This window comes from Heterocephalus glaber, unplaced genomic scaffold (genome assembly GCF_053883595.1).
Source record: "Heterocephalus glaber isolate CG9 unplaced genomic scaffold, H.glaber_assembly_v1.0 deba00001461, whole genome shotgun sequence".
Classification (NCBI taxonomy): domain Eukaryota; kingdom Metazoa; phylum Chordata; class Mammalia; order Rodentia; family Bathyergidae; genus Heterocephalus; species Heterocephalus glaber.
In genome coordinates, this window is record NW_028258308.1 from 47,524,459 (window position 1) to 47,596,547 (window position 72,089).

At 38.7% G+C, this 72,089-nt stretch overlaps 1 protein-coding gene and 3 pseudogenes across 1 annotated transcript; 3 read left to right on the plus strand and 1 right to left on the minus strand.

Annotated features, from left to right (window-relative positions):
- The first annotated feature begins 17,566 nt into the window (after positions 1–17,566).
- On the plus strand, positions 17,567–18,016 carry LOC147826836 (olfactory receptor 14I1-like). Its single transcript, XM_087216981.1, has one exon. The coding sequence runs from the start codon at positions 17,567–17,569 to the stop codon at positions 18,014–18,016; it is 450 nt and encodes a 149-aa protein (XP_087073107.1).
- A 17,299-nt stretch (positions 18,017–35,315) lies between these two features.
- On the minus strand, positions 35,316–47,128 carry LOC147826837 (transducin-like enhancer protein 7; annotated as a pseudogene).
- Positions 47,129–48,760: 1,632 nt separating this feature from the next.
- LOC147826838 (olfactory receptor 2AJ1-like) lies at positions 48,761–49,612 on the plus strand (annotated as a pseudogene).
- A 6,069-nt stretch (positions 49,613–55,681) lies between these two features.
- LOC101696748 (induced myeloid leukemia cell differentiation protein Mcl-1 homolog pseudogene) lies at positions 55,682–56,413 on the plus strand (annotated as a pseudogene).
- The last annotated feature ends 15,676 nt before the right edge of the window (positions 56,414–72,089 follow it).

Sequence of the window (72,089 nt, forward strand, 5' to 3'; positions counted from 1 at the left end):
AGGTGCTCTGTCCTCTTGGACTGGATTTTTTTGTGTTCTTCATATTGAGTTGCTTCAATTCCTTACATATTTCCATATTAGTCATACATCAGTATATGAATCACAAATACTTCCTCCCAGACTGCAAGTTGTTTCTTCACTCTGTACATTTTTTGTCTTTCACAGGAAAAAAATAGTTTAATGAACTCTTGTGTGAATGTTTGTTTGTTTTCTTTGTTATCTGAGATTAGGGGTTACATCCAAGGGTTTTTGTCCAACTGAAAGAGAGGAACAATGCCCCTACATTCTCTTCTAGCAGTTACACAGAACAAGGTCTTAAGTGATAAAGTTTTTGAGTTGATTTTTGTATGTGGTATCAGGTAAGTATACTGTTTCCTTCTAGGTGTGAATATAAAGATTTTCCATATCATCTCTGTTCTGTGTTTGTGGGACTTTGTAATCATTCAGTTGATTTTGAGTGAGGATTTATTTTTGGGCTCTTGCTCTCTCTTGAATTAAGGGTCAATGTGAGGCAGGAGATTACAGCATGGCAAAGCAGCTGGGCATCTAGGCATGACCTGCCATGTGGCTCCTGCCTGGATGTCCTCCCACAGCCTCATACAGTCATAGGTGGGGCTTTTAGAGGTGGCTGGATCTGGGGTATGTCATTCTGGGATTATATGTGTCATACTGTGATCAGTGGTGGGTGATTACTAAATTAGTTTGGCACAGTTGATTGGTTCAGCATAGTTCTGGGTGTGAGTTATGGGACTGCCCTCCTGGGTTTGAGTGCTCCCTGCCCGAAGGATGTAATCCCTGGATAGAATATAAGGGACAGGAAGAAGGCTGCTATGGTTGCTTGTTGCTTGATGCTTACCACTAGCTGCCTTTGGCTATGCTGATATCTGTCCCCCATGAACTGTTTTCATCTGTGATGCCCCTCTGACATGCTACCCTGGTTTGGAGCCAGCCACCTACAAACTGAAACCACTGCAAACTGTCAACTACAATAAACATTTCCTCCTTTCACTCTGAATGTCTGATATTCAGTCTCAGCAGCAATAAAAGTAAGAAAACCTGTCAGTCAAGGAGACCAGGAACAGTGGCCAGTAACCACGTGCAGAAGAGCTTCAAAGCTGTGAACAGAATGCCATATCTGACCTCGGAACAGCATTATCAAAGATGGCAGCCATTGGCCTCAGGACTATTGTCTTCTTTCTCTTGCTGTAACCCACCTTGTGTGCAGGACATATTTTCCTTCTTCAGAGCACACTTCTTCTCCCTATTCTCTCCCTTCTTTTACCTTTAAGAAATGAAAATCTCAGTGTTCTACAGTTGTATAACCCAAATGACTCCACAGGTCAACAACAGCTTGCAAGAGAACTGCAGCATTCAATAGTGAATATAACTGCATTTTATGCTACTCTCAGGCTGTTTGTGTTTGTGTAAATTGGTACCAGATGTTGAAGTCAGGTATTACAATATTTCAGCCCTGTTATTTTGCTTCAGGATTGCTTTGGATACCTGAAATTTTTTATAGTTGCATAGAAAATTATAACTGGTTTGCATGAGAAATAATATTGAAATTTTGAAAAGAAGTGCATTTAGTCTGTAGATGATTGGGAAGTATGGACATTTTAATAATTTTAGCAATTCTAATTCTTCCAATCCATTAAGACAGGAACCTTTTCATTTATTTTTATCACCTACAATTTCTTTCATCAATATTTTATTCAGTATTCACATCTTTCTCATAGGGGTTGAGAAGAGTTTTACTCTGTAACTTCCTTGTTCCTTAAAATCATTGAAGACTTTCAGAGCAAGAAATGATACCACCAGATTGGCATTTTTAAAGACTACTGTGGCTGTAGAATGCAGAATATATTGAAGGATCTAAGGATGGAAATGGTGAGGAGTGGCTGTGAGTGTCCACACCACAGATGATAGTATTGTGGACCATGGTGGTAGTTGCACTTTTAGGGAGAAGTGAATGGATTGAAAAGATACTTAGATTGTAAAATTGATCTCTCCTGAACAGGATTAAATGTGAACCATAAAGAGTAAGAGGCTGACGCATGAACAGGTAAGAAGTCAGTAGATGGCTCTATGGCAATCCTGTTGGAATTCAGTGCCAATATGAAAATTCAAATTTTTATACCATTCTCACTCTAGTTTCTTCAGTTAAAAAGAAATTGTCTCTAAAACTATCACAACATTGTAGAATTATATGGCACAGAAATTTGCATACACACAGTACAGGAGCAGTTGTCACCAACCTCTGCATGATGACATGATCTACAGTATTTGCTATAAATTAACAATGTCAATACTCTATCAATATCTTATATTGTAAGACCAAGGGCCTTACCAAATGCTCCGAGAAGCTGACTGGAGCTGACTGCAGCGAAGAACACCCAGGAGGGAACACACTGGACAAGTTGGAAAGTAAAACAGACCTTTATTAGTCTGGCCAGAGAGCACTCCCAAAGCAAAGTAGCTTAGAGAGGCAACTGGCTCAGAGTCTGAGGCTGTTTCTAAAGGGGGTTGAGGGGGAGGTTAACATGTAGGTTTATGAGAAAAGGAACAAGGGTTAGTGATTGACTGTCACGTACTGATGATCATACACTAATGGTCACAACTATCATGTACTGATGGTCGGCAGACACACACACACTAATGATCATGACTGTCACGTACTGATGGTTGGCAGACACACACACACTAATGGTCATGACTGTCTCATACTGATGGTCGGCAGACACATTGATGGATTGTCCTACAGATAGTGGGTCCAGGAACGTCCGTTCTCCAGACAAACAAGGATTTGAGTAATTTACCTTTAAAACTCCATGTCTGTTATAAATTTTATCTAGTTTCCCAGAACTAACAAGCTTCTTAATCATTAGCCCACATTTAATTGCAGTCGGGGCTACAAGAATTCTGAGATTACAAGGTTTTGCAGTCCCACATTCCCCACTGATTTTTTTGTAACCTAAGTAATCTTATGCATAAATATAGGCATCCATTGTATACAACAACATGACAATAATAAGCATATACACACAACTATGATGATAAGAAAAAGTTGTTTTAACCATTTTAGGTTGGGCAGCCACTTAGTTAGCCATTTGAATAAATCCCTGCCATTTTCATCATGTACTCTTTGAGCCAGATCTTTTAATTGTTTCACCTTTACTTTGATCTTTGGACTATTATCGGTAAGATTGAAACAACACATATTTTCTTACTCTTTCACAACCTTAGTGGTGGAAAAGCAACAAAGAGTCTATTGCTGCTCTATTATCTAAGATTGCCTGTCTCTGCTCTTGTAACTCTTGGTTAATTAATGCCAAGGCTGATGAGGTAGCATTTAACCCTTTGACCACCTTGCATGCTAATTTTCCCACTGCTCTTTCAGCATGGAACCCTATGGAAGGCAGAGCAACAAAGGATGCTATTATAGTTATTACTTCAGCATCTGTTAACAGACCTACATCATCATCACATCCTGGTGCAGTGTAAGGTGACCAACGTTTAGCTCTATTAGGCACAATCAAATCAGTTCTATCTGGCAATACTACAGCTAGATGACTCAATCAACAACGGGTCTTGGTTAAATTTGCTGGAATATAATTGTAGGTTATTCCTTCACAGGTATAAAACCATCCTATTGGCAGGGAGATATGGCAATTGCTATATACAATTTTTTGTTTTATATGGCAGGCTATCCCTTCTGATTGTTTTATCCTCAGACACTTAGTAGTACAATTTTCATACATAGCACATGGGGTCTTATTTGACATGATTACCTTGGGTGTATATAATTTGACATCATTTTTAGGCTTACAACATGAGGCATGTCCCCAGTTATAACTATCTGTATAAGTAAGGTTCTTTCCTGGGAAGTCTTTGAACAGGGTATAAGGCCGTATTAATTCTAAAGAGGTGCATACCAGAATAAGACAGCTTCCCAGCACATAATGGAAATTTACATTAACATTCAGACAGAATTCTGACAGATTAAGTGAGTTTGCCAATGGAATCCATACATTTTTTGTATGATCTAGTCCTCTTGGGGGCAAAACTGCCAGTGTCCCAGAGAACATTATCATGAATATGAAACATCTCCAACCCACTCCAGTCTCAATTTCAGGTTGCCTGGTTGGCTGGTAACCTTCCATTTGTGCTTTGTGATGTCTGTGGGGGATCCTGACTTCAGATAGTTGAGATGTATCCAGGCAGAATGTCCAGCTACCTTCACTGCCAAAGGAGTCGACAGGACAACAGGAACCAGTCCCTTCCAACGTGGTTCCAGGGTCTTGGAATCAAACCTATGAATAGAAACCAAATCTCCCGGCTTATAGGGTAAATGTTGTAAAGGTTTTTCATTGGGACTAGGCATTGTCTTCCATAATTTATCATGTAGTTCTGACTGAAGCTAATGAACTGCTTTTAAGGATTTAAGGAGGCGAAGGTGGGAAAGCTTTTCTTTTAATTCTACATCTATTAGTAGAATGATTGGGGGAGATTGTCCATAAACAATCTGGAAGGTGGACAGATTGAGGGGAGGTTTGGGAGTGCACCTCGTTCTGAGGAGAGCAAAAGGGAGAAGCTCTACCCAACCTAATTCAGTCTCTAAGCATAATTTAGTCAGAATCTCCTTTAAAGTCCGATTTGTTCTTTCTACCTGTCCTGAGCTTTGAGGTCTATAGGCACAGTGTAGATTCCTCTTTATTCCAAGGATATTACTAATTAATTTAGATATCTTAGCCATAAAGGCTGGACCATTGTTGAACCCCAGAGCTCAGGGCAAACCAAAACGGGGAACTATTTCTGTCAAAAGCTTTTTGACTGTTACTTCAGCTGTCTCTCTTTTAGTGGGATATGCTTCTACCCATCCTGATAAAGTGTCCACACAAACTAGTAAGTATTTGTTCCCATACATGCCAGGCTTCATTTCAGTAAAATCTAACTCCTAATGTTCTCCTGGAGTTAGTCCTCTGTGTCGGACCCCAGGGGGCCCGCTTACCTGATTAGCATTTACCCTGAGGCAGGTGGGGCATCATCTCACCATGTCCTGGGCCTTTTGGGCTAATCCCTCACTGATAAAATGAGGTCGCAGGGCAGCCATCATTCTTTTCTCACCGAGGTGGGTGGACTCATGTAGTTCTCACAGCAACATATCTGCTACAGTGGCTGGGAGCACCACCTTTCCATCATTAGTTGTCCACCACCCATGTCTTCCTTGAGTCCGGCTTCTCCTGTTCATTTCTGCTACTTCTTTATCTGTGTATTCAGGTTTTTCTGGGAGTACTGGCATGGGAAGCAGAACCATTTGCTTCCCCACTGATTTTTGGGCAGCTTGTTTTGCTGCCTGATCAGCAGCATTATTACCAATCATCTCGGGGCTAAACCCCCTTTGGTGCTCACAGCAATGGATGATGGCGACCTCTCAAGGCAACCAGATGGCTTGCAGCAAGGCCAATATCTCAGTCTTGTTTTTAATTTCCTTTCCCTCAGAGGTCAGCAGCCCTCTATTTTGATAAATCTCCCTGTGTACATGGGTGATGGCAAAAACATAATGGCTATCAGTGAATATATTTATCCTTTTTCCTTTCCCCGGTTCCAGAGCCTTAGTTAGAGCAATCAGCTCAGCCCTCTGCACTGATGTCCCTTGAGGTAGCCCTTGTTCCCGTTCCACCTGTTGGTCCTGGTTGACCACCGCTGCTCCAGAATACCGTACATTATCATGAATGAAACTGCACCCATCAGTATAGAACATTGCCTCTGCTTGGGGAAGGGCCTGATCTGTCAAGTCCAGCCACCCTCCCCTTAAGTTTTCAAGAGTCTGGAGGCAAGCCTTAGTCCATTCAAGGGGCACATTTCCTCCCACAGTGGCTTCATGCAGGGGTTTGGCAATTTCAGCAAAGCCAGGAATCCAAATTCTGCAATACCCAATCTTCCCTAGGAATTCTCGCACCTGTTTCTTTGAGCTCGGCTCTAGGATCTGGAGAATTGCAGATACCCTTGACTCTGCCAGCCTCCTCTTTCCCTTTTCAAGAATATAGCCCAAGTAGGTTACCTTGGTCTGACAGAGTTGAGCTTTCTTCCAGGACACCCGATATCCCAAATCTTGGAGGGCTTTCAGGAGGCCCTTGGTGGCTGTAATGCATTCTTTATCGGTAGATGTCGCCACCAGGAGGTCATCTACATACTGAAGAATAGTAGCTTGGGGAAACACCTTTATTACCTCTTGTAAATCTTTGCTGAGAGCTTCCCCAAAACGAGTGGGGGAGTGTTTGAATCCTTGTGCCAGCTGGGTCCATGTCAGCTGTCCGGTAGTTCCAGTGTCTGGGTCAGTCCATTTGAAGGCAAAGAGGCGCTGGCTCACAGGTGCTAGAGGAAGTCTGAAAAATGCATCTTTGAGGTCTAATACTGAGCACCACACATGAGCAGGAGGGATGAGACTCAACAGAGTATAGGGGCTTGGTACTGTTGGGTGAACGTTCTCCACCCGGCTGTTTACTTCCTGTAAATCCTGTACCAGTCTGAAGTCTGAGGTTCCAGGCAGGGGTGTATTCCAGGCTAACTGGCAAGGGATCAGGATGCCAGCTTCCTGGAGTTTGTGGATGTGCTTGGCTATCCCTACCTTGGCCTCCAGCCAAAGGGGGTACTGCCACACACAGGCAGGGGTGGCAGAGGCCAACAATTGAACCAACACCAGGGCATGGTGGTTGGCCAGCCTGGGTGGATTGGTTTCAGCCCATACTCAGGAGAACTTTTTCTGAAGGTAGTCCCATTTCTGTTCGGGAGGCTCTGTGCCCTCCTTTAGAAATTTAAATTCATCTTCTAGGGGAACCATTACCATAATGGCAGAGGGTGGTTTGAGTTCAAAAGTCCCCCCTTCAGGCTCAAAGGAAATAACAGCCCCCAATTTTCGTAGCAAATCTCTTCCCAGCAACAGGTATGGGCACTCAGGGATAACTAAGAAGGAATGAGTAACAGTGCCTTTTCCCAGATTTACAGTTCATTTAGTGGTCCAAGGATAAGAGGCCGACTTTTCTGTGGCCCCGGTAATGGAGAACTTTAGGGAAGAAAGGGTTCCAAGGAGGGTCTTTAGGACAGAATGGGCCTTGCCAGTGTCCACAAGGAATTGGACAACTGTTTCCCCTATTTCCAAAGTCACCATAGGCTCATTAGGGTCAAGTGGCCATGATCCTCAGCCCCGTCAATCTTCCTCATCTATCAGAAGAACTCCATCTCTTTCTTTCTTAGTCTCCTTCTCTCTCTTTCTTTATAACTTTTCACAATCCTTCTAAAATGGCCCTTCTCTTTGCAGTACATGCATCGATCCTTCTCTAACAAGGGCCGTACCTTGTTTTTATCCTCTTTTTTACTTTCTCTGTGGTCCTTTTGGATGAAACCTCCATCTGCTAAGGCCACAATATTTGCTTTTCCTATCTTTTTAGCCATTCTGTCATCAAAAGGATCCCTATTATTAAACACTTTCTTCGCCACACTCATCAACTTTTCCCTATTTTCTCCCTCAAATCCTTCCATCCGCTGCAATTTCTTTCTAATATCTGGGGCCGACTGAGGAACAAATGCCAAATTAATTGCCTGTTGATTTGCAGGGTCATCTGGGTCAATTGGAGTATATGTAGGGTATGCTTCCAACAGATGCTCCAGAAAGGCAGAAGGGGATTCCTCAGGTCCTTAAAGGACCTCGCTTACCTTGTTTAAATTGGTAGGCTTTTGAGCAGCTCCCCTCAAGCTGGCTAGGAGATGCTGACAGTAGTTTTGGAGAGCTTCTCTCCCACCTGAGGAATTAGCTTGCCATGGGGGACGGGTGGACAGAAGTTGTGCCTCAATATGGGCTCATTGTTGCTCATCAAGTGGGCCTCTGTTCCTCCCAACACTGACTTGATGGCTTGCCCTCGGATCCTTTCTCTTTCCTCAGAGGTGAAAAGGGCTTGGAGGAGTTGTTGACAATCATCCCAGGTAGGGTCATGGGTATGAAAAACAGATTCTAGGAGGGAGATCAAAGTCTGGGGTTTTTCTGGAAAAGGGGGATTTTGATGTTTCCAATTATAAAAGTCACTGGTAGAGAAAGGGATATAGACATAATGACCCTGTTCTATTTCCCGAAGAGGTAAAAGAGGAACCGAACCAGTCCCTTCAGTGGGAGCCCCGCTGGGACCATAAGTGGCCCCTGTTCACGTATGGGAGGGGGAGGTTACAGAATCTGGAGATTTTTTCTCTTCGGGAAAAGGAGGGTAGAAAGGGTTTCAAGATTTAGGGCTGGCTTTATCAGAGGAGCAGGATGGCTCCACATAGGGTGAAGGTCTTATAACAAGATCTAAGGGGTCAGGATCTTGTGAGAGCACTGGCTTGGGAGCCCAGGCTTTGGCCTCTCCAGGTTCCCTTGGGGCCATAACCAGAATGTGTTTGTTCACAGGGAACAATGCTGCAACCAAACTGGAGGCTCCTGACAAGCCTGGACCCAGATATTTATATAAGGAAATTGATCAGGATGACTAGGGTGACCGGTGACCTTATTCCATACAGCCTGACAGAGGCTAGGGTCAAAAGAGCCCTCTGCTGGTCATCCAACTCCAAAAGCTGGCCATTCCAATTGACACAGGGAGCGAAGTTTTCCACTAGAAAATTTAACCCCATATTCATCCTCCTGCTCAAGGGAAAAAGCCAATTTAAAATTAGTAAGAAAACACTCCAACAGGGTAACCTTGGAGCAGGATCCTCCTATCTCTGCCCTTGATGGTTTGGGAAGAAATACAAGGTTAAACATACAACGGACAGGACACTAATGAATGAATGACAAGATGAACAGGCGCCACAACAAAAGTGAAACTAAATCTTCCCTTGTTCCTCGTCAGGAACCTAGGGGTCAGGGGAAGCTCCCTGGCTCTTCAGTCACCTCACTCCTGACTTAACAAACGGTTGCAACTGGCCACAAAACTTACCGCCAGAGGTTTTCTGAGGTCTGTGCCTGAGAGTCTCCTGCTGGATCCCACTACAGAGTCTCGGTTGAACTGGGGTTCCTACCTAGGGATCTCACTAGGGCCTCCAAATGTAAGACCAAGGGCCTTACCAAATGCTCCGAGAAGCTGACTGCAGTGAAGCACACCCGGGGATCCCAGCAGTGCCTCCAAAATGTAAGACCAAGGGCCTTACCAAACACTCCAAGGAGCTGACTGCAGTGAAGAACACCCGGGAGGGAACACACTGGACAAGTTGGAAAGTAAAACAGACCTTTATTAGTCTGGCCAGAGAGCACTCCCAAAGCAAAGTAACTTAGAGAGGCAGCTGGCTCAGAGTCCGAGGCTGTTTATATAGGGGGTTGAGGGGGAGGATAACATGTAGATTTATGAGAAAAGGAACAAGGGTTAGTGGTTGACTGTCACGTACTGATGGTCATACACACACTAATGGTCACAACTATCATGTACTGATGGTCAGCAGACACACACACACTAATGGTCACAACTGTCACGTAGTGATGGTCGGCAGACACATTGATGGACTGTCCTACAGATAGTGGGTCCAGGAACGTCCATTCTCTGGACAAACAAGGATTTGAGTAATTTACCTTTAAAACTCCATGTCTGTTACAAATTTTATCTAGCTTCCCAGAACTAACAAGCTTCTTAATCATTAGCTCACATTTAATTGCAGTCAGGGCTACAAGAATTCTAAGATTACAAGGTTTTGCAGTCCCACAATATCATAGGAAAATTCTTTTACTTTATAGTCTACAAATATTCACTTTCCCAAAGCCAATGTTTTGGAATAGATTGATTTGCTCAATGGTTTAATTATTCATTTAATTTCATAATATAATTATTTTTCTCATTCAATGAAATAAAAAGCACCTAATGAAAAAATAGCTGTACTGAAAAAGTACTTCAATTTTTCCTGCCTATGTTTCTGTTGACTAGTAATTGTCTATCACCAAGTGTTACTTTAGGCCAGTGTAATGGTTTGCATGTGTTTGATGCAGCCTTTCAAGTTCAGGAGAAAATACATTGGAAGAAATTTCACAAGTCTTATGTGCAAGTCTTTGTTTTACCAACAAAAATCATGAAACCCTCAGTAAATTAAACTACTAACCCTAAATACTATTTATAATGGGAATAGTAAAAAAATTAGAGATCACTTCTATATATAACAATTACTAGATGGTTTTTTTGGTGAAGTTAGGACTGCCTTTCTCCCAACTAATTTACTTGTTAAGCTCACCCTAAAAATTCCATGAATTTTAAAACTATGAGAAATGATCACAATATATGATAAATGCTTAATTTTAAAATTCTTACAGTGATTAATACCCTAATAATACACCCCCTCACTTTCAAAACAATCACCTTGTTCTTTCCACTTTTTGAAGCAGATCTGGAAGTCCTCTTTTGTGTCTTTATGGATGTGATCAAATGCACAGTGAATTCCTTATGACTGTCATCCAATGGAAAGGCAGGCATATAGAAATATGATGATGCATCTTCATGTACTTGATCACTCCACTGGTCCTGTGTATGTGCTTGGACCATTTGTCAAATATCAGTTAGCTGAATATCCCTGGAGACTATTCTTTATTGTGTTACATTGAGACATTTTTCTGATTTTGTGCAAATATCATGCTGTTTTTACTATTATAGATTTGTAGTATAACTTGAAGTCCTGGAATGTGATGCCTGCCTCTTGCTTTGGTCTTGTGACCCAGGACTTCTTTTACTATTCTCAGTTCCAATGGATTCCATTCAAATTTTAGGATAGTTTTCTCTTATTCAGTGAGGTATGACATCTGGCTACTTTGATTGGGATTGTTTTAAATCTGGGCATTGATATTGGAAGTATGGCCATTTGGACAATATTATTTTAGCTTATAGAGCAACTGAAAATATCTTTGTATTTTCTGATATTGTCTTTGATCTCCTTTTTTCAGAGTTCTGGATTTTTGATATAGAGAGCTCTCACTCAATGATTAAAATTTACTTAGCAACTTCTTTATTGCACAGCACAGGATCCTATTTATGTAGGGAGGGATCCTCATATTTTATTCAATATGTGCCATTGGTTTTCCAACTTCTAATAGCATATTTGTTGAAATGACCCTGCAAACCATATTTTCTTTGCATCACATGCATTGTAAATATTTTTCTTTTTATCTTTTTAACTGTTTTAACTTTAACATATTTCAATTTTTCATTTTAGTCTATCACAACTTATTCTTTTAAAATAGATATTATGATCATATGCAAATTCATTAAATCCAATATCTCTTATTTTGTACACCGCACACATGGTGTTAGGTCCATCAGGCTTGAGTAGCCCCGACTCTATGACTTTGCCCACTGCAGCCCACACAGCCTCTCCTTTGGGCTGATGATACTTCCTCCTGGCAGTTTTCTTTAACAAATATTTTTGTTCCTGGCCCTTCTGACTTCCTGTGATCACTATTGTACATTTGGATTCATTCCCACAGCTTCATCTACCTACTTTTTGGAGGCTTCTTGCCTAGACTCTGGCTAGAATCCTTCTGGCCTCATAATCCTGCATTCTGCATCCTAAAGAACCAGCAGCAAGTGGGTGATGCCATTGTCCTTTGCCAGCTTGAGAAGCAGCCCAGTGCAGGGAACAGGGAAAGAGGACATTACTAGAACCTCTGCAGTAAATCCTAGTCTCCTGGGAGCCATGGCAGCATAAGGAGAATTAACTTATAGAGGAAAGGTAGAAAAATGAGACTTTGAGAAGAAGCTGAGCTCTGAGACTGATCTATGCTGCTCTGGGTGGCAAAGATGAAAGCCCCTGAACGTGCCACACTTTTATTCAGTACATCGGGTGAAACAAATGTTACAACTCAGGACAGAGAATTCAGTATACTGGAACAAACAGGTGTAACAGGTCATGGGGGGTAGGGGCAGCTGAAATCATAGAACAATGAGGAACTATGTAGATAAAGATTTTGCCCTCCCAGGATGTCTTCAGCTGGTGTAATCTTGTCCTGAATCATCACAACATCACTGGAACATTGAGGTTTTAGCTGTGACTGGAGGCCAAAATGGAGTTATGTCTCAAAATGCCACATTTGGCCTGTAGGCCAGAGTACTAGGCCTAAGCAAATGATTTTTCCTAAAAATTATGTACAATTGCTCCTGACACCCCAACCTCCTGAATCATGGGTGCAGAAGACTCTGACCACCAGGATAGCCGAGTATCATGAAATAAGACCAAGGGAACCAATTACCTATGCAGCCCTTCTTCAGCATGGGGATCAGGGGCTCACTGCTTAAATGCAAAGGTTATATTTAGCACCACTGAGCTAGCAATAAATGAGGTCTTGCGAGTTGCAACAGTGTATTTATTGTTGGCATGTTTCTACTTGTTCCCATTCAAACTGCTTGATTTTCTTAGAATGTCACTAATCTCTTAAACAACCAAACTTCTTTGATGCCAACAGTATGTGTGCATTTATTTGGGCAAAAATCTTAAGATTTTAAACTTTTTCTATACTATATTTAGCCCCAGATCTCACTGTGCATCTGGCCAAAAGCAGCCAGCATTACCTATGGCATGGCCTGAATGTTGGGTGGCCTCGACCTTTCCTCCACCAGAACAATGAGTCCCACTGCATTTAATATCAGCTCCCCATGAAGTGTGAGGATATGGGCAAATACAGAATGATTTTTAACATTCATGCCTCTTGTCTACATCCCAATATTATTCTACTTCCCCTTAAAACCTCCTGAGCCTTGCTTTACTGCCAACATTTCTATCAGCATTCTTGTCCTCTGAACTCTAACCAGGATAACCATCAAGTTCTGCTTAAAACATTGTAGGCCTTCTCTATTCTGGGTCTTCAAACCTTTCCAAAATCCTCATCAATGCAATTCTAAACTTCATGGTCAGGCAGAGTCACAGCAATGGCTCTGCACCTTGTGTCTTTTTCTGGTATAATCCCATCTCTTGGACCAAATATATGACAACAACTTAAAGGAGTAGAGATTTAATTTGGCTAATGGTTTCAGATTTTTTAGTTCATGAACTGCTCCCTACAAAGCAGAAATATCATGGTAGAAGGTCATGATGAAGATAAGGTGCAGATCAAGGGAATAGTGGTAGAAAAGAAGGGGTTAGGGACCAAATATAGACCTCAAGGTCATGACTCAATGGCACAGACAGATACACCCATAAGTGAACTTTACTCATCCCTAGGTCAAGATGACAATAAAGGCTAATCACTGCAGTCAGTATACAACATTATAATGATTTTTCCAAGTCTTTGAGCATTGGTGCCACATTGTGTCATTGTCATAATTTAGTTATTTGTCCAAATACAGAATTTGCAGTTCATGATGTCAAGTTAGCTGAATGATTCTTTATATTATAATTTTTCCATTATCCTAACCATGCTCTAACCATGTGACATGTTTGGATGACTCTTTATGAGCATGAAACATTTTTGAGAATTACAGCACATGGTGGAGAAAATGAGAATGGATGGGGGAATATAATAGTAAGTGACTGAGTATATTCTTTATGAACAGCCATCAGGAAATCAACTAACCAAAGTGAGATACATCACAAATGAGACACCACAAGAGCTTGCATTGTTTACCTGAGGAGCACCTATGTCATTTTTGTCACAGAGTTTCAGCACACCAGATGGACTTATCCAAGTACAACACTAGATGTTGACAGTCACCACAGTCTCTGATGATCATCTGACAGATGGTACAAGGAAAACCCACTGTCTACATCAATTTAGAAATAGAAGGGGAGTTTTCTGGGCGGGGTAGCTTTAGTTGCAGTACACAATATGTGAGGTACTTTTATTGTCACAAGCTCATTTACATTTATGCCAAGCCAATGTAGAAGCATTTTTCAAAACATGTCCACTTAAGAGTGTTTATACCTGATGCCAAATTTTTGTTTGGGCTTTAGTGGTAATTAAGATTTACAGATAAATATTGAGTTTCAATTAGCTATGTCATCCCAGTACCAATAGAAATTCATTTCCACTTTATGCAACATGAACTTGCTCACATGTCTGCTAGTTAATAAATGCTTCATGGATAAACTTATATTCTGGACACACACAGAAGAGAGTTCCCTGAAGGATTCTTCAGGCTTTCATTTCTACCATTATAGAAGTACTAGTAATATCCAGGCTCTGTTATCTAAGGTTCCATTATTGAAGATAGTTATTTTTGAACACTACTAAAGATTGCAAAATCAGAGCTATAAATTCTTCTCCAAACTGTGGTGTTATCTCTTGTTTGGTTTTCTTAATCAATCTGTGGCATAGTTTAACTATAAAGCACTCACTGTACATTTTGTGTAGCACTAAATTAAAGCTTCCAAACTGAATGCATGAAAATAAAAAATATGCTTAAGAGTGAAATGGTACATTTGATACATCAATTAAATTTCATTACAAGGTAAACCAGAGAATCTTAAATATCATTAAAGCACTCATGATTAATATGATGGTGTATCTTCCCTATGGTCTGTCCCCTAACACAGGTTCCTCAATGTGAGAGGAATGAGAGATGATGGAAGCTTTAAGAGGTGGCCTACTGAGAGGCAAATAAATTTTGGTTTAGAATCCTCAGAAGAGATTCATACACTGCCTCCAGGAGTGACCTGTTTACCAAAAGTTTGCTTCAATAGTGCACACTGCTCTCAGCTGCTCACCAGCACCAGTGTCCATGCTGTGCTCTTGGAAATCCAGAACCATGTGATAAATAAATAAATACACTGAAAAAGCAAATTTATCACCACAGGCATTTTGTTATTCTGAGGAATAAACAGACCAAGAAACAAGACACACACAGTGTTGAGCTAGGGTTCCTGAAGGATTACAAGTTCCTAGTCACTATGCTATCTATCCATGTATCATCATAAAAGCTACACTGAGGACAAGGAAGCTTTGTGGCAATGGGGGAGAGGAGCCTGGGTCCCTGAGCCTGGGAACGCTGTGCAGCAGTCATCTGTTTCTGAGGAGAAACCTCCTGGCCAGGGCAGCTAGTGGGTTTGGTTGAACAAGAAAGAAACTACTTATTATCAATAAAGAAATAGAAAATGACAGGACAACTGTAATTGTACATATATCCATTGCTGGTAACTTTCATTTGTTCCACCACACAACATCTGATATCTTAAAGAATAATTGAAGGTCAGGAACTAAAGCTCTATGAATGAATTTTTCATGATCTGATCTGGTCATGCTTATTTTGGAACATGCTGTATTGAGTCTCTGGAAAACAGGGACACAGAGGATGACATCTGCTTCACTGTTCAGATAACTTTTTATGTATTAATTTCTGTTTTTCCATTAATGTTAGTAATGCATTAGTCTCATACTAGTACCTGTGAAATTCGGACTTCAAAATCTTCAGCTAAGGGAACTATTTCAGCTGCATATGACATATGTGTGCTTGTATGGTAGGTTGAATTGTATCATATTCTGGTGATTATTTTAGGTAATTGCTTCTTCCCATGTTTTCTTAGGTGCTGTGTTTTATATGTGGCCCAAGTCCAAAGGCAGAAATCATAGTGAGGGAAATTTACCCTGGAATAGAGCATCAGCACATGCAAATTTAATATTTCCTTGAGCTGGACTTGAAAGGGTAACTGAGAAATCTATAAGCTAAGGAAATTTATGAGGGCATTTCATGGAAATAAAACCCTGTAAGCAAACATAGAATTTACATTAATAAAAATGTTGAGATGTCCAGTATAGTCGTTATTGTGGTCAATTATTATAAAACTTGGATTTCAAATCATATAAAATCATGACGCTGCTTTCATATATATATTATATTTCACCCATGGTACAATTTATGGAGAATTAACAGTCACACTAATTTTGTTGTCCACATTTTAAAATTGGGGGCCAATTAACTCCAACATATCACAGAGATCACAAACATCAAGGAGTAATCCTTGGATTTCCATTTCTGTACAGAATCAGGATGTGCTGTGCAGAATGGAAAAGTACAGTGAATTCAGCTCAGGGAAACTTGAGAATTTGTTTGCACTGAAAAGGAGGGACATGTAATAAGAAGTCTTGGAAAAAGGGGACCAGGTTTCTAATAACCCCATCTGTTGTTTTCACGAAGGAAATTAAAAATTTCCTTAATATGGCTTGCAGCAGTGATCTATACCATGTCCCAGCATCAGCACCATCAGGTACCACTGGATTTGAGATTGACTTTTTGTGTTCAAAGGATTTTCCTCTTCACTAGGCAAATAATGCTAAGGGGAAATAAAACACATGCAATTCAAAGATTTAACAGACAAAACAATTCCTATAAAGTATTTGAAAACCACATGAATGTACCACTGTCAGTAAATATTTTTATGCACATAAAATGCAGAATTGTGAATATTGTTGTACTGGCAAAGTAATTACCTATAAAGTGGTAAAGTATGTATGATAATATTTTCAATATTATGATCAAACAATTCTGGTTTTTGCCACATAAGATAAAATAATACTGAGTTTAGACCTCTCCATATAGCCAATTTTAACACTGAAAAGATAATTTTAATCAGATCATTTCTGAATTGAATGCTTCAAACCAAGCACAGGTAAATAAATTAAATTTAAAACAATGATTTAAGAATAATGAAATTTTTAGCAAAAAATATGAGAGCAAGCAGAAGGGAATTATGAGAAGAAATTTGGCACCTCATTAAATATTAGAATGTATTCTTAAGAGAAGGTTGCAGGTAGGAAAACTACTTCAATAAGTTTCTTTTTCTTTCCATCTGTCTGTCCATCTTTATTTCATTTTTTCTTCATTTTATCAAATACAGACAAAGCAGTACAAGATGGCAACAGCATATACACTGCCAATAGTAAAATAGAATTTTCACATCCCAAAAGAAATAACGTCTTGCACAGATGACAGAGAAAATAGGGAAAGAATGGGCTCACACACAGGTCTGGAAGAGCATCTGAAGTGAGAGGAAGGTGCAATATGACTGGCCTGTTGTCGTTTAGATCCAAGTCATTGTGAAAGGAAGCTCAGGTTCATGCATTAGATCTATTAGGGAAAACTGAGGAGAGCATCAGCCACCGAAGGACCACATCACAGTCATTCTCCACCCATAAGACCTAGAGGATGAGGAGCAGATGTAGGATTTGAATATCTAGAGTTGTTGCAGAAGCTCTCATAGAGTTGGTCAGGAAAGCCATGCAAAACTAAAGCGAGTGGAAAAAAAACACACCAGGTGTCCTGTAGAACAATGAAACAGTTAAATATGGTAAATAAGTAAAATATTGCTAGGACTGGGTTGCATTTTAAGTAATTTATTGATTACTTCATACATTTTATGATTATACACACTGTTAGAATATGTATCAGCAGTTTGGGAAAGGAAATTGAAATGGAAAACATAACATTCACTATATTTCAAGATAACTATGTCCATTTACTCTATCCTGAGTTCCTGATTAAAACCCACATTGAAGTTCTCATGAATGGTCTACATTCTGCCTGTAGCACCCTCTGCTCACTTTAACCTCTGCCTCTGTAGAGACCACAGCAGGTGGGCAGACATGGACAACCTCATCATATTCACAGAGTTCCTCCTCATGGATGTTGCAGGCTCCCAGGTGCTCCAGGTTCTGCAAAGTGTGCTGTTCTTACTGATTTATCTGGGAACACTAACAGGGAATCTTGTGACTGTCACTGTCATCATCACAGACACACATCTGCACTCTCCCATGTACATTTTTATAAGCAATGTGGCCCTCCAAGAACTTGGCAAGATCTCAGTTTTTTTCAGGGCCATAGTGAATTTCATGACAAGCAATAACACAATATCCTTGAAAGAGTGTGCTGTACAAATTTTCCTCTATGTCCTTTTTGGATCAGTGGAGATTGCCCTCCTGGTGGTCATGTCCTATGTCCACTATGTGGCCATTTCCCACCCTCTGCACTATAGGCTCATCATGACCCCAATTCATGGTGAGCTCCTGGGCCTCTGGTCTGGTCTACTCTGCTAGCCACAGGGGATGTATATTCAGGCTTCCCTTCACAAAGGGAATGTGATCCAGCTGTATTTCTCTGGTATTTATCAAATTCTGAAGATTTCATCTTCAGATGTACGGTTTTCTGAATTTTTATTGATTGTTGTAAGTGTTTACATTGTCTTCATATGTTTTAAATTTTTGTTTGTGTCATACATTAATGTATTTTCAACTGTTCTTAACATGCATTTCATGGAAACACATAACAAAGCCATACCCACCTGTACCCCATTCTCCTTTTGTTTTGCATCTCTGGGGTGGTGGATGTCTTCAGTCATATTGCAAATAAACCATGCCTTAGGAATCTGCTGACTGCCATGTTCTACAGCTTGGTGCCTCCATTTGTGATCTGACATCTACTATCTACAAAACAGGGATTTCAATGCTGCCCTCTAAAAATGTTCAACAGATATTCTTAGTTCACAGTCAAGGGTTTTTGAATAAAACATAAATATCAATCCATCAGTTGAAAGTAGTTTTATTCATATTTCATATATATTTTAAAAACTGGAATATAAGTGGTGGATAACTTGTTTTAGTTGTCTCCATGATTTAGTTGTCTGTACTTGTTATGATGAAGTACAATCTTGTTTTACTTTTCATGCTGACTTTCTTGTATATTTCATAGTTTCTAAAAAATCTAGAAGTCTAGTCAATACTGAAAAAATATTTTGAAAATACTTGGGATCACTTTGAACTAAAAAGAAAGACAGGCACCATAAAGCAGGGCATGCCTTATATGTTCCACCTTCACAGATGCCTGTGGTATTGAGAGAACCTCAGGTGGCAGATCTTCCCAACCTGGAGAAGTGCACTGAGTGGTCCTGTGAGAAGACCCTGCTGTCTGCACTGTGCTCTTTGCACTCGCTCTTCCACTCAGGCTGGGATAAGGAACAAGGTCATTAGACAGCGGGAAAACTCAGGCCTGAGGACACAATGCAATGATTAGCGCTCAGTCCCTTGCCAGCCCCTTCTGCTGCATCTGCTTAAATTATTTTGCTTCCTTAATTGAAAATTAAGACACAAAACAACTCAACCAAAAAAAAATGTAATTTGGAATATTTTGGTTTCTCCCTGTGTTCTGGATGAAAAAATGTAGCCATGCTCATGGAGACAGATGGAATGATTGCTATTTTGATTTGCCTAAAGAGCAGCAAGTGAGGCTTGCACTGTGTGGAACATTTTTCTCATCAGATCGATTCACTCAAAATGGAAAATGTTTTATTTTTCTCACTCCAAAAATCTGAACCTGCATTCTGCTAACTAAAGCACATATTAGCAATTTTCTATTTCAGAACTGAATCCAAAATTCCCTCCTTTTCCATCTAGAAGCCCTATAGGGGAAAACCTCAGCATCGAGGTGCTGGTGCCCATTTAGCCTCAGTCCAGCACTGGAACAATAGGTTCATCAGGCTCCCTGTATCTCATACTTATTGTTCCTCTTAGAAGCAGGTGGTGTTTGACACCATGGGCCTTCTGTCATCCAGATCTCATGCGCTGGTGAGGATCTGGAAGTGGCTCATCCTCCTGTGATTTCTGAGAAACCTCTGTTTTGAATGTTTCATCACTGATGATGCTGCATCTGTTCTTCAGCTTTATCTAGGTTTAGGTAACATTGAATTTTTTATGGGTGTAAGGTGCAAATCTTGATTTGATTTCTGCATTGTTATGAAATATTTGCACCAACCAAACTAATCAACATATCCACTTTTCTTTGCAAAATATGTCTCCACCTAGATCATTATTATAACTATTTTAAAGTGAAAATATCACTTTCAATTTTATATTTAAATGGCACTCTTACAAAGGTAGGGAGTTAACAATTCTGAATCTTTGAATGTTTGAATTATTTTGTCCTGTTTATTTCCATCTAAATTTATATGTAAGCTTTATGTCCAGATTTATATCAAATATTTGAATGAACAAGTAGATTCATTTCTAATTTCCATTGTTAATTTATAAAACTATGTCATTCAAGTTCTTCTTTGGGTTTACTTTCTATGTGGAAATTATTTTTTTAATAAGAAATTTTTAAAATTCCCTATTACATGTGTGTTTGTATATTTTCAGGCAATATACTATTATGACAATCTTTTAGCCTGGGTCCCTTCTGTTTCTAATTTTTTCACTGTTTGTAAATTTATTTGTTTATTTTGTCATTGACAAACAACAATTTTATGTCATTATAGTATGCAGTGTTATTTATTGATATAAGCTTTACAATGTGAAATGGTTAAGTGAGGCAAATTAAAAAAATCTTTCACCCATTATGTTTACCAATTTGGCGTGTGAATCTTTTAAAATCTACTCCTTTTAGGAATTGAAATCATTTTTTTTGACATTATAATTATTTATTATAATTATTATTAGCCATTGATGTGTTTTGAAGTATCCATTCATGTCTTTGGTTGAATTTTTAAATAGCTTAGTTGTCTCATTATTATTGAGTTTTAAAGGTTCTTCACATAATCCAGATGCAAATTATTTATCAGAAATATGATTTGTAAATATTTCTTAATACTCTGTAACTTGTCTTTTCTTTTTCCCCATTAAGTTTATTGGTACATTTTAGGTATAAAATACAGTTACATTCATCATTGGGATCTTGTACCATTACATGAATATCTTGGTTCTTATTTTTTACCCATTCCCCTGCCCTCCCTTCACCTCCTCCCAGCCTTCCCTATTTGCAAAGACTTTGTTTCCATTTTTTTCCTTTTCTTATAGTTTTTTTTCCCCTTTTTTCCTTTCCCCTACCCCTCCCACTTCCCCTGCACATTTAGACCTTTCCTTCCTGTTGCACAATATCAATTATACATTTTTTTAAATTACAATATCAAGATCTAGGAGACAATACCACAGATTTTACAGAATTTAAAAGGCTATAGAAAGCATATTTCAAAAATCTGTTTTGAAATAAATTTGACAACTTCTAAGAAGTACCTTGGAAGACAAATTAATGAAACTTACTCTGGAGGAAATATAAAATTTGAATAGCATCTATTAAAGAAAGTATATTCCTAGCTTGAAAACCTACCTATATGACAACAGCAGGCTCATATACATTTTAACTGTTAAATTATGTCAAACAATTAAAGCAGAAAAAAGAAGGAACACTTCTCCCCTCATATTAGGAATTCAACATTGTGCTAACTTCATCTCCCTAATGAGTGTATAATTCAATCTTGTTATTGTACTGATCAGTATTTTTCTGATTCTAGAGTTGCACACCTTTCCTTGTGCTGTACTGTATATTTATCCTCTTCTTATGTCTACTTTTTAATTGGGTTGTCTATTAATGAGCTAGAAGAATTCTTTATATATTCTGGTCATAGGTTATATGCATTGTAAATATGGTCTGTTTAAGGACTACTTTTCATTTTAATTATGTCATTTAAAGGTCTAAATTTTGATGGAATCTCGATTTTTTTCTTTTATACATCATGTCTTTTGTATACTAGGTAGTTCTTGCCTACACTGAATTCATAAACATTCTCCCTTATAATTTCTTCTTAAAGTTTTATGCTTTTAGGCTTTTGTATTTAGGTTCATAGATCCCTTCAAGGAATTACAATCTTTATAATGCATTACTCTTATAGTGGTCTTTCTCTACAGTAGATCAAAAGTAGTTCTTTCTGTTTAATTGAAATTTTATGTACTTTGATAAATACTTCCCCATTGCAATCAAACCCTCTTTGAAAGAATATGGTAAAACTAATTTTATTTGGTAAATCAATGAATTCAACATCACTAGATTTCACATATACATGAGTTCATTGAGTGTCTTCTTGTGTCTGGCATATGTAACATGGCAAAATATCCTCCAGGTGCAGCCATGTTGATGCAAATCAAAAGACTTCTCCCATTTTTAAGATTGTATAATATTCTACACAGTGTATATGGGGATATTTTCTTTACCCCTTATCTGACGAGGAAACTTAGGTTGCCTGTGGTCAATTTCACTCTACACCTGTATGATATTCCACCCAGTATACATGGGACACTTTTTTTTCCTTTTCTCTTAAATTATTTTATTGGTATATATTGAGTATATCATACATTTACATTCATAATTATGAACTTGTAACTTTATTTTGGTTCTTATTTTTCCCCATTCCTCTGCTCTCACTTCAACCCTTCCAACCCTCCCTATTTACAAAGACTTTGTTTCCATTCAGTTCTTATCTCATATTTTTTTTCTTTTCCTTCTTTCCTTTCCCTTACCTCTCCAACTTCTCCTACCCCATTGGAACTTATCTTCCTATTTCACATTATCAATTATTCATTTTAAACTTTATTTACATTTTCAGTTTCTCATACCAGAGGAACTATTCAGTATTTACACAGGTTTGTCATATTTATTTCACTTAAGTGTATGCCCTCAATGTGCATCCATTTAGCTATAAATGTCTCTAATTTCTCATTCTTTATGGCTGAGGAGTACTTCACTTTATAAACAAAACACATTTCCTTTATGAAGTCTTCAGTTGATGGCCACTTGGGCTGTTTCCATGCTTTAGCTATTACAAACTGTGCAATTATAAACATGGGTGCACATTTATCACCGTGGTATGATACTTTTAATTCTTTTGGGAAGATACCCAGCAGAGGGATAGTTGGGTTGAATGGGACCTCTAAGCCTATTTCTTTGAGGTATCTCCATACTGATTTCCACAGTGGCTGCATCAGTCTGCACTCCCACCAACAATGGAGAAGGGTTCCTTTCTTCCAACAGCCCCACCAACATTTGTAATTGGTTGATTTCTTGATAGCAGATTCTTTCTGGGGTGAGGTGGAATCACAGTGCTGTTTTCATCTGCATCTCTCAGATGACCAGTGATTTTGGACATTTTTCATATGTTTATTTGCTGCTTTTCCTTCTTTGCCTGAGAAATGTCTGTTCATTTCAGATGCCCGTTTTTGAATCAGGTCTTTAAATTTGAGGGGGTCTGAATTTTGTAGGTTCTTTATATATTTTACCTAGTACTCCTTTGTCTAAAGAACAGCTAGTAAAATTTTTACCATATTGTAGGTTGTCTCTTAGATCTGTTGGTGGTTTCTTTTGCAGTGCAGAAGCTTTTTACAAGGATGAGATCCCAGTCGTTGATTCTCTGTGCTAGTTCCTGTGCTACTGAGGTTTTGTTCATAAAGTCTTTTCCTATGCCAGTGTTTTACAGAGATCTACCTAACCTATCTTCTAGCAAGTGTAGTGTTTCTAAATACTTAGATCTTTAATCCATTTTGATTTTAGTTTAGTGTATGGTGGTAGATATGTGTCTAGTTTTAATCTTTTGCTGGTTGGAATCCAGTTTCTCCAACACCAATTATCAAATAGGCTATCTTTCCTCCTATGAGGATGATTGGCTCCTTTGTCAAAGATGAGGTGCTTGAGTGTGTCTGCCATTGTTTTTGCATCTTCTAATCTATTCCACTTATCCTCAGGACTGTTTCTTTGGCAGTACCATGCTGGTTTTTTCACAACAGCTTTGTAGTATAGTTTGAAGTTGGCAACTCTAATACCCCCTGTCATGTGTCTGTTGCCTAGCATGTCTTAGGCTATTCTAGGTCTCTTCTGGTTCCAAATGATTTTTGAATTGTTTTCTGTAGTTCTGTGAAATATACTGTTGTGATTTCAATTGGAGTTGCATTAAATCTATATAGTAGTTTTGTAAGTATGGCCATTTTCATTATATTGGTTCTTCCTACCCAGGAACAAGGGATGTCTTTCCATTTTCTTATATCCTCTTCAATCTCTTTTTTTTTTAGAGTGCTATAGTATTCAATGTAGAGGTCTTTTGCTTCCTTTGTTTGATTGATTCCTAGATATTGCATATTATTGGATGCTATTGTGAAAGGAATTGTTTCACTAATTTCTCTATCAATGAGTCCATTATTTGTTTACAAGAAGGCAATTGATTTTTGAGTGTTGTCCTTGTATCCAGCTACTCTATTGAATCTGTCAATTGAGTCAAGAAGTCTTTTGGCAGAGTTTTTTGGTCTTCTATGTAGAGCACCATATCATCAGCAAATAATGACAGTTTAAATTCTTCCTTTCCTGTCTCTATTCCTTTTATTTCTTTCCCTTGTCTAATTGCTGTGGTAATGTTTCCAGACCTATTTTGAACAGGAGTGGTGATAGTGGAGATACTTGTCTTGTTCCTGATTTTCACATGAAAGTGTTCAGGTTTTGACCATTTAGTATGTTGTTCTCTGTTGGTTTTTCACAACCTTAATCACATTGAGATTAAGTAATTCTATTCCAATTTTCTTTAGGGTTTTTCATGAATGGGTGTTAGATTTTGTCAAATGCTTTTTCTGAAAGCACTTTTGAGATGATCACATGATTTTTTATCCTTGGTTCTCTTAATATAATGTATTACATCTATTTTTTATATATGTTGAACCGTCCTTGCATCCCTGAGATAAATCCAACTTGGTCCGGGTGTTTGATCTTCTTGATAACACCCTGTATGCTGTTTACCAGTATATTGTTGATGATTTTTGCATCTATATTCATTAGGGAGTTTGATCTGTATTTCTCTTTTCTTTCGGGTATTTCCCTGGTTTTGGAATCAAAGTAACACTTGCTTCCAGGAATGAATTTGGGAATGTTGCTTCCCTTTCAATTTCACTGAAGAGTTTAAAGAGTAGTGACAATAGTTCTTCTCTAAATGAATTGTAGAATTCAGCAGTGAAGACATCAGGACCTGGGCTTTTCTTTGTTGGTAAATTTTTAAATAACATTTTTTAATTTCACTGATTGTAATTCAGGGGTTTAGGATTTTTATATCCTCTTCATTCAACTTTGGTAATTAATATGTATATAAGAATCTGTCCACTTATTTTGTGTTTTCCATTTTATTAGAGTACATGTATTCAAATAGGTATTGATGATCCTCTGGATTTCTGCTGGATATGCTGTGACTTCTCTTGTTCCTAATTGCATGGATTTGAGCCTTTTCTTTCCTTGTTTTGATAAGGTTAGCTAAAGGTTTATCAATTTTATTTATTCTTTTGAAAAACCAACTCTGTTGTACATTGATGTTTTGTATCATTCTCTTAGTCTCAGTTGCATTGATTTCTGCTCTGATCTTTATAATTTCCTCCCTTGTATGAGCTTTGGTTTTGACTTGCTCTTTTTCTAAGAGCTTGAGGTTAAGCATTAGGTTGTTTATTTGAGCTTTCTCTATTTTCCTAATATGGGCATTCACTGCTATGAATTTCCCTCTTAGAACTGCTTTCATTGTGTACCATAAATTACTGTATGTTATGTTGGCATTATCTTTTAGTTGTACAAACTAATTTCTTCTTTAATTTCCTATGTGACCCATTGGTTGTTCAGGAGAGTGTTATTCAATTTCCTTGTGTTTGTGAAGTTCTTGCAGTTTCTTATGTTATTGATCTTAAATTTTATTGCACTATGCTCTGATAATATACAGGGGAAAACTTCAATTCCTTTGCATTCATTTAATGCTATGAGCTATCATGCAGTCTATTTTGGAAAATGAACCTTGTGCAGCCGAAGAAAATGTATATCCTAATTTTGTGAGGTAGAACACTCAGTAGACATCTATTAAGTCCATTTGTTCAAAAGTTTGGTACAGTACCATTATTTCATTATTGATTTTCTGTCTAGATTATCAGTCTATTTGTGACAGTGGGGTATAGAGGTCTCCCACTACAATTGTATTCATGCTTATTTGGTTTTGCATGTCCATTAATATCTGTTTTGAATAGTTGGGAGCACTAGTATTTGGTGCATATATATTTACAATTGTCTTCTCTTTCTCTTGGATTGTTCCCTTTGTAAGGTTGTAATGACCTTCTTTGTCCCTCTTAATTAGTTTTGTTTTGAAACCTACCTTTTCTACAAATAAAATAGCTACCCTTCCTTTCTTCCAGGTTCCTGTCACATGGAGAGTAGTTTTCCATCTTTTTACTTTTGGTCTGTGAATTTCTTTTCGAATCAAGTGTGTTTCTCATGTACAGCATATTGTTGGGTTTTGCTTTTAATGCATTCTGCCAATCTATTTCTTTTGATTGCTGAATTGAAAACATTAACATTAACATTGATGGTTATATTTGATATGTATTGACTCATGCTTGTCATTATATTTTACTGTTGTTGGCTCTTTTATTCCCCCCGCCCTTTCCCTTTAGTTTCTTTCCTTGCTTCATGGATTCCTTCTGTTGGTCCATGTGGAGTTGTGACCCTCATTGTCTTTTTCTAGGATACTGTTTAGAATTGTGTGGAGTGTTAGTTTTGTATTCATGAAGTTTCTCTGGTGTTCTTTGTCATGGAAGTATCTAATTTCGCTATTGATTTTGAAAGATAATTTTATGGGATACAACAGTCTAGGTTGGAGGTTATTTTCTTTTAAAGCTTAAAATACTGCACTTCAGGCTTTCCATGACTAGGGTTTGTGTTGAAAAGTCCACTGTGTTTCTGATGGGTTTCCTTTGTATGTAATTTGTTTCTTTTCTCTAACTGCTTGTAGGATTTTTTCCTCCTGTTGGGTTTCTGGGACCTTGCCTATTATATGTCTATATGTAGATTTTTCTTTTTTTGGTACCAGGGATCGAACTTGGGTCCTTGCCCTTGTGCAATAGTTGGCAAAACCACTGAGCTAAATCCCTGTCCCTAGGTGTAGTTTTTTTTATCATAGCTATTTGGAGTTCTATATGCGTCAATTATCTGTATGTCAAATTCTTTTCTGCTGTTTGGGAAGTTTTCTCTCATTAATTCTGTGAACAGATTTTTTACATCATTTGTACTTTCTCTTGCCTTTTTATGGACTCCTATCAGTCTTATGTTATTCTTCTTTGTATCATCTAGCAACTTTTGGATTGATTTCTCATGGTCCCTGCCTATTTTTAAGAAATCTCTCTTTTCATGTTCACTAACCACAATCCTGTCTTCTTTGTCTGATATTCTATCTTCACATTCACTCAATCTGCTGTGAATATTTTCAGTGGAATTTTTAATCTCCTGGATGTCTATTTTACTCTGTTTCATGGATTTCATTTCTTTCTTATGTTGGGAGATCATGGTTTCCATTTTGTTCCTATACTGGGCATTCATGGCCTTTATCATGGTCCTGAGCTCATCCATTTGTTTTTATCTGTTTCTGTTCTAGAGTCTCTAATCATGTCTTTAATTTCACTCACCATCTCTGAAGTTAACTGGGAAATTATTTGTCTTTTGAATTTTTCAAGAGTCTTATTCATCTTTTTTGTTACTTCCTGTTCTATTGGTTCAGGGTGTCCAACTGGTTGATTATCAGATATTTGCACCTCATTTCCCCCAGAATTTGTCTTAGGTGATCTGAAAGTCTGGCTTTATGTCTTGCATAAGTGCCTTGTCATTTCTAATTTTGATGTTGGTGGTGTTTTTTGTTTAATTCCTGGGCTGATAGATCAATATTGCTTATTGTGAGTATCTTTATTACTTGTGCTTAGAGCCCTTATGCAGTGATTTCTTCTCAAATGTATCTTCCAGTTATAGCCAGTCTTTTTAGGCTTTGTGTCTCTAATGACTCAGACAATCTCATTTTCAGTATAATAGAGAGGACAACTGATTAGATCAATCATGACACCTTAGCCCAATGCTACAATCAGGATCGACAATAACATCAAACTCAGCTTAGAAAATGACAATTTGTGGTAGCAATTAATCTGTAACCTTTAACTGTGTGAACTGGATCAAATTGAGGATCAGTCCAAATATGTTTGTAGTAAATAAACCCTTCAATATAGCAAATTTTCACTTTGGGATAAGGAATTTGAAGAGTCTAGGGAGAGAGGGAAAGTGAGATAGAAGGAGAAGAAAAGGTTAGAAGTGAGGCTAGAGGACACAGGCAGATCGTGCACATTTTGGAAGACTGTTGAAGGCAAGAGGAAGAGACAGAGCAAAGGAATATTGACAAGAACAGAATAAAGTAACAGCCATAGGGAAGCTTGAAACTGTATTGATCTTCCTATAAGCATGGTGACAGTTGAGAGAAGGGAAGAGAGCAAAAAACAATCCAAAATAGGACAGGAACAAGAACAAAGAGGGAGAAAAATGTAGAACAAGAAGGGAGAGAGAGAAAGAGAAAAAATATATAGGAAAAAAGGGCCTCCTTCAGGGTATGTCTCTGTTGTCCTGGTAGACAATGTTGGACACTGTACACAGATCTATGTCTCTTGCTCTCAGCAAACCAGCTATAGTTCACTTAGATTCAGGATGATTTCTGGCTTCAAGGCCCAAGTTGACCTCCCTGACCTCTTGCATGATTGAACTCTGCAAAGTTCTACAGCAGGATCTATCTGTGCCTTCCCCTGAAATGAGCTTGGGTTTCTATGGGAAGTGTTGATCCCACCAACATACCAGCCACGGTGGTCCAGTGTACCTTTACTGCCAAGATTTTCTTCACTTTCCCAGTAGGCCTCATTTTTCATTGAGGAGGAACCTCAGAGAGGTCCTCTCTCTACAGTTCACTTCTATTCTATCTTCTGGAGCTAGTGCCTATGGCCTTTATGGTCCCTTAGTGCCTATGCAATCTGGATTCAGATACCTCACAAGCCATGCAGTGAGCTCTGGGGGTGTGGTGCTGGCATCACCAGCAAGGCACATTCTTTACCCCATACCCAAAGAGGAAAACTAGGTTGTTTCTTTATCTTAGCTATGTTAAAAATGCACCCATAAAGAGAAAGCTGTAATTCCTTCAGTAGACTGATTCTGCTCCTTAGATACAAGGGAGGGGATTCTTCTATCATATGTTAGCTCTGTAGTTAGTGTTTTGAGGGACCTCCACACAGTTTTGCATGATGGGATTGTTAATGTGCAAACCTACAAATGTGGCCCAGGGTCGATTTCACTCTTCACCTCACCCACACTGTCATCTTTCATCTTTGTGACAATAGCTATCTTAGACATCTGTTAGATGTCAGGTGATGGCTCTTTGCAGGTTTAGTTTACATTTACCAATGACGTAGTGATGAGGTGTTCGTTTGTGTATCTATTTGCCACTTTACATCTTCTGAGAACTATGTAGCTGCTCTGTCTTCTTGGACTGGATTATTTGTTTTCTCCACATTGAGTTGCTTCAGTTCCTTATATATTTCCACATTAGTCCCATACCGGTATATGGATTGCAAATACTTTCTCTCAGTATTCAAGTTGTTTCTTCACTCTCTACTTTTTTGCCTTTATCAGAAAAAAATGTTTAGTTTAGTATACTCTTATGTGAATTTTTGCTTTTTTTTTTTTTTGTCTGAGGCTAGGAGTCAAATCCAAGAGGTTCTTGCCCAGCTGAATGATGGGAGAAATGCCTCTTCATTCTCTTCTAACAGTTATACAAAACAAGGTCTTAAGGAATGAAGTTTTAAATTTGATCTTTGTATGTGGTATCAGATAAGCATCCTGTTTCCTTCTTCTAATTGTGAATATAAAGGTTTTCAATATTGTGATTGTTTCTGTAGTCATGGTATTTTGTGATAGTTCAGTTAATCTTGAATGAGGGTTTATTTCTGGGCTATCACTCTCTTTCTTCAATTTTGGGTAAATGTGAGTCAGGAGATTATAACATGGCAAAGGAGCTGGGCATCTGGGTGTGAACTGTCTTATGACTTGTACCTAGATGTCCACCCAAAGCCTCAAACAGTCATTGGTGGGGCTATGGGAGGTGGCTGGTTATAGAGTGTGTCATGCGGGATTAGGCATGTGATGCTGGGATTGAGGGAGGGTGATTATTAATTAGTTTGGCAGAGTTGATTGGCTCAGCATAGTTCTGGGAGTGGACTATGGGAAGGCCTTCTGGGAGAAGGAGTGCTCCCCACCCTAAGGGTGTATACCCTAGATAGAATATAAGTGACTGGAAGAAGGCTGCTGTGGTTGCTTGTCACTTGCTACTTACCACTTGCTGCACTTTGCTTTGCTGACCTCTGACCCCCATGAACTGTTTTCCTCTGTGATGCCCCTCTGCCATGCTATGTTGCCTTGGAGCCAGCCAACTATGAACTGAAACTACTACAAACTGTCAGCTATAAAAAACTATTCCTCCTTTCAATTTGAGTGTCTGGTATTCTGTCTCAACAGTGAGCAAAGTAACTAAGACAATCTGTCAGTCCAGGAGACCTGTCACAGTGACCAGGGACCCATGTGATAAAGAGCTTCCAAGCCTTGCATAAGATGCTGGATCTGACATCAGAAGAGCAGCGTCAAAGATGGCAGCCATTGACCTCAGGACCACTCTCTTCTTTCTCTTGCTGTGGCCCACCTTGTATGCAGGACACATTTTCTTTTTCCAGACTCCTTCACAGTACTCTTTTTCTTGCTTCTTCTCTCCCTTATTTTACCTTTAAGAAATGAAAATATCAGGGTTCTTCTGTTGTCCAATGCAACTGACTCAACCAGTCAACAACAACCTGCAAGGGAACCCCAGAATTCAATAGTGAATATAACTACATTTTATGCTACTCTTGGGCTGTTTTTTGAAGTCAGGTGTTACAATGATTCCAGCCCTGTTATTATTCTTCAGGATTGCTTTGGATACTTGCAATTTTTTATGATTACATAAAAAATTAATACTTTTTTCATGAGAAATAATATTGAAATTTTGAAAAGAAGTGAATTGAATCTGCAGATGATTGAGAAGCACTGACATAAGAATTTTAGGAATTCTGATTCTTTCAATTCAGGAAGACACAGACATTTTGTTCATTTGTTTTGTCTACAATTGCTTTCTTCAATATTTTACTGTTTTCAGTATTCACATCTTTCTCATAGTGCTTAAAAAGATTTTACTCTTTCACCTCCTTGTTCCTTAAAGTCATGAAGACTTTTAGAACAAGTAATGAAATGGGAAGATTTGCATTTTTAAACATTACTGCAGCTGTAGAATAAGGAATATATTAAAGGAAATGAGGAAGGAAATGTTGTGGCATGGCCATGAGTGTCCACACCACAGATGATAGTATTGTGGACCATGCAGTTACTAGCACAGTTAGGGAGAAATGGATGGTTGGAAAAGATTCTTAGATTAGAAAATTGATCACTCCTGAACAGGATAAAATGTGAAGCATAAAGAGGAAGAGGCTGAAGATTAAATAGGTAAGAAGACACCAGGTGAATTTACAAAGAAGAGGTAACTGACACAAGTGAGCAGTCTGGACAGAAGGATGTGTTAGAGAGGATGACTGGAGAAATGAAGCAGGAGGTGCCTTGAGGTTTCTGGGGCTGCAATATCTGGCCATCTGAGGAGGGGTAGCACAGAAGGGAGTGAGAGGGTTGGCTGCCACATGGAAGGCATTGAACACCATGCCACGGAATTGAACCATGTCAAAGGTCAATGATGAGAATCAACAGAAAGATTTAGGGAACTTAGAAAGGGACCGGATCAAAAAGGGAATTCTTTAAATAGCCTCATAGACAGATTAGAGGAGAACTCTGGAGTGTGATGCAGACCAGGTGGGAAGAGAGGGTGAATGACAGATTCAGAACAGACCAGTGACTTTAGTGTAGATAGAAGACAGATACGGTTCCACTCTAGAAATGTTATACCTAATGTGCCCAGGAAGTGAGATATGTGTGTGCATAAAGCAAGGAAAAGTCCCAGCCTGAAAATGAAGCTTCAAAGAATTGGGTATGGGGAAGCCAGAAACAAAGATTAGTTCAGCATGGGGCTTTGTGGGGTCTGAGAAGAGCCTCCAGCAGGACAGAGATGACCAGTGTTCAGGAGTTGGTACAGGAGGAGCTGAAAATGAGGAAATTTATAATATTAAATATATATATTAGAAAAGAAAAATGAAACAACAATATAAGCAGCTATCTCAAGAAGCTAGAAGAACTACAAGTTAAATTCAAGGAAAATAAAAGGAAGGCAATAATATAGAGCTGAAGTTAATTTTTTAAAAAATCATATAAAGAAAGACCAAAGTGAAAAATCATAGTTCTTATAGATCTTGTAAATATGAGGACACTGTAAACAACTTTACAGAGATAAATCCAAATATAAAAATTAAACTGACAAGTGTCTATAAAAATGGAATCTCAATGTAAAACCTTCCTACAATGAAAACTCAATGTTCATGTAATATATATGCAGAATTATATCAACATTCAAGGAAAAAAGAATGGTGATTTCAAAATAAAATCTTTTAGAGAACCTGAAAGAGGACTACTTCCCAATTTTCTTCTTAATGACCACCTAAGAGTGATACAAAATTGGCAAAAAAACAGCACAAAGAAGGAAAATAATGAGCCAATCATTGTCATGATCAACAAGTAGAGAATCCTGAAGAAATATCAAACTACTCCAGAATATATAAAAGGATGATATGGCATGAACAAGTTGAGTGAATGCAAGAATGCAAGGCTGTTTCAGGTTTTAAATCAATCATGCACTGTCCTACATTTACATAGTAAGAAAGAAAAACTATGAACTTAGATGTATAAATGTGCATATAGAGAAAATTTTAAAAATATACATTCATAGTGTTTTTAAAAGCATTTAACTATTAAGAAATACTGAGGAATTTCCTGTATCTTATATAAGAAAATTACAGAAATCCTATAGGAAGCACTATGCTTGATTGTGAAATTATGAAAGATTCCTCAGTGACAGAAAACACACACAACACTTTCTGTCTCCTTTCCCTGCATCCCTGTCAAGGCAATAAGGCAATAAAAAGGAATAAGAAGTATAAAGACCAGAAAAGAAGGAATGAAACTGTGACTGGCAACATAACCAGGTATATACAAAATTCAGTCAGCTATTAACATTAATACTTGTAGTAATATTGTGGGAAATAAGTCATTGTGTTTAAAGTACTTTTACATTACTGTAATAAATAGAAAACTGCTATTTATGAGGTGAAGCTGGGTGAGGAGGGGGCTGAAGATAGTGTGGACAGAGTCAGGGTGATGCTCCAGCAGGTGGCCAGGGCTCAGGAGGCTGGGGGCTCATAGGGAAAGGGGGAGCAGCAAGCACTGCAAATCACAGGAGCCAAGTCTCCCACTGTGGGTCAGAGATTCACAGATATGGAAATGGGAAAGACTGGAATCAGTCTTGCGGCTGAGTTGCAATGGAAAGAACCAGTGTGAATTCAGTTTTTGATAACAGCAGACAGACAAGCAATAGACACAGATGTGGCAGTGTACATGACTTCACAGAGGCTTTAAAGCCCATTTGGCACAATCAAAATCTGATCCAGAAAATAGGAGAGGAAACACATCCCAGTTAATTATATGAGGTCAATGTTACTAAGATACACAAACCAGAAAAACACAACATAAAAGCTGGTGTGGTGGCACACACCTGCAGTCCCAGAGCATGGGAAGCTGAGGCAGGAGGATCACTGCAATTTTGAGGCCAGAGTGGGCTATGTAGTGATTTGAAGGCCAGGTCCAACTTCATAGTGAGACCCTGTCTCAAAAACTTAAAAAAAAACAACTACAACATAACAAGAAAATAACATTAATACTCCCCAGGAGTATATACTCAAAAGTCCTCAACAGTATTAGAGAATTCAGGCAACAATATCAAAAAGAATTATAAATCATCATAAATGGGTTTTTTCTCTAGAAATGCAATGCTGATTCTACATCTCAAAGGCAACCCAGGATAAACACAGGCTAAACAAGAAAAACAAACTTAAGAAAAACTTTCCACATGAACTATTTTCTGACTCAGCCCCAGAGACATAGAAACTTTAGTCCTACAGGTCCATCAGTCCTGCCCTTTGCTATACTCTCAGGTGCACATATCATATCTTCTATTATACAACCACCACCATGTTGTTTATTATTACCGTGTGTAACCTTGTTATATTCTTTACAGAAGCTGGAAGAAAAATCAAGGGGAAGTGTAAATTTTTAAAGTTTTTCTATTAACCTATTTATTGTAATTGCTTTTTAAACAAGCTTAGGGAATAAATAAAATGCAATGTGCAATTGTACTGTCTTGGATTAGTTATGACATTTCCTCTTTTATTTGTATTTTGTGAATTCAGATCCCTGTCTGGAGTCACCTGCCTTCACCCCAAATAACTTCCTTTATGATTTCGTGAAAGGAAGATTTGATAGCAATTAACTTCGTCAGCTTTTGTTTGCCTGTGGATGTGTGTATTTGCCCTTCATGTTTATACTGTAGAAATGCTCTTTCCCCAGATGTGAGGCTTCTTACTTTGAATGGACTGACAACATCTTTCCCCACCTCTGCCTCCTCTCCTTCTGGTGAGAAGTCAGATGTTGTTCTGGGGCTTCACTCCCTGTGCTGTGTGATGATGAATCATTTTCCTCTTACAGGGCCAAGGATTTCCATCCTGACTTTCAGTGCTTTTACTGTGCTGTGTTTGGAGCCAGCCTGGAGTGTATGGCACTTCTGGGATGCATAGGTTAATGTTTTTCAGTAAATTTAGGTGTTTTCAGTACTAAGCATTCACTTTGGATTTTTTATTTTTTCATGTTTAAGTAGCTTTCACATTTGCTCTCACATTTTTCTCCAGGAAGAGCTGCTGGGGGAAATGTCCAGTGAAGCCCTCAGGAATAAGAGCCTTGTGGCCTTGGAGTCCAGGGGTCAGGTGCTTCTCTCAAAGCCCACCTGACTCTGCAGCTCTCTGAGTCCCAGCCCACCCCTTCTTATTGGCTGTGCTGACCCTGTGTCCCAGTACCCTGAGATGAGGGCCAGACCTGCTCCTCCAGGGCCCCACCTCACAGAAATTCATTTAAACTGTCTCTGTGACCTCCCCATCAGCTGCAGGCTCCTCTGTCCTGCATTTCAGACCTGTGCAGTGGCCTCCTGTTGGCAATGTTTTACCCTGCACCAAGGTGGGTGGACGCTGCCAGCCGTGCTGTCCTGGATGCTGTACCCTACTTTGTATGTTCTCAGTGGGAAGTGGGGAGAAACTATGTCCCTGCTGTGACATTCTCCCTCTAAAAACAGCAGAGACATTTAAAGGTCTCTGTTCCTTGTACACAAAGGTCTTTTGATGCTGGTGAGTTTGCTCACTGAGTTACTTCTGACTGTCACAGCCCTGAGTGAGCACAGATTCTCCTCAGCTGGGCCACTGTGAGAGCAGGGCACAGGGTCTTGGGGCAGGATGCATGCCTCCCTGCATCTACCAAGTTGTGCTGTAGCTGATGGTTTTCATAAGGAGCATGCAGACTGCATGTGTGAGAAGAGGCAAGAAAAAATGACAGAGATGGAAGGAAAATGAAGAAATTTTCTCAAAGCTTCCTGGAAATTAAATTAATGCATGAATAGATTGAGGTTTTGTCTAAACAATGCAAAACTTAGGCAAAACTTAAACAATTTAGCAAATCATCCAGGAGCTTGTGCTACACTTAGGCCAATCCTTTGCTTATTCTACAGAAGCCTGTGGAAACTAGGCAGGGATTTCCAAAGTGAGACCTTCCAGACTGATTCCTCATAGCATTACTTTAAAAATGTCATGTGCAAGGCAATGACTGGCTTTCTACATTACAGGGAGGGCACAATGAATTTATATTCTTTTTATATTTCTAAAATTCCTATGACTCTATGTCTGCAGTGCATAACTATGCCTCTAATTGTGGGGAGTTGGTGGGTGTACAGAACACAGCACAATGCTTTTCACACCCCTTCCCCTCCCTCACTCCTCCCCCTCCATCTCTCCAACCCCTTTTCATGGAGGTCACATCTGAGGAGATAGGCACGATGGGCTGCAGCACCTGGGCTGCCCATGTCAGGCTCAGGTCCAGTGGAGAAGTGGTGGCCCCACTCCACCTGGAGGCTGCCTGCCCTGGGAAGCAGACTGTGGGCTCAGGAACCTACAGTGGGCCTTACAATCTCAGGTTGCAGGAGAGCTGCTGAGCAGGACAACACACATCATCTTTCCTCCACAGTACCTGTGTGTATAATCCTAGTAAACCCTGCGCTCCTTTAATATCTTTTTAATTTAAGCCAGCCTCAGTTTTGTGAATTGGACTGGTTCAGGACAGCACTAGTTAGAAGCACAGAAGGGCTACATAAAGAAGGTCTTCCTAGTTTCAGTTTCTCAGTGTAGACCAGAAAGCACCTGGTGATGTATTCACAGTGCCTGGTCCTGGATTCCTGTCCTGTTTCTCAGATAAGGACACAGGAGACTGGAAAGCTGCAGATGCTCACTCTAAAGTCCCAGAGTTCATGAAAGGCTGCTCTCCCAGATACTTCAAGCCCAGGTTTATTTTCCCAGTCAGGGGCAAATAAACCCAAAAGTCATTTGCCACAGTGAGGACACCTGCACTGTTCAGGGGCCTGCCTAAAGGTCATGGGTATTTTTCCTGTCCACCTCCCCCAGGCATAGGATGGACCCCACCAGGAAGAGCAGGTCACCAGGGCCGGCCTTGCTCTGCTCCTGGGCAGTTAGGGTCCAGCAAAGGGCTCTGTGGCTCACCAAGACAGAGGCTATAAGTCTCTCAAACAGACCAGGTACATGAACATTTTAATATCTAACATTTTATGATTCTATTTCAATTTGACTTTATTCTAATGATTTCAATTTTTGGAAATATGGAGAAAGATTTAGAAACACAGACAAGAGTTAGTAATATGATTTTACATTTAATTACAACATTGTAAAACCTTATATTGGCCTAGTTTGGCCTAGTTTGAAAACCTCTCACATGAAAATAAGTTGTAATATGTATATGAGTTGAAATTATGTTTCTGATATGGAAGCATAAAAGTATTCCAGTGTATCCTGCACTGGAAGCCCATAGCTATAGTCACCTTTATAAATTGAGACATCACATTTTCAAAGGGACATTGCAAAGATCATCCCATGGAAATATGTAAAACTGGAGAATTTTTGTAGAATTCATAGAGGAATATACATGAGATTTGGAAAGGAAAGGCTGGCACAAAAAAGGATGAAGGAAAGCAGTAGCCATCTTTATAGTATGAAGGGTTTAGTGTTAAAAAGGGAGAAGATTGCTTCACAGAGATACAGAGATGGGAAGGGACAGGAGGAGTACAGAGTAGGTTTGATCCAAGGCAGCACAGAAGTTCCCAGCAGCAGGACTCAGTGATGCAGGAACATGGGTCCTGCTCTTTCACTTGGCAGAAGCCTCACCAGTGGTAACCTAGCAGCGGCAAATTGTAAACAGAGTTGACTGTCACTCGATATGAGTGATGTATGGTATTGTGATCATCATAGACCTGCTCCAGGTTTCCATCCTGCCTTCAAACTGCAGCAATGAGGGAGACAGAATTTGGTAACTGTGGGTGCTCAACCAACCATGAGGATACTTGGAAGTGTCAGCATGGAATGAATGCATGGCCTTCTGCTGGTGTGTGATGTTATGTAATAAACAGTAATAAACCTAGTGAAGCCTGAAAGACTATTTTATTCAATAGTCATGCCATGTTATCTGATAACTTTTCTTTCTTGGGTACAAATTGCAGGCCAAATATATCAATGCCCCTCAAAGACATGTGGATTTCTTGCAGGCTTAGTTACACTGCATCTATTTTTTCCTGAAAATTTCCACTAACACTATTTCCTTCAAGTCAGGGGATGTTTGAGCAAAAAGAAAGATTCCAAGTACTATAATGTGCTTGGATTCCCTGGCTTTATGGACCTGCCAATCAGAAGGGATTTAACACTCAGATTTAGATTTTAAATGAGTATCTGTATTGTTTAAAAGAGAGATTGGTAATTCTCATACATTTACCAATAGTGTTGAAAAATCACCATGTGTGTATATCACAGGCATTCTGGTTTGTACTGTATAAAACGTTTTCACCTATAAATCTTAATTTCTTATTTAATCCCTAAAGCAGCCCTGTGTGTTTATTATCTCAACTAAATATACAGATATGAGGCTCAGAGAGCTCGAGGACACTCCAGGGTGACAGAATTAGGTCATGTGGTGAGCAGGAGAGGATCTCAGGTCATCCAGCTCTGCACTTTGTCACATTGTGTGTCTACTCCATTGCTGTATGGAAAACTTCCTGTATGGAGGCACAGAATCAGTGTGGATGCATCCTTATCATTGATTTCATACCACATCATAGCACAGTGACAGTCCATGCTCAGCAACATGTATAGGTCCATCTTGTTCTCCTCATATGAGAGCAGATAATACACAACACCAGATATTTCATTTAGAACTGCAGTTCACATTGTGAGGGCTTCCTGTATGGAAAATTAGACCTTTAATGAACAAAAGAACAAAGCTGGTAATCTGCAAAACAGAAGTAGCTCTTCATTCACTAGCTGGAGAAGAAGAAAGACAGCCTGAGATAATAAAATATGTGTAGACAAATAAGGAGCAAAATAAAAGATAGATACATCGGACGTAGGAAGAAGTTCAAATAATCCCCTAAATTACCCACTCTACTGATTCAAAAATATTTTAAAATCTATGCTAATTTGTTTCATTTACACTACTAGTTTCTCTTTGTTCATTGAAAAGAAACTTTCGTGCTATTATGTTTGTTCCTTTTTGTGAGACAGAATCTTTGTCTTGTACTTTGAGTAACTGCTTTGAAGATAATGATACAAAGTATATAAACCACTGTTCTCTTATAATTTTGTTATGAAATTTTGTTTTACTTTCACATAATTTTTTAAAAATTTTAAAACCATAAGGTGTGACTATGGATAGAGAACCTAGAAATGTATTTAAGGATGCCACAACACACATCTGTTCTCTTTGTTTTGAGAACTTAAGATGGGATACAAGTTAAACCTGAAATATAGACATTGTCAAAGGACTGATACATAGGCCATTCCTCAAACTGCACAGTAGTTTTCCTTCTAAGGCCTGATTTACTAGAGTACGTGCATAGCAGACACAAGGTCTTGAGGTTGATCTTCAACATTGCAAATAAGAATAGTCATAAGGCAGAAGATACAGATTATAAATGAGATAAAATTACACATATTATTACAAAAATGTATGAAACCTGGCACCAATGAGTCTGAAATAATGAAATAAAACAGTAAACATTATTTGCACTCTTAAAAATGCAGTTGAGATTATAATATGTGGTGTGAGTTCTCAGTTATGAATATTTTTCACTAATCAAATTAATGATCATACCCAGGTAAAGTTTTCAGTGATTCACATGGTTCACACATGTTATGTGGTGGATGCAGTTGAGGTGTAGCTGTTGTTCTGGGTGTGGGTAGAACACAGAGTGAGCTGACACTGCTGGTCCAGACAATGCCGCACTAACAGCCTGACCCCAACAAGACTCTCTGATTTCTGCAACAAAAAAGAGGTTTCCTAGCTCCCTGCTTCCTGAGTTGATCTTGGAGACCAAAAATCAACAGATACAAACCACCTCTTAGCACACCTCGGGCATAAAGTAAACTCTTCATAATGCCATCATCACTGTGTTCAATAGTTTTATTTTTTCTGTACAATTGACTTAAGTGTTCACAATTTTAGAATATTAGAGAAGCATTAGATTAGCTTGGTCAATTTAGCTCACAGTTTGGAAAATATCTTGTACATATTTAGCCTTAAAAGGTGAAATAGCATTAATTACTTTTATATAGTGTTCCTGATTTTTATACTTTAACATATCCTAAAATTATATGAAATACAGTACATGAGGCATGTTGACCTAGATTAATGGAGGAAAAAAGAACAAGTATTGTACAATTCCATTCATATGAGTAATCTAGTACATTCAAATTGAAAGAGACAGAAAACACTGTACAGTTGTGCTTGACAAAAGCTTCACAAAGACAGGGAGGGAAAGTTCTTAAAGGATAGAGACTTTCAATTTTGCAAGATGAAGAGAGTTCTGGAGAAGACTTTTCAATGTGAATGTTCATAGCACTGGTGAGCTCTACACTTAAACCTGATTAACATAGGAGATTTTATTTTAGGGACATTTAACTTTAATTTGAAGAATTCTAAAAATTTAAAACAGCTGAAAACACTATCCATGTAATGGGTGAAAATATTGGGAAAATACATATTGAACAAGGAACTGAAAATTAGGCTATATGGAACCTGTTATAATTCAATGATAAAATCAAAGATCTCAATTAAAAGTAGATGGAATCTAAGTACATAATTTTCCAAGGAAGATTTAGACATATCTGTAAGTCCATAGAAAGATACTTCACATGACTTGTCAAACTGAAAGTGTAAGTTAAAGCCAGAATGAGGTAACGCGCCACACCCTGAGGAAGGCATAGATTCTATGGAGATACTAACATGTGGAAATTGAAACTTCCCTCACCTCCTCATAGTAATGAAAATTTGCAGCCATTGTGAAAGTGTGGCAGTTCCTCACATGATTAAGTGTAACATTATCTTTTGACCTCTGAATTCTGTTTCAAGTGAATGATTCCACACTCAAGACAGATAGAAACACCTGTCCACAGGAAAACCTGGTAAAGTAGTGTTTACAGTAATTTTATTCATTGTAGACAAATGTTAGGGAGCTACCAAACATCCATCATGACATGATAGATGAACCAATTATGCTATAGCCAACATATGTTCAAAACATGCAAGGGGGGATTAATCTTTTTAGATTCACTCTAATAAATGACACATTGCCATTAATCACTCTCAGAATACTCCTCCTCAATACTAATACCCTACCACCATTATTCCCACATTCTGAAGAAGTTCTGGAAGTCCCCTTTCCAGAGTGTCTCTATGAGGTCTGACCAATATATAGTGACAGCTGCTGCCAAGTGTTATCCAGCAAAAAGGCAAGCTTATAAGAACATGACATTGTGCAATATGCATGTCCTCTAGTCTACTTTCTCATACTATCCTCATGCCCAGTGAAACCTCCCAAGCCTGCTCTTTATTCTCCAGATTCTCAGTAGCATTCTGATCCTGTGAACTCTTAAAGAATCACCATTAAGCTCTGTGTACAGCATTCTAGGGCTTCCTTAGTGTCCATCTTCAAAACTTTCAAAACTCCTCCAATTAAACCAATTCTAAAACTTATGATCAGACAGAGTCACAGAAATGGCTCCATTCCAAGTCACTGTTTCCTGCAAAGTCCCTAAATACATGACACCCGCAATTTAAAAGAATAGAGGATTAATTTGGCTCTTAGATTCAGAGGATTCATTCCTTGCTCAGCTGGTTCCAGAGAAGGAATATCATGGAAAGATTGTAACAAAGCCAGAAAACATATCAGAGAAATAGCATCAGAGAGGAAGGAACCAGGGACCGTATATGGACTATAAGGATGGACCTCCATGACCCAGCCAGATACATAGAAGTGAGATTAACTAATCACACAGGTGGCTCTCAACCAAGTCAAATTGACACTTAAGATTAATGACAGTTTCTCACTTTCAAAAGATTTTCCAAGTATGTTAGCATTGATGCAACTTTCTATCACTGTTATAATTTACCTATTTGGTCCTAGTGTGGAATTTAAAATTGATGATGGTATATTGGTTGGATGATTCTTTATACTCTTATTTTCATGTTTATCATAAACATAGTGAGACCACCTGACATGAAATAGAAGGCTCTATACAAGCATGCAACACTCTAGTGAGACACAGCCCACAAAGCAGACAATTTAAATGTCTAGGGTGAAGGTAATAACTAAGCAACTGAATGAATTCATGAAGAAAATTCATGAATAAATGAAGCAAATGAAAAGACACCCTAAAGGAGCCAAAATAAGGACTTAAATTGTTGACAAATGCAGCCAAGGTATTGGTTTCTTTCAGCAGAGTTTCCACCACAACAGATGTATTTATCCAGCTACAGTAGGAGGTATTGGCTGCCACTCCTTTCTACCCTGTTCTCCCAACAGATAGTGCAAAACAATGTTGTTATTTAAAACAAATTTAGCAAGACAATTGGAGTTTTCTGGCAATAATAGGCTCTGCAATAAGTTGTTAGCCTGTGCTACCCACTATTTGAGATAATTTTCTTATTACAATTTTATTTACATATATGCAAAGCCAGCTTAGGAGTATTTTGCAAAAAGATGCCCATTTAGATGGGTTTATATGTAGGGCAAAATTCATCTTCATGCTCTAGTGCAATGTAAGAGTTATAGACTAATGTTTTCTTTCAATTAGCTGTAGAGTGGAAATGGTACTAACTGAATCTCTTTCCACTTATTGTAATATGAACTTACCCACACATATGGTGGATCAATAATTCCTTTACATTTCAAATGTATCCTGGAGATCCACAGTAGAGAGTTTCCTTTGGGACACTTAGGGCATATGTTTCCACCATTAGGGAAACACTAGATATGTACATATCTGTGGCTCCTTTATTAAAGTATGAGATAAACTTTAATGCTACTGAAGACTACAAAATCAGGATTATGAATTTGTCTAAGTGTTCCATTGTCTTTCATTTTGTTTTGTTATTCAATTTCTGGCATAAGTTAATTTTTAAATCCTCAATGTAGGTTTTGCCTACTGCTAAATTAAACCTAGCAGTTTGAAGGTGTGAACATAAATGTCTAACCCTAAAGGACCAAATACTACACTTGATACATCAATGAAATATGTTAAAATATGAATCAGAGAATCTTTAATATGAAAACACTTCTGAATAATAAGATGCTGTGATGGAGAGGCTCACATCCTGGAAGCAGGTTCCCCAATGTAGGGGTAACAAGAGATGATAGAATCTTTAAGATGTGCAGCCTATAGAGAGGTAAGGGAGTTATGGAGTAAAATCTTGAGAAAAGATTAATATAGTTCTCACAGGAATGAACTGTTTAGCAAAAGAGAATGTTCCTTCAAAAGACCAAGTTGCTGGGACCAGGACCCACCTTATCCCCTTCACTCTCTTCATCTTTAGTCACATTTTTCTCTCTTCCTCTCCCTCTTCTTCTCCCCTTCTATGTGATACTGTCTCCCATTAGCTGCTCACCAATGCTTGTGCTGTGCATTTGATTTGTTTTATATAGTTGGGTGCACTAGTGTTTGGTGCATAATTATTTATGATTGTCATCTCTTCCTCTTGGATTGTTCCCTTTACAAGGATGTAGTACTTGAGGTTGTGGAAGAAGGTGAATCTGTCAATGGTGACCTTGAACTTCTCCATCCGATGAGTGTGTAGGATTATGATATTACTGTTTCTCATGGCCACCAAGAGCCATACCTCACTGGGGTCGTGAGTGAAGCTGAGGATCTCATTCTGTAAGCTGTACTGGTGCAGCCTTTGATAGTTCCTCAGGTTCCAGGAGTAGAGGATGGTGTCTTCACCTCCTGTCTGAACTTATTGCCTGTGATGTCAACACAGCAGGACCCATAGGTGGGGACTTCATGTTTCCTGATCAAAATTTGGTTCTGCAAATCCCAGATCTCCACAAATCCTTTGAAACAAGCCAGGCAGATCTGGACGTCTGAGGAGATGGCCAGGGAATGGCATATGGTCCTCGTAGAAGCCAGGTTCGTTCAGACCCGGGGCGTGGGCACCAAGTCCCAGGGAGTCAGGGTCTGGGCCCAGCCCCCTGTAATCAGGCTCTGCTCATCAGGGAACAGCTTGCAGGTGAGGACACAGTCATATGGGTGCTGAAGGTCCATCTGGGCCTGAGGGAACTTGTCCCAGGCCTGCAGAGCACTCTCATCCCATACCCAGATGTAGCCGGTGCCACATGTGTACACGTGGTGGCTTGAACCACTGATGGCAATAGCAGAGACTTTCCTTCCATGACAGAGTGTGCCAACCTTCCAGGCACCCCATGGGGTCCTCTGCCTGACCACTGCTTTATCTGGAACTTTATCTGGAATAAAAGTCAAAAGGAAACTCATAGACTGAAAGTTAAAAGGTTGAAAACAATACTCCATGTGACAGGAACCTTAACAAAAGCAGGGGTAGCTATCCTCTTTGCAGATCAAGTATATTTCAGAACAACACTGATTAAGAGAAACAAAGAAGGACACTACATCCTTGTAAAGGGAACAACCCAAGAGGAAGAAATGACAATCATAAATATTTATGCACCAAACACTAGTGCACCCAACTATATAAAAAAAAAACTAATGGACATGAAAAGTCATATATGCACTAATACAATTGTAGTGGGGGTCATCAACACCCCACTGTCACAAATAGATAGATCAACTAGACAAAAATAAGTAATGAAATACTAGAACTCAATTGAAATCTTGAACAAATGAACTTAACAGATGTTTACAGAGTCTTCCACCCCACAAAATCAGAATACACATTCTTCTCAGCTGCACATGGGTCATTTTCCAAAATAGACCACATAGTCACACATAGAACATGTTTAATTAAGTGCAAAGGAATTGAAGTTATTCTCTGTATATTATCAGACCATAGTGCGATAAAATTGGAGATCTGTAGCAAAAGAAACTGGAAAAAATTCATAAACACATGGAAATTGAACAACAAACTTCTGAATAACCAATGGGTCACCGAGGAAATTAAAGAAGAAATCAGACAGTTCCTTCAATTAAATGACAATGACAATACAACATATCGGAATCTGTGGGACACAATAAAAGCAGTCTTATGAGGGAAATTCATAGCAGTGTATATGCATATTAGGAAAACAGAATGAGCCCAATTAAACAACCTGATGCTGAACCTCAAGCTTCTAGAAAGAGAAGAGCAGGACAACCCCAAAGCTCATACAAGGGAGGAAATTATAAAGATCAGAGAAGAAATAAATGCAATGGAGACTAAGAGAATGATACAAAAAAATCAATGAAGTCAAGAGTTGGTTCTTCAAAAGAGTCAACAAAATTGACAAACCCTTAGCCAACCTTATCAGAAAAAGAAAAGAAAAGGCCCAAACCCATGCAATTAGGAATGAACGGGGTAACATTACAGCAGACTCAGCAAAAATCCAGAGGATCATCAATACCTACTTCCAGAACCTATACACCAATAAAATGGACAACACAAAAGAGATGGACAGATTCCTAGATATATATGAATTGCCTAAGTTGAACAAAGAAAACTTAAAAATTCTAAACAACCCAATATCAACCAATGAAATTGAAAACATAATTAAAAATTTATCAACTAAGGAAAGCCCAGGCCCTGACGGCTTCACTGCTGAATTCTACAAGACATTTAGAGAGGAACTACTACCACTAGTGTTAATTTCAATGAAATTGAAAGTGAGGCAATACTCCCAAATTCATTCCTGGAAGCAAGCATCACTTTGATCCCCAAAGCAGAGAAAGACCCAACCCAAAAGGAGAATTAAAGGCCAATCTCACTAATGAACATAGATGCAAAATCCTTAATAAGATACTGGCAAATAGAATGCAGAAGATCATCAAGAAGATCATACACCCCGACAAAGTGGGATTCATCCCAGGCATGCAGGGATGGTTCTACATATGCGAATCAATCAGTTAAAACAAAATTTAATGTACTTGGTATGCTTTATCCATAAAATGAGATATCTCTAGTAGAAAATATCTAATAATGGCTAAGTTAATAAATCCATAGAATGTTTTAAGCACTCACATAACTACCAAATGTTTGGCAGAATTGGGGTGTGTGCAGGCCGTGGTTAAGGGGTGCATTAGGAGGCAAGCGTGTGGCTGTGTCTACAACTAGGACTTGACTCAAAGCAGGGCTGGAGGTTAATGGAGCATTTGAACCATCCTAGCCAGGACAGCTTGATTCCCTAAGTGGAACAGATACATTAGGTCCTGTGTCATTCCATCCACCGGGATCAAACAGTGAGAAACAATGTGGCTGCCTGAACAAACCAGCTGAGGAGATTGGCTAAGCAGTGAGGAGAGCCTAAGTCAAACCTCCTCCCTCTCTCCTCAGTCTGTCTCTCTGTCTCTGCCTGTCTCTGTCTCTCTCTGCCTCTGTCTCTGTCTTTCTCAGTCTCTGTCTTTCTCATGCACACACAAACACAAACACACACACAAATATTGAAATCAACACAGTCTTTTGAACAATATGTGATATGTTTAGAAAAAAAATTTGATGCATTCAGTTTTGTTCTATTAAACTTTCATAAAAATTCAAGTATCAGACTCTGTGCAGTGTGACTGAATTAAAAACACATCAGTGGTAATTCTTTCAGGCAGATCACAATTTAGTGAGAGAAGCAGAAGTGCAACACTGAGTTGACATGATATGCATGCAAGAAAGTCAACATTTCCTTGGAAGTACTTTACATGGCTGTGATGTAATAGATGAAAGAAGGGACGTCTAGCCTAGGAATTGGTGTAAAATTGGCTCACATTATATTTAAATATAGTACATGACATCCTATATTGTCATTGTTCTCCATAATCAGATATTTGTTTCCTTAAAATAAATTAGTGTTTTAAGTTCTGATAATTTACATGGAGAATAATACACACTAATATAACTTTAGACTGAACTGAGTGTTTCTTCCAAGTGATGAATCTTTAGACTTATATAAGGACATGGAGAGACTCTTTGAAATTGCAGGTATACAAATTTCTTAAAAGGGAAGCATTCAAAATATTCTTGAAAAAGTTAACACTTAAAATTCTATGGAGGGCCTGGGATGTACCTCAGAGGCAGCACACGTACCTGACAAGTGCAAGGTCCTGAGTTTGATCCCCAGTACCAAGAGAAAAAGGAAAACAATATGGAGAGCACATTTTCTGATTAGCCTCTAATCATGAAGAGAAGATATAGGGGGATTTCCAGCATTAATACTAATTACAAGGAATATTTGCAACTAGAGGGAGAGAAACAGACAACTCGGGAAAGAGTTGTAGACATGATATATGACAGATTTTCTTCACTTTGAAGAATTAAGCTCACTGCTTAATATTTCTCTTTAGCCTCAAATGCAGATATTTGTGTTCTGGAAAATCTTTTATTAGTACATCTTTGCTTCTATATAATGTTTTCCTTCCTGTGGGCAGCTGGGGCACATACATACCTCATCTTAATGGCCCTTTCAGCCCCTTTTTCTTCCCTCCCTCTCTCCATCCTTCTCTTAATCCCATTCCATTTTTTATATGTTTGCAATACATAATGTTTGCCTTCCTTGGGTGGAGTTGGCACATGCACATAACACATTTTATTTTCTGTTTTTATCCCCTTTCCCTCTGCTTACCCCTCCATCTCTTGACCCTTTTTGTGAAAACCACCAACTCCCGGGTGGCATAGAACATCCAATGTAATAATTCTATCATCCTGGGAGTTTATTCCAGATCCTTAATGTATGATTGTGTGAGGTCATAAAATACGGCTGAAGAAAGTTTAGCTGCCTCATGGGAGTGTGTATCAGGTGGTGGAAGACACCTAGGGAAGTAGAAAATACATTACGGATTTCTCAATAAAGAGGAGATATAGGCATGTAGACAATATGAACTCTATAAAAGTGTAAAATTAAGTAACAGAAAGAAGAGGAATTAATGAATAGTTGAAATGCTATTATAACTGAACCCATAAAAATAAATGAATTATTCTTCTATTAAGCATTTAATAAAAATTACAATGGGCCAGAAATTCTGCTAAAAATCAGGATTCCAGTACCAAATGGGCCTGAAATGACTACAGTAAAGTAAATAATTTATTGAGAAAGGAAAACCAGAAGGATAATATGGATCCAGGGAGTAAGAGAAAGTTACAAACTTTGAGTAAAATATTAGTTATAGTACCATAAGTTAAGCATTTATATGTGAATTGTGAATGGATGTAATGATATATTTGTTTTAACACAGAGATCAAAGACACAGAAGGTGTGAAAAAATTAAGTAAAAATTTTAGGAAATAATATTCAACTATAAATAATATCAACACCTATGATTCCCCACAAAAAGAACTACCATAATATAGTTTAATTTTGTAAGAGAACAGAAAATATTAATGTATTCTTGAAGATGTATTGTTTATTTTGATTAAATATAGATGATTCATTACATATGAAACATGGATATCTGAAAGTATAAACATATTTTGCTATAACATTTTATTACTTATCACTTTTCCAAACTTGGACACCCCACATTCAATGTCTTTAAGTATAAACATTGTTAAGAAAAAAATCTACTTTTTTTTAGCACTGAGGATCAAACTTGGGACCCTGTGCTTGAGAGGAAGGTGGCAGAACCACTGAGCTAAATCCCAGACCCAAGAAAAAAGTAATATTCTTTCTCCTAATTTTTACTTATTGCTTTGTTACAGTGGAAGTAGAGCTGGGAGGGGATGATAGCAAAGGCTCAGGAGGAACTTCTCCCTGGTACGAAGAACTTACTTTTTGAATTAATTCAATAACTATTACCAAACAACTCTTAGGAATCAGGCAATGCTCTAGGCATTTGGTTTCCACCAGTGAATAGGGCAAAGGTATTCTAAAAATGTTGGTGGAGAGAATGACAGTGAGGCATAAACCCAGTTTTTGTTTATTATTTATATGATGGAAAGTAGGGTGAGACAGGCAAACTGTGAAATTGAAACAGGATGGAGGACAAGGAAAGTCAGTGTTCAAGACTTTCAAAGGTGTGCAGGGTGAGCCCACCACAGGCCACACATGAGAGATAACTGGAGCAAAGTTCACAGAATTCACTCTGACCTTGAGACTCAACATAGAGCCAAGGTCATATTCAACATGCTAGCTCTCCTCAGGGGAGGGAAACCCATAAACACCCATGCTGTAAGGCAAGGGATCTCACAAAGTTACCTGAGAGTCTTGAGGATAATTAGAAAATATTTCTCACCAGCTCTTATTTCATTTTATAGTTTTATGTAAAAATGGTTGACACATGTGCTTTCTCTTCTTTTTGTATTCATTTTTCAATTTATACTTTCTTTTTATGTAAAATATGGAAGCAGAAGATGATCCAGAGAATCAGACTTCTGGCAGGGATTTCATTCTTCTGAGACTGTTCTCTTCCTCCCACACCAGCCTAGTCTTCTCCTCTCTGTTCATCATTTTCATCCTGACTGTCACAGAATATGCCCTCCTGATCCTGCTCATCCACAGGGACTCCCGCCTCCACTCCCCGGTGTACTTCCTGCTCAACCCCCTCTCCTTCATAGACATCTTGCTCATCTCCAACATCATCCCCAAAGTGATCACCAACTTCCTGTCTGGTACCAGAACTATCTCCTCTGCATGGTGTGGATACCAGGTCTTCCTGTATGTCACCTGGCTAGGTGACAAGTGCCATCTCCTGGCTGCCATGTCCTATGTTTGCTACATGGCCATCTGCCACCCCCTGAGCTATGTCATGCTCATGAGTGACAGTGTCAGTGTGCTCCTGGCTGTGGATCCCTGGCTGGTGGAGACCCTCAACTCCATAGTCCACAAGCCTAAGAGATCTACATTCCCTTCTGTGAGCCTAGGATTATCGATCACCCCTTTCTCCATGATCTCTGTATCTTAGGTCAAAATTCTACATATAGTCTTGCAAACCAAATCCTAAGAGGCCAGAATATAGTCCTTTTCCACCTGTTCCTTCCACATGGCTGTGGTTGTCATGTACTATGGGCTCCTTATTTTCACATACATGAGACCCAAATCCTACCACTCTCCACACCAGGATAAGTTCCTGGCTGTATTCTACACCATCCTCACACCCACCCTCAACCCTGTCATCTACAGCTTCAGGAATAAATATGTCCTGAAGGGCATGAAAAATATGTTCAAAAGTAATTTTCATCATAAAAATTAGGTAGGGGGCTGAGGAGATAGCTCAGTGGCAGAGCACTTGCTTAGCATACACAAAGTCCTGGGTTCAATCCCCAGTACCACAAACAAAAATGAGGTAAGAAAAATGCTTCAACTCTTTATATACATATTTCATCCCCAGAGTGTAGTTATTACTTGTTTTGGAAAGAACATACGTGCTACATTTCTACATTGTGGGGAAGAAATATATATTCTGACACTAATTGGTGAAAAAAAAGTTTGGAAGATGTTTTGAATTTTGAATGCATACTTTTAATATATATCATGATATGATATGAAATATACTCGTATTTATAGGCACTAAAAGAAAATAAAACAATGATTTGAACTTCTAATAAAATTGTAAGAATTTGAGAAGTACCTTAAAACACTAATCATGTATCTATTACCTGAGAAACACATATCTATATTTCGGGTAGTTCTTTGAAAGTGAGTAAAATTTTTTCAAATTTTACAATCTGCCATTTAAATCCATAAATTGAAATCCCTTCAACATTGCTTGCTATACACTGATATTTTTATTTATTAAAGTGAGAAATACAAATACATGCATATAAATCTTAATTTTCAGGAGAAATATTAGGCACATGAGTTAGGCATTAAGCTAGAAAAATAGAAGTCATTTTACCAATACAGAAAAAATTCCAATTTATGATTTCCCAATGAGAGGGCCTGAGTTAATCCAATGGAACTAATTTATTAAGAATGCTATGACAGGATAAACTGTTAGATTTGGGAAGATGAACAATGAGAAGTGGATTGAGCACCATGTTATGTAATATGAATGGATGTTTCAGAACACGCACCGCAGGCTCATCTACCTCTGCTCTGACCCAGAACTCTGCTCTAAAGCTCCCTCACAGCCTGCTCCCACATGGATGCTGTCACCCTGAGGTGATAACTTCCATCTTGGCCATATCACTGCCCTTGTGCCATTCCCCAGTCTTGCCCACCTGGTGTGAGGGTTTGGCTTAGGCAAGGTCTCTGGCCCTTATCTCAGGAGTCCAACCAGTCACTTGAAGATGCAGAGAGTCCCTCCACTTCTTCCAGCCTAGTAACACTGGAAGGCTATTAGCCTGGGCAGTGAGTCTGGATGTGCTGCTCACTCCTGAGAGCCTGGGTGTGTAGGGCACAGGGAGGGTGTGAGGAGAGCTCAGGTCCTACAACCATGGCACTGAGGGAACCTGCTAATAATCACTTATCCAGACCAGGTCAGTATTTTAGAGACCATTTTGTGGACCTGTATGAGGTTCATGCAAAACAGTGACTTTTAGTGGGCTTTCTTCAAATGAGTGAGTCTATCAATAACTTGAGTTTGGTGTGGCAAATAAGCCTGACAGGCTGATCTCCTGTTCAGCCCAACAGCCTAAGCCATCATATGAGCTTTGCTGTTTAACTCTTAAACTTGGGCTTGTATTATTTTGTAAATGATATAATAATAAGTTAAAATATAATAAGGGGAATCTTGTTACTTATATACTGCACAGATTCCATATCTTGTATGTGGCCCCACACAACTGCTCTTTACTGAGACTCAAGTCAGTCAAAACATAAGATGTGCCTGGAAACAGAGCTGATGTGGACAATATAATCAATTTGAAACATATGAAAATGGAGTAGCACATTTAGGATGAATTTGGCTGTCTGGTATTCAAACATTTCCCTCATAACACATAATTTAACCCATTTGCAGGAAAAACAAGACATTTACTGAAAATTTTTCATGGCCAAATACCGCACAGAGCATCTCTGTCTCCTATCAAGTTTACAAATGAATCAAAATGGAAATATGAGCAGAATCACTGTGTATCTTGGCTGAAATTACAGAAATAAACTTGTTTACTGTGAACAGAAAGTATAATATTGACAGCAAATGATGCCAAAGCTCAGCTGCACATGCTTCTTTCCAGAGACACAGGTGGCTGAAGGAGGAGGGTTGTAAGAGCTAAGCCAGTTTGCTCCACTTAAGCAGAACCTGTCTCAAAATTTTGAAATAATAAAAATAGTAATATAGAAGGCATGCATTCAGCACAGTGTAGAGCACTTTCCTAACTTGTGCAAAGTCCTGATTTCCATCCCCAGCACTTCAGTGACGGCAGTAGAAGGAAGGGTGGTAGGATCACCTGGAGTATGGAGAATCCCATCTACAACTCCCTAAGCACACTCAATGCCCAGTATGTGCCTGAGATCTGTCCTGCAAAGAGGCTAGTGATGCACCCCTGGGTGTCACAGCAGGGCCAGGAGGACACTTGGTGACCTTGACCCTGTGGCATCCATGGACCTTGTGGATGTGCACCTTGATTCAACCACTAACCCCTTCTCAAGTGAAAGTCTCCCATCAAAGACTCTGCTCATGTGCTTAGGCTGTGGCTGAGACAGGTAAGAGTTTATTTGAGTTCTAGCATGGATACAGGAACTTCTACAGTATAAAATGTGGCTAAAGAGAGGAAATATGAAACAAAGTTAAATGTTCCCTATTCCCTCTGCTGAATCAGGGTCTATGTCCTTTATTTGGGGCTACTGTGAGTAAACTTTGGGAATCTATGAGAAGCGTCACTTTCAGCATAGATGCTGATCATTGAAGGACACGTGTGTTTTAGTGAACAATGCAGGTGGACTGAAGATAAAAATTTTATGCAGCTGTAAACACAAACATGTACATACACACGCACTCACATTCACACACTGTCACCTATTAGGTCCCACACCCATCTCTCTTCCCTTAGGATGAACTAAGAAGCCCCAAGCACCAGGACCCAGGCCACATTGGTGTGGGATCTGCGGGGCAGGCATGAGTCCCTCAAACCCAGTCTCCTGAACAGCACTATGGCCTGGCTCCAGCTCCTTAGCTGCCATCTTGGGACCTGTGAGCACTTGGTCAGCACTGCTCAGAGCAGAGTGAGGCACTCACCTTGGCTTCTGTCTGTGGTGGGTCAGGTGGGATTAGGGGATCCTTAGAGGCAGAGGTGTCCCTGGAACTTGGACCCCATCCCCTCATTGTCACCAACATATGGCAGTGTGACTGCCTGTCTGGGGTCCTGAGTGATGAATGTGAGTCAAATGGACATTGACATGGCCGACTCTGATGTCTTCTTACCCATAGAAATCCTCTGTGATGCAGCCACACCCCACACCACATAAGGGCCTAAACCTCTTTGTAGCAAGAAGTTTCCTGTGCTTTGGGGAAGAACTGAATCCAACACTTTGAGTAAAATGGGTCATGTTCTGGGACAGGGACCAAAGGCAGGGACCCCAAGCATGAAAGCAACCTTTAGAGTGCCAAGCATGGGACAATTTACAGTTTCTGATTTTTTTTTTTTTAGTACCAGGGATCGAACTCAGGTCCTTGAACTTCTGAGGTAGGTGGCCAAACCACTGAGCTAAATCCCTGGCACCAGTTTCTGATTTTAAAATCACCTGTGAAGTGACAGTGATAGTGAGGGAGTAACAAAAAGATACAGGGACGAGTTGAACAGCACGTGCAGCCCAGAGAAAAGAATCACATAAATGATTGTATTATTTTCCACAACTGTGTTAAAACTATTCAATGGTAAAAGTATAATGTTTTCAATAAATATGCTGGACAAACTTGTTATTAACATGAAACCATTCAATTTCAACCATTCAAATATATATATATATATATCCAGTTTTCTGAATGTGTGTTAAAGCCTTGAATGTAGTAATCAAAGATATGTAATTTGAGAGAAATACAGTCTTCATATACAATTTCTTAAAATAGGTTTTAGGAAAGACCTTATAGATAAGACATCAAAAACAAAACAAAGGTATAAAAATAGATACATAATATTCTGTCAATTTAAAAAATAAACTTTGTCAATTTAAAAAATAAACTCCTCAAGGAACACTTTCAATAGAGGGATAGGACACTCCATGGACTTGGAGAAGTATTTGTATAAATTATAGCCATAAACATCAACAGTATCTAAATAACTTCCTACTGAACAGCAACAGTGACTAGAGAAGCAAGGACACAATCTTTATAAACAGCTCAAAGACTGGGTGTGGCTCAGTGGTAGGGCACTGGGGCAGCAGGCATGAGGCTCAAGGTTCACTGTCCTGCATCATCCAAAACTAGGCATTTGAGTTGAAGGCACATCTTTCTGAGGAAGATGAGCTCATAAGCAACAAGCACATGAGAATATGGTTAACTTTTCTAGAAAACTGAAAATGAGAACTTCAGTAAGATAAAACTGTGTCATCCAGTTGGAAATCTACCATTAAAAAGGAAAAGTAGAAAGATTAAAAGAAGAGGAAATACCAGGTGTTGGCTTGGGTGACAGAGGGTTGGTGAGTTGGAAGAATCTTGGTGCATTTCTGAGAGGAATTTAAAGTGTGAGCCACTGTGAAAATGGTGAGGGAGTTCCTCAACATGTTATGCATAGAACTATCATATTTTAAAGCAATTCCAGGTCATTTGAGAATTGGCTCTCAAAGTAATGTTGCTGCACTGATGTTTATAAAAACATCATTCACAATAGCCAGAAGTTGGAATCGAAACCGATGCCTGAACAGATGAATGGAAAGGACATAAGCTATGTACATCCAGTGGAGAATTATTTGGCCTTCAACAGGAATAAAACTGTGATGCATTCTTTAAGGATGATGCCTGAGTATGTAAGTACAATAAGTCAGGTTAAGAAAGGCAAATATTACACAATTTGATCTTTTTAAGAAACAGAAGCAGTAACTCATAAACTCAGAGTGACTGAGTTAACAGGACTACAGGGAGGGAGAATGGGCAGCTTCTTTCTATGTTGTGAATTTGAACTATGTATGATGGAGGTTTGGGAGCTGTGAGGTGTTGATGGTTGCACAAAAATGAGAATCTGCTGAAAGGAATTGAATAGCACTACCACAAATAATCAAATCATAAATTTTATTTAACATAGGGTTTATGACAATAATAAAGTTAGAAAAAAAAACATATACTAAGCCAGTAGGATTGCTTCCCAGGAAACTTCCTTTTAGTTCAGTTATTAGAGATCATGAAAAAGACATAACAGAACTTTAATGTTTTATCTGCAATGAAATGTAATATGGAAATTTCCTATAAAGCATCCCACCAAAGTGAGGAATGGTAAGTCTTTTTTATCCATTTTAATACTTAGTATGTTTTCTATGACATAATTATTACCAACATGAAACCAATTTGATCATAAATACTACATAAAGCAAATTAAATGTTACTCCTCTATGTCAAATATTTCAAAATTTCTTCCAGTGTGCTAATGTCAAATTTATCATATTAAATTATAACGTGGTAAGTTTGTTGAGCAGTGAAATCAAAACTGGCAAACCCATGGAGACACATTCTAGGATGTGCTGGATGGATAAGGAATATTTCATCACAGGTCCCATCAGACTGAGACGCAGTGACCCTGGGAGAGTCTGAGTAGAATACTGGGATCTCCCCATGCACTGGCTCTCAGCACCCAAGGAAGCACTGAGGACACTTGGGCTCCTTCCTGGCCTTGGCCTTTGAGCAGGATGTGGCCTCTGCAGTCCTGAGGACTTTTGCCAGAGGATGCAGACAGCAAAGCACCCTCATCAGGATGGCTGGATTCAGCCCAGGCTCACTGTGGAGGAGCCTGGAAGAGGTGGGTGCAGGCTGCGGGAATCAGGAGGACCAGACAGGCTCTGCTCAGTTGGGGTCGGGGCTGGGCACCCTGGGCCTAGGGAGGATGAGGCTGGGCTCTGGAGATGCATTTGTGTGCAGTTCTTAGGGGATTCAGATTCTGGAGGAAGCACTTGAAATAATAAAAATAAAAATAAATTATTATAAAAATAACTAAATGGTAGGATGAACAATTTGTAATTTCAGAGAGGTTTTCTATGAGAGACCTTGAGAAGGAATATTTGTTTCATTAAAATGAGTTTAAAAGAGAGGTGAATGGTAGATAATCAGTTTTTTCCTTAAAAATAGAGTGACTGTGTGCCTTCAAATTATTGCAAAGTATTTTTTAAAAACTTGAAGGTGTGAGCGTGACCCCCAACAGGCAGGCAGCTGTTCTTCATGCCCACCCTCTGCATGAGGCAGCCTCAGGACTTGGCAGCCCAGGCCACCAGCACCATCATGTCACCTAAGGAGGAGCTGGAAGGGTCTGAGCCTGAGCCTCTCTGGAAGAGGCCTGTCATGCTGCCCCTGGTGGAACTGGTTGGGGAGGCCAGGAAGAGCCCCAGCATCAATGGCTGCTGCCCTTGATGCCGCTGGAGGGGGAGGAGGAGGAGCTGTACCAGTAGTCGCTGAAGATCATCTGGTAGTACCTGTGGGAGCAGGCCACCTGAGCCAAGGACTCCATGCCTCTGGGCGGCTGGGGAGAGGAGCAAGAAGGTGCTGGAGAAGGTGAGGAGGGCCAGGGAAGGTGTGCAGCATAACCACTAGGCAGCCTTCTAAGGAGTGCTTCGAAAACTGGACATCAAAAACAAAGAGGATGTTAAATCCTTGTGAAGAGTGATGGTCCATGTTTTCAATGATGGCATAACAGATTGGGGCAGGATTGTGACTCTCATTTCTTTTGGTGCCTTTGTGGCCAAACACTTGAAGAGCATAAACCAAGAAAGCTGCAAAGAACCATTAGCAGAAAGTATCATAGAAGTTCTTGTACAAACAAAAGGGGACTGGCTAATCAAACAAAGAGGCTGGGATGGGTTTGTGGATTTCTTCTATGTAGAGGATCTAGAAGGTGGCGTCAGAAATGTGCTGCTGGCTTTTGCAGGTATTTCTGGAGCAGGAGCTGGTTTGGCATATCTAATAAGATAGCCTTTTAAGTGCAATAGTTGACTGTTAACCTCAGGCACCAAAAAATATATACTTCTGTGAAATCAAAATATTTATGAAGCTGGGCTTGAAGCTTTCCAAGCAGCAATTTCAAAGAAGCCAGAAACCAAGAAAATGATGGCTACCAGTAATGGGAAAAGTAATCCCTTTCAAGAGTCACAGTCTGAAAGAAGTAAAGTACAGCTTCAGCAACAAGCAAGACCATGCCAGACCATGAAAGACTTCAGATTTAGTGAAGACGATAGGGTGGAAGGAATTGATTTTTTTTTGTAGAACCAGAGGAGTGGCCAGTAGCCAGATAGTCATAGAAGTCACTAAATATGGCCACCAAATCATCAATTGTCTAGTGTTAAAAGAGAAGCACTAACAGTGGTAGTGGCATGTGTGACATGGATTTAAGCTACAGGGAATTGAACTCTGACCACAGGTCTCAGTACTGTACAACAGTGTGTAAAGGGTAGCTTTTCCTCTAGAATTCACTTTTCCCCAGCATATTGCTTGAATAGACCAACAATAGTTAGAAATACAGAATAGTCTCAATTTTTAAAACAAAAGAAACTGTATTTGTCTGTAAAAATTGTATATATTTTTACAGAAAGTATTCCTTTGAACATAAAGTATATCTCAAATTTGAAGTAGTTTTATTCATACCCTTTTGAAATTTGCAACTTCTATAATTAGGACTCTATTTCTTACAGCAACTCTGTCCTGGTCAGTTCTAGAGTGTATGCAGAACTAACTATTGCTACTTGTATGCAACCTGGTTGTGCTGGAACAAATTTGATTCATAGCTATGCAGGGCTTTATTTTTCTGTCTGATTTTGATAAATATTCCTTAAATAGGTTTCAGGGGCAGGTGGGCTGATATCGTACAAATAGTGGGCTCTGATTAGACAACTTCCTTTGAGTTCTTAAATTTGACCTAATTTAATTAGTGGAACTTAAAACTGAGTTCATGAGCTCATCTTTAAAGTTTTCACTGAAAAATTTTCAGCTATTCCAAGTGAGCATTGTGTGTGAGAGACATTTGACTCCTTGTTTACTTAATTTGTAAAATGATGGCTTGCAGAAACAGGGCAGAATCTAATGGTGCTAACACTAGGCTTGCTTGTTAAACACAGGTTTAAGCCTCCTATGTAAATAAAAGAAATACTTCACAGTTTCTTTCCCAGCAATGATTCCCAAGCTTTGTTTTGAATTTTTGCATGGGCATCTCTGGTATTGGACCTGATCTACTGAATTTACTGTATTTTCTGTCTTTGAAATGTGTGCTTCTAGTCCTGCTCCCTGTACAGGTATTTATATCCATTTCTCCATCATTACCCTGCCATATTTGAACTCTTACTTGCTCTTTTAATTAGTCAGGACTATGAAGCTCTACAAGGAGCCTAATTAACCCACCTACCTCCAGCTCACAGACCTTCACCTATCATGGACTTTATCCCTTGGGAGGTAGGAGCACCATGGGTGTTGTGAAGGTAACAGTCATAGGTGTGGGAGGGGCTTCCTGTTCTTGGTATCCTTGCAGTGCTTTCATCCTACCTTTGGGAGGAAGGTTTCAAAAATCCTCTTGGGAATTTTCAGAAGAGATAACATGTCTTTCTTTAAAATATTTGCATTTGAATATGCTCATTGAAATTTTAGAAGGAGGGGGCTGTGTCAAACCTCAAAGTTACATAAGAGCTGCTGGTAAACTGAAGAAATTTTCTGGTGCAGCTAGAGTTATTTGAAAGCTTCAGTCTCAGGGAAACCTTCAGTCTGCACTCCAGATAAAAATAGGTGTGAATAAAATGACTGAGAATGTAAAGGAAGGATTGCCCTGCCTGTCTTCCTTGGAGCCATAAAGTCATCTTCCTAGAGCTATTTTTACCTATGTATTTACCTTTCTTGATCACAAACCACTTATTTATATCTGTCTCTCTCAACCTAAAAGCATTTTACATAGTTTTTAAGTAATATTATGATCTGGTTAATGTGACTGAAAAACTTCTCTTCCCATATCCAATTGTGAAGAAAAGTGGACAGGTGTAAATGGTGTACAGGAGCCTCACTTCCTAGTTGATGGTGTCAAGGCTGAAATACAGGAGGTATCTCAGTTAGTGACTTGGGTCCAGGGTATGAAGGGCTTACAGAGCCCTCGTGATTGGGTAAAGGGACTTGTAGGAGAAGGTTGGGGCAACTACAGTTGATTTACAGGAAGAAGAGGCACATGGTATTATAAAGTGCTGACTGGCTGCTTAGTTCAGGAAAAATCATTCAAAATTGAAAGGGAGAGGCTGCTTGGATAGCTCTCAATGACATCTGTTAGTCTTATGCTTCTCTCAGGGAAAAAAACATGCAGTCTTCTAGAGTTGGTGGTATACCACCTGTTGGGGGAGTGGTGGGCACATCCTTTCTGGTTAAAGAGCTTTTTTAAAAAAAATAATTTTATTGGTACACTTTAGGTATACATTTCATTTACATTTATAATGGTTGTTTGTACCTGTAAATGACATATCTTGATTCTTATTTTTCCCCCATTACCTTTGTGCCCTTCACCCCCTCCACCCTTCCCTATTTATATAGACATCATTTCCATTCTTTCTCATTTCTCATAACTTTTTTTCCCCTTCTTTCCTTTCCACTTCCCTTCCCTTCACCCCTATGTCTTTGGACATTTTTTCCTATTTCAAATTATCAATTATTCATTTTAATCATTTTAACACTTGTGTACACTGTCAGTTTCAAACACTAGAGAAGCTATTTGGTATTTACACATGTGTGTCCTATTTATTTTATGTGATGGACCATCCATCACCAGTTGAAAGGTTCCTGCATGGGGGAAAGGAGGACTGAGAAAATAAGACAAAGAGACAGAGTCTGGAGGGCTCCCAAGATGGAGCAAGCAAGTTTATTTACACCTCTCTTTTATACACTCAGTGAGTTAGGTCATTAATCATGACCTTTATACAAAAAACACCTGCTTCTTTGTTTACTAGTTTTCTGAACATTCCCCGCCCTCAAGGGCTACTTTGTTTCTTGAGGTTACAGAACATTTATCTTGTTTCTAAGGCAACCTCTGAAGGTAAGCATCGGAGTTGGCAAGGACACGGTTCCCCATAACATAATCTCCTAACTATTTACAATGGAGGGTAAACTTAAAAAGGAGCTTCTTTGGCTGACGCCGCTCCCCATAATTTTACTCGAGTATGGCCTCAATATGCAGCCATTTAACTATAAATGACTCTAGTTTTTCATTCTTTATGGCTGAATAGTACTCCATTTTATATAAAAAAAAACAACACATCTTCTTTATCCATATTCCAGTTTACGGGCACTTGGGTTGCTTCCAAGCTTTAGCTATTACAAACTTTGCCACTATAAATATGGGTACTGACAATATGATACTTTACATAGAAGACCCAAAAAACTCTACCAAAAGGCTTCTAGATTTAATTGACAGATTCAGTAGAGTAGCTGGATACCAGGTCAACACTCAAAAAACAATGGCCTTCTTGTACAAAAATAACAGACACACTGAGAGAGAAAGTAGGGAAACAATTCCTTGTACAATAGCATCCAAAAAAAAAAAGAAATATCTAGGAACCAATCTAACAAAGGAAACAAAAGAGCACTACACTGAAAACTACAGCACTATGAAAAAGTAGATTGAAGAGGATACAAGAAAATGGAAAGACATCCCTTCCTCCTGGGTAGAAAGGACCGATATAGTGAAAATGACCATAGTTCCGAAACTACTATATAGATTCCATGCAATGCCTATTGAAATTCCAACAATATACTTCACAGAACTAAAGAAAACAATCCAAAATTTCATTTGGCACCAGAAGAGAACTAGAATAGCGATAGCAATTCTAGGCAACAGAGACATGGCAGGGGGAATAACAATCCCCAACTTGAAACTATACTACAATGCTACTGTAATAAAAACAGCATGGTACTGGCAAAAGAACAGACATGAGGATCAGTGGAATAGATTAGAAGATGCAGAAGCAACTCCAGACATACTCAACCACCTCATCTTTGACAAAGGAGCCAACCAGCCTTACTGGAGGAAAGATAGCCTCTTTAATAAATAGTGTTGGAAAAATTGGATTTCACCTGCCAAAGATTAAAAATAAACTCTACCTATCACCGTGAACTAAACTAAGATCAAAGTGGATTAAAGATCTAAATATTAAGACAGAAACACTAAATTTGCTGGAAGACAAGTTAGGTAGAACTCTTGAAGACATTGCCATAGGAAAATAATTTATGAACAAAATCTCAGTACAAAGGGAACTAGGACAAAGAATCAACAACTGGGATCTCATCTTATTAAAAAGCTTCTGCACTGCAAGAGAAACCACCAACAGAGCTAACATACAACCTACAATGTGGGAAAAAATTTTAGCAACTGTACCTCAGACAAAGGACTACTATCTAGAATATATAAAGAAAATAAAAAAAATCAGAACCCCCAAAATCAAAGACCCAGTTCAAAAATGGGCAGTTGAAATGAACAGACATTTCTCAGAACAAGAAGTGAAAGCACCAAATAAACATATGAAAAAATGGTCAACATCACTGGTCATTTAAGAGATGCAGATGAAAACAACACTAAGATTTCACTTCACCCCATAAAGAGTGGTTGTTATCAAGAAATCAACCAATAACATGCTGGTGGGGGTGCGAAGGAATCCTTCTCCATTGCTGGTGGGATACCAGGCTGGTACAACCACTGTGGGAATCACTATGAAGATACCTCAAAGAACTAGGACTGGAAGTCCCATTTGACCTAGCTATTCTCCTGCTGGGTAGCTTCCCAAAAGAATTAAAAGAATCATACCACAGCAATACAAAGAGCTGTTTTTGACAGCTGTGCCGGGAAAGTTTAGGACTAACTACAGATCAATGAGCTGTAAAATATGTCTTTCTCTAACTTTCTGTTCTTCCTGTGCAAAATAAATGAATCTTTGCAAATTAAAAACAGAAAAACTTTGAAAGAGTTTTAAATATCTAAAATATAAAATATCATGCTATTCTGGAGGGGATGAATGTGGTTGTTACCTAATGTGAATTGATTGTGAAATTGATAATCCACACAATGGCTGACATCATCTGAAATTACTTTTTTAAAATATTAATTTTATTAGTACATTTTAGGTATACAATATAATGACTTTCATCATTGGAAATTTGTACCTTTACATAATATATCTTGTTCTTATTTTTTCCCCATTGCCCTGCCTTCCCTTTAAAATTAATTTTACTTGATGTATAGTAAGACTGAGGTACACTTTAAATGATTCTCTATTCTTGAAACTATGGTTAATTTAATGCTAATGATGACATATAATAAATTTTTACATAAAAACCTGCATAAACTCAAATAATATTTCAAAATCTGAGATGGTATTTTATCTTAAATTATCCAAGATATTTTGAGAAAAATTCACATTTGAAAGATAAATATTTACTTAGAGAGGGCATGTGTATCATGGCTAGACCTATGAGTAGCTACCTGAGCATGGTAAATATTGGAATCCATTTGTACATTCTTTTACATGCACATAGTAATGTGAATTATATTTTACAGGAGAAGGAATATATTTTCATGCCAATGCATAATGTGTTCAAAATGATGCTGATTCCTTGGCATGAGCCTTTTTGTCATGTAGATTACCATCTAGGTTGAAATAATTCTGTTTAATTTGATAATTTTAACAAATATATGCAGCAATTAGTATAAGAGTGATTGATTTGAAACTGAATTTGAAGTAGAGTTTCAGGGCAGTGGCTGCAATTTTACATCCAGAAGTGCTTTACACAGTAATTCAGGAATATGTCCCTGGGTGTGAAGGGAACTGAGGACATTTGTAAACCCTGGATCTGAGTCACAAGAAGTCGGGGGGCAGGTGGTCTCTGATGGGCTCCTGTGAATTGGATAGAGGAAACAACATCTGAAAGTCCAAGTCCTCATAAAATGTGCAACATAGATTTTCTTATATCTGCTTTCATTTCTGTTTTGAGAATATTTATTTAGTTTTGAAAATGAATGCAATAACATGACAAGATCTCAAAGTACATTTATTTTTTAGATATACACTATTTAACTCATATAAATCTGTTGATTATAAAAGTCTTTTAAAAATGTTGTACAAAATATGTAATCAACTTTTGACTCTAAAGCATTTTCGAAAATCAATTTTTAAAAAATTTAAATATACTATATTTAAAGTAAAACAGTAAAGAGTAAAATTACCTGTCTCTGGGGCAACATTTTATTCTAAAGAATAATGATTATAAATAACAGATTTTCCTAGGAATCTTGGATGCATCCCAGTCATCCCTCTTTCTCCACCCACCACTGCCTGATTGTGCTGCTTCACAGGTCACATTAGCAGTTAGTGGCCTTCACTGCTGCACAATCACCTCAGTTGTCAGGGAAAACATAGCAGCATCTCCACAGACATCTTTACACATGGGGAGCTGAAGTAAGCTGCTGCAAGCCCAAGGCCAGCCCTGGGTGTCTGGCCCCACAAGGGACACATGGACTCTCCCCTAATGGACCAGGCCAGTGCAGGCTCAACCTTGGTGCAGGCTGGGGAGGGACCTGCAGGTCCTGTACAACAGGGCAGTGCACTTCTCTACTGCACGGGAGAAGGGGAATTGTGTCAGACTCTATGCCCAGATTGTGCAGGCAGCAGCATGAATCCGCCCCAGCCTGACCCACATTTAGAGGAGGAAACCCTGTGATTCTCTCACTCCTCTCTCAGAACACCTGGCTGCCTGCTTAGGTTCCACCTCTGGCTGATGCTGATTTATCATCCTGGGGCTTCCTGAAGACATAACATTTAGGATACTGTAATATGAATACCAAAGACACACTGTGCATTCCAAATCTCTCTAAATCCTAAAAATGCTGTTTCTAGATTTTATATCAATTTATTTTATTTTTTTATTTTATTTTTTGTATTAAATTGTTTTATTGAGACATTGTAGGTATACAACACAATTACATCTCTCATTGGGAATTGTACCTTTACATAATGCATCTTGGTTCTTATTTTTTCCCCATTCCTAGCCTTCCCTTCACGCCCTCCACCCTTCCCTATTTACAAAGACTTTATTTCCATTTTTCCTAATTCTCATCATTTTTCCTTTCCCTTCTTTACTTTCTCCTGCCCCTCCCACTACCCCTACCCCTTTGGACCTTTTCTTCCTATTTTACAGTATCAATTATTCATTCCAATCATTGGTACATTTTAGGTATACAATATAATGACATTCATCATTAGAAACCTGCACCTTCACATAGTCTCTCTTGGTTCTTATTTTCCACCCTTGCCCAGCCCTCCCTTCAACCCCTCCAGTCCTCCCTATTTACAAAGATTTTGTTCCTATTTTTCAATTTTCTCATATTAATCCCATGCCCTTCTATCCTTTCCCCTAGCCCTCCCACTTCCTTCCCCTTTGCCCCTTTTCTTCCTATTCCACATTACCTATTATACATTTAGTCCTTACTTACACTCTCAGTTTCTCACACCAGAGAAACTATTTGGTATTTACACATGTGTGTCCTATTTATTTCACTTAAGAGTATCGCCTCAATGTGCATCCACTTAGCTATAAATGTCTCTAATTTCTTATTTTTTATGGCTTAGTAGTACTCCATTTTATAAAAAAAAAAAACCCACATTTTCTTTACCCAGTCTCCAGTTGGTGGTCATTTGGGCTGTTTCCAAGTTTTAGCTATTACAAACTGCACTGCTATGAACATGGGTGCACATATATCACTGTTAGTATGATCCTTTGGCTTCTTTGGGGAAGATTCCCAACAGTGGAAGAGCAGGGTCAAATGGGACTTCCAGTCCTAGTTCTTTGAGGTATCTCCATACTGATTTCCACAGTGCTTGCACCAGTCTACACTCCCAGCAGCAGTGGAGCAGGGTTCCTCTTTCCCCACAGCCCCTCCAGCATTTGTTATTGGTTGATTTCATGATAGCAGCTATTCTTTCTGGAGTGAAGTGGAATCTCAGCATTGTTTTCATTTGCATCTCTCGAATGACCAGTGATGTTGAACATTTTTTCATGTATTTATTTGCTATTACTATTTCTTTGAGAAATGTCTGTTCATTTGAGATGCCCATTTTTGGATTGGGTCTTTAAATTTCGGAGGCCTGATCTTTTTAAGTTCTTTATAGACTCAAGATATTAGACCTTTGTCTGAGGAAGAGCACATGAAGATTTTTTCACACATATGGGTTGTCTCTTCACACTGCTGGTGGTTTCACTTGCTGTGCAGAAGCCTTTTAATAATAAGAGAACCCATTTGTTGATTGTTTGTGCTAGTTCACAGGCAACTGAGGTTTTGTTCATAAAATCTTTTCCTACACCGATGTCTTCAAGGGTTCTACATAACCTCTGTTCCAACTGGTTCAGAATTTCTATTTTAATATTTAGATCTTTAATCTATTTTGATTTTAGTTTAGTGCATGGTGAGAGATATAGGTCTAGTTTTAATCTTTGGCAAGTAGAAGCCCAATTTTTCCAGCACCATTTATTAAAGAGGCTATCTTTCCTCCAGTGAGGGTGTTTGGCTCCTTTGTTAAAGATGAGGTGGCTGAGTGTGTCTGGCATTGTTTCTGCATTTTCTAATCTGTTCCACTCGTCCTCAAGTCTGTTTCTTTGCCAGCACCATGCTGTTTTTATCACAGTAGCTTTGTAGTATAGTTGCAGGTTGGGGATTGTGATACCCCCTGCCATGTCTCTGTTCCCTAGAATTGCTTTTGCTATTCTGGGTCTCTTCTTGTTCTACATGAATTTTTGGATTGTTTTCTCAAGGTCTAACAAGTATGCTGCTGGGATCTCAATTGGAATTGCATTAAATCTATATAGCAGTTTTGGAAGTATGGCGATTTTCACTATATTAATCCTTCCTACCCAGGAGCAGGGGATGTCTGTCCATTTTCTGATATCATCTTCAATCTCTCTTTTCAGAGTTCCATAGTTTTCAGAGAAGAGGTCTTTGATTTCTTTTGTTGGGATGATTCCTAGGTATTTCAGTTTTTTTGGATGCTAATGTGAAAGGAATTATTTGACCTATTTCTCTCTCAGTGAGTCTGTCATTCGTGTAGAGGAAAGCTATTGATTTTTGTGTGTTGACTTTGTAATCAGCTACTTCACTGAATTTGATTAATAAGTCTGGAAGACTTTTGGTGGAGTTCTTGGGGTCTTCTATATAGAGTATCATGTCATCTGCAAAGAATGACAATTTGACTTCTTCATTTCCTATCTTTATTCCTTTTATTTCTTTCTCTTGTCTAATTGCCGTGGCTAATGTTTCCAGAACTATATTGAACAAGAGTGGCGGTAGTGGACATCCTTGTCTTGTTCCTGATTTTAGTGTGAAGGATTTCAGTTTTTGACCATTTAGTATGATATTGGCTGTTTGTTTTTCATAGATAGCTTCTATCAGTTTGAGGTAGAGACCATCTATTCCAATTTTTGTAGGGTTTTTATCATAAATGCATATTGGATTTTGTCAAATGCTTTTTCTGCATCTATGGAGATAATCATATGGTTTTTGTCCTTGGCTCTATTGATATAGTGTATTACATTAATTGATTTTCGTATATTGAACCATCCCTGCATCCCTGGGATGAATCCCACTTGATCAGGGTGTATGATCTTCTTGATGATCTTCTGCATTCTGTTGCCATTATCTTATTAAGGATCTTTGCATCTATGTTCATTAGTGAGATTGGCCTATAGTTCTCTTTTTCAGTTGGGTCTTTGTCTGCTTTTGGGGATCAAAGTTATGCTTGCTTCCAGGAATGAATTTGGGAGTATAACTTCCCTTTCAATTTCATTGAAGAGTTTAAACAGTAGTGGCAGCAGTTCCTCTCTAAATGTCTTGTAGAATTCAGCAGTGAAGCCCTCAGGGCCCAGGCTTTTCTTAGTTGATAAGTTTTTAATTACATTTTCAATTTCATTGTTTGATATTGGGTTGTTCAGAATTTTTAGGTCTTCTTTGTTCAACTTTGTTAATTCATATGTATCTAGGAATCTGTCCATTTCTTCTGTGTTGTCCATCTTATTGGCATATAGGTTCTGGAAGTAGGTATTGATGATCCTTTGGATTTTTGCTGGGTCTACTGTAATTTCACCCTTTTCATTCCTAATTACATGGATTTGGGCTTTTTCTTTCCTTTTTCTGACAAGGTTGGCTAAAGTTTTGTCAATTTTGTTGATTCTTTCAAAGAACCAACTCTTGGTTTCACTCATTTTTTGTATCATTCTCTTAGTCTCCATTGCATTGATTTCTCCTCCGATTTTTATAATTTCCTCCCTTGTATGAGCTTTGGGGTTGTCCTGCTCTGCTTTTTCTAGAAGCTTGAGGTTCAGCATCACGTTGTTTAATTGGGCTCATTCTGTTTTCCTAATATATGTATTCACTGCTATGAATTTCCCTCATAAGACTGCTTTCATTGTGTCCCATAGATTCCTATATGTTGTATTGTCATTGTCATTTAATTGAAGGATCTGTCTGATTTCTTCTTTAATTTCCTCTGTGACCCATTGGTTATTCAGAAGTGTGTTGTTCAATTTCCAAGTGTTTATGAAATTTTTTGAATTTCTTTTGCTATGGATCTCCAATCTCATCACACTATGGTCTGATAATATACAGGGAATAACTTCAATTCTTTTGCACTTACTTAAACATGTTCTATGTGTGAGTATGTGTTCTATTTTTGAGAATGACCCATGTGCAGCTGAGAAGAATGTGTATTCTGATTTTGTGGGGTGGAAGACTCTGTAAACATCTGTTAAGTTCATTTGTTCAAGAGTTTGATAGAGTTCTAGTATTTCATTACTTATTTTTAGTCTAGTTGATCGATCTATTTGTGACAGTGGGGTGTTGAGGTCCCCCACTACAATTGTATTAGTGCATATATGACTTTTCATGTCCATTAGTATTTGTTTTATATAGTTGGGTGCACTAGTGTTTGGTGCATAGATATTTATGTTTGTCACCTCTTCCTCTTGGATTCTTCCCTTTACAAGGATGTAGTGTCCTTCTTCAACTCTCTTAATCCATGTTGGTTTGAAATCTACTTGATCTGCCAAGAGCATAGCTACTCCTGCTTTTTTTCGGGTTCCTGTCACATGGAGTATTGTTTTCCACCCTTTAACTTTCAGTCTATGAGTTTGCTTTTGAATTATGTGTGTTTCTTGTTTGCAGCATATTTTTGGATTTTGCTTCTTGACCCATTCTGTCAGTCTATTTCTTTTGATTGGTGAATTGAGACCATTAAAGTTGATGGCTATAACTGAAACGTATTGACTTGTCATTGCCATGACTTTTTCTTTTTGTTGGATTCTCCTCCTTTACATTTAATTTCTTGTCATGCCAGATGGGCTCATTCTGCTTTGCTTCCTGGGGTTGTGATCCTCAATGTTTGTTCCTAGCATATTGTGTAAAATTCTTTGGAGTGCTGGTTTGATATTCACCAAGTTCCTAAGGTGCTCTTTGTCATGAAAGTATCTTATTTCTCCATCCATTTTGAAAGATAGTTTTGCAAGGTACTTCAATCTGGGTAGGAGGCTGTTTTCTTTTAGGGCTTGGATATGTCACTCCAAGCTCTTCTTGCCTTGATGGTTTGTGTTGAGAAATCTGCTGTGATTCTGATAGGCTTTCCTTTATATGTGATTTGTTTCTTTTCTCTGACTGCTTGGAGAACTTTGTTCTTCTGTTGTGTCTCTGAAATCTTAACAATTATATGCCTATGTGTAGATTTTTTTTGATCAAGGCTATTTGGAGTCCTATATGCCTCACTTATTTGTACGTCAAGTTCTTTTCCCCTGCTTGGGAAGTTTTCTGCCATTATTTCTGTGAAGAGATTTTTTATGTCATCTCCACTCTCTCCTGTTTCTTCAATGAGCCCAATCAGTCTTATGTTATTCTTCTTTGCATCATCTTGCAGCTGCTGGATTGGTTTCTCATGTTCCCTTATAATTTTGAAGCAATTTTTCTTTTCCTGGTCACTAATTGCAATCTTATCTTCTGTATCTGAAATTCTGTCCTCACACTGGCTCATTGTGCTGTGTAGACTTTCAGTTGAGATTTTCCCTGTCCTGGAAATCTATTTGCATCTGTTTTATGGATTCCATTTGTTTCTTATGTTGGGATTCCGTCATGTTCCTCACCTCCTCTCTAGATTTATTAATCATGTCTTACTCTAGGGGCACAATTTCTCTTGTTATCTGAGAAATTATTTCTGATTTCATTTTTTCCAGATCCTATTTTGTTACCAGTTCAGTGGGTCCAAGTGGTTGAGTATCAGAGTTTTCCATCTCATTTCCCTTTGGGGTTGCTGAAGGTTATCTGGAAGTATGGTTTTGAGACTTACTTACATGTTTTCTCATTTAGACTGGGGCGGGGGGCTGTTAGGGTCTGCACGGATTACCTCCTCTGAGCTGGATGAGGTGGGACAGGGGCCAGGAGCAGCGGTAGGGATGGTGACCCAAAAGCCCTTTCCTGTGGGCTGAGAACAGAGGGAGGGATTGTGGCCTGGAAGCCCCTTCTTCTGTGCCAGGAGCAGTGGGACAGGAGGTGGCCCAAAAGCCTTTTTCTGTGGGCTTGGAACAGCAGAATGAATAGTGACCGGGAAACCCCTTCCTCTGGACCAGGAGCAGTGGGAAAATGGCTCAGAAGCCCCTAACTCTGGGCTGGGAACAGCGGGACTCAGTACCTTGTTCTGGCAGTCTGGTGTCCTCTGAGTCTTTGTAGTGTGGAACTAGGTGGCTGCCTGTCTGCAGTGGGGTGATTTGGTGTCTTCCATGTGACTCAGGACCTAGGTGGGATGTGCACAGATCTTCCTGTGTGAAGCGGGCTGATTCGGCATATTCCACATGACTGGGGACCTTGGTAGGGCATGGGCAGACGTGCCTGTCTGCAGCGAGCTGATTTGGTGTGTTCTGTGTGACTCAGGACCTGTGTAGGGCATGGGCAGACCTGCCGGTCTACAGCGGGGTGATTTGACATCTTCTGTGCAACTCAGGACCTTGGTAGGACATGCACAGACCTGCCTTTATATCTTTTTAAATGACTGAAAATAAAATTGCCCCTACAGCACAGAAGTGATAATAATATAATAATATATGATGTAATAAAATAGCATGAGGAATTGCATTAACTTTGTACTTTACTAGAAACTGTTATGGAAACACTTGAAAGAAGGCATTGTCTCCTGAAGGATTCAGCACCAGGGCAAGGAGGTGAGCAGCACTTGTCTGTACTATGGAAGACAGGCTCCTGGGGAGTCAGTTTGCATTCTATACTGCTGTGAATTCACCTTGCTTTTGGCATTTTGACATAAGTATTATATGTGGACATCCAGATAAATGTATGATCACACATTTTAGAAAATATGATGCATGATCTGGGAGCCAGTGGGTTCCATGTCCCCCTGGCATAGCATCTGTCTGAATGGTGATTAGGGAAAGACCCTGTGGAAAGTTCCAGCTCTTTAGGATAACTGGGAGATCGTAAGAACAGGGAAAGTGGGCAAATGTGTGCAAAACATAGTGGAGGGGTTTCTTGCATATTATTGTTAGGTATTTTGATATTTGTGTATCTACAATTATACCCTTAAATTCCTTATAAAATTTTTTACAAAGCAAAATTCAATGTCATTTGTTATGAAAAGAATTTATGAAATAATCAGACCTCACAAAGGAGGAAAAATCATTGACAGGGCTCATTAAAACCATATTAAATTTTGAGACCATAATTTAGATAACTCCATTGATTTTTATACATACACATTCTGTAGCATCTCATAGTAATGATAAATAAAGCATTTGATTTGAATAAAGCATTATTAAAATATATAATTTTCATCAATTTATGGATTTATATATTATATATGCAAATTTTTCCCCAGGACTCAGGTGGATGTTGATGAAGTAATATACAGACATTAAAATATTATTTTATACCTAAAATTTAGAAAGTAAAATTTAGAAGGTATACTTAGAAAATTTAGAAAGTAAAAAAAATTGCTCATGTCTGGAAAAAAATCTAACATATGAATAAATAAACATAACTATTTTGTAGTGTATATTTTTACCAATTTTGAATGCATTTATTTTCTGCTAATCTGTTTTCAATGAGAATTATTTTTAAAATAAAATGTAAATTATCTAACTGGAGTTGCATATGGGATGATAATTTTACTATTGTCACCTTGAAATAATTTTCAATTTTTATTTTTTATACCAATAGAAAATATATATTCTGAATGAGAATATCTAATCAGATTCCATTTGATTTCTCATTTTCTGTCATTATTTTCAAACTTTAACTACTTTATACCAGAACCTTCTCCTTTCATGTTAGTAGAGTGATTTCTCAGAGCCCTTATGAGAGATTCTGAAGTCCTTACTCTGGATGGCATTTGACAAATCCATGCTGCTTTTAGTGGAAAGAATCTTAAGGGAGGGACCAAGGAGAGGACTGGGTGTTGCCAGCAGATATCAGAGATAATGAGAAGTTGATTATAAGATGCACAGGTCAATTGTTTAATCTAAGGGGCAGGAATTAGGAATAAAAATCAACTCTGCCATCCTCCCCCATGCCCAGCACACTCTACTGATACCTATGCAGTCACTGCTGCATATATATTAGACAATGACTACCCAAGCAGGTTTGATTTTCCGTTTGCTTCTTGTCTGGTCTCTATGAAAATGTATTACAGAAATACATCTGTGAACCAGTTTTATTCACTGATATTACTTCCTTATCATTTCCCTAATCAACTCTGACCATGACATCCTGCAAAATGTTTCAGCATGGAGCACTTCCTCCACAGAGTGCTATTGCTCTCCAGCAATGACAAGAATAGAAGGATGTTAGCCTGGAGTGGTAGCAGAGAAAGGAAGTGCAAAGTCCCCAAGGAATTTGGCAGATCCATGATCAACTTAAAATATGAAGCCATCTTGTTCAAATAGCACAATGTACTATTTAATGTACCATTAATTATAAAGACTATTGTCTTCAAAGTTACAAGCTATATATTAGAATTAGAAACAACATTGTGCTGTTCTCAATATGTATACAATAACTAGGAACATTTTATTATGTAGTACATTTATTGATTTTAAGACCCGTGTGGCTTATTTTCCTCCAAATTTACTTACCAGATCACACAAAGTTTTACTTTGAGCACCTTCAGTTTTAGTCTGTAAAACTGAAAGTGGAATCTCATGTTAGAACATGTGATGACACTATTAATTTAAGAGAGTTTAATACAAGGATCGTGGTGATTGTGTTCCTGGAGTTTTGAGGAATGTGTTCAGCTGCAGAAACACAGGGATAAGTTCTGTTATGTACTTATGAAAACACACTGTCTGAAGCTGTTCATTCTCATAGAACATTTGTTTTTGAGAGAGTCACCAAAAATGTGACTCTCTACATAAATAATTTTCCTTTTAATCTAAACTTGAATTTAAAAATTTATATACATGTATTTTTTTCTAAGTTGATACAAATCCAACCCAAGTTCTGGTACATGCCAGGCAAGGTTTCTACCACTGAGCTTTACCCCAGGCCAAAGTTTGTATATAATTTTATTAATGACATTTTGCTCATTGTATCCACATTTGTGGTAGC

Excerpts from the sequence above, each read along its gene's own strand:
- LOC147826836 (XM_087216981.1), top strand. The coding sequence starts at position 17,567 with ATGGACAACCTCATCATATTCACAGAGTTCCTCCTCATGGATGTTGCA.